The sequence below is a fragment of the Lolium perenne genome, chromosome 6 (assembly GCF_019359855.2).
Source record: "Lolium perenne isolate Kyuss_39 chromosome 6, Kyuss_2.0, whole genome shotgun sequence".
Lineage (NCBI taxonomy): Eukaryota > Viridiplantae > Streptophyta > Magnoliopsida > Poales > Poaceae > Lolium > Lolium perenne.
This window is the reverse complement of record NC_067249.2, coordinates 10,337,454-10,409,542: the sequence shown is the minus strand read 5'-3', so window position 1 is coordinate 10,409,542 and position 72,089 is coordinate 10,337,454. Positions and strand designations below refer to the sequence as shown.

The window sequence follows — 72,089 nt, the reverse complement described above, 5'->3', positions numbered from 1 at the left end:
CCAATTCTCTTTCTTGAAATACAATCTCTTGCAATACTTGTTCTCTTGTTTTACGCAAACAATCATCTTCCACACAATACGGTTAATCCTTTGTTACAGCAAGCCGGTGAGATTGACAACCTCACTGTTTCGTTGGGGCAAAGTACTTTGGTTGTGTTGTGCAGGTTCCACGTTGGCGCCGGAATCCCTGGTGTTGCGCCGCACTACATCCCGCCGCCATCAACCTTCAACGTGCTTCTTGGCTCCTCCTGGTTCGATAAACCTTGGTTTCTTTCTGAGGGAAAACTTGCTGCTGTGCGCATCATACCTTCCTCTTGGGGTTCCCAACGAACGTGTGAGTTACACGCCATCAGTGGTGCATGCGCCACCTGGGGGCCAATTTCTTCTCGCAGTTTAGGAGCAAGAGTCTTATGAATCTGTTCAAGAAGTTGTGCAAGCAGAATCAAGAATGCAAGTACACTTTTCTCCGCGGCAAGCTGGATGAGTTCACTAAGGACCATGTGCGGCACAGGTTAGCCGCCCGAGCTGCATTAGCAGCAGCTCATGCAGCAGCTGTGGCACAGGGTACACATGTTCCGGAAGCCCCCGAGCCAGATCCTATTGGGCTATGTGACCTGCCTGGATTTGACCCACCCAATACTAGAAGGAGGCCTGGATGACGGATTAAAATTTTTGCAGAGTGGATAGAGCACGAGCCATTAGAAAGGTGGTCGTTGCTGCATGACACACATGGAGCTAGGTATGGTGTGATGACTACCAACCTAGCTGAATCATACAACTTCGTGCTTAGGGAAAATAGGGCGTTGCCGCTGACAGCCCTTGTGGAGGGTATTTTATATGGCACTATGAATTATTTCAAAGAGAGACGCCAGTTGGCTGTGAGTCATATGCTGGACAATCCAAACACTCCTTACTGTCAGGCCATTATGGAATATATGGATGTCAAGATGAAGAAGTGTATGTCACACACTGTTCTGGGCATCGGTAATCAGGAAAGGAGGTTTGAGGTGCGCTTACCAACCGACAAGTTTGGTTGTGTGAATGCGGTGAGAACACATGAGGTCAGAATTGGAAATGAAGAATGGCCATCGTGTGAGTGCACATGCAACAAACCGAGGTTGCTTCACCTTCCATGCTCCCATGTGCTGGCAGCTACCAGCTAACTAGGGATGGACTCAATCTCTTTCGTCTCTCCATATTACATGAAAGAGTCTGTGCTGAACACCTGGACCGGTGAGATGGTAGGATATAGAGTTGTGGGAAATTTTACTACGGTGCTAGGCTCTCTTCGCCTTGCTGCTAGGCTCAAAGATATCATCGTCGTCCTCACTCTCAACCGCCCACCGTGCTGGATATTTCAAATCTCTTTCCCTTTCTTCTTCATTCTTCTATGTTAGTGACTTCCACTTCTCATTCAGCCTGATAAGCTCACACCTTATTTCCCGTGGGCTGCGAGCAGGCATCTTCTTGACTGGCCATCCATAAGACCAAGTCTCAAATTCCCTACCCACCTTACGGAGTAAGGCGTCGCTACTGATGAACTCCTCGAATGTCTCTACCTTACTATCCCTCATCACTTTGCGGGCCTCCTCTAGAAGAGGCCCGGCCATGAATTCGTTGAAAAGATGGGGGGGGGGGGGGTTCTTATATGGGGGATCCATCTTGTTGAGAGAATACACTGAAACACAAGGAACCAGTGGGGGGTTTTTATAGGCTAGAAGGGATGACTTTCGGCGGGAAGATGTGAGCGGGAAAAATTGGGCGGGAAAAAGTGGCGGAAGATTTCGGCGGGAATAAAAGGCAGGGAAATTAGGCGGGAAAAATTGGGCGGCGAATTTCGGCGGGAAACAATAATACTAAAACTGAAATTAAGATACATTCAAGCTGAAATTAAAATACGACTTATCACTACAACGAAATTTAAGATACAACGACAAACTAAAACTGAAATTAAGATACATAGCCAGTACGACACATCACACTAGTTTCCCTGCGTCCACCGTGGCCATTTTCCAGACTTGTCGCCGCGTTCTTCTGCCGCTTGCGCTTCAGCAGCTCTTTCCCTTAGTCTCTTCCTCTCCGCTTCACGAGCCTCCCTGCGCACCTCTTCCTCTGTAAACCTACGTGCAGCCTCATCATCCATCCTCTTCTGATTCACCTCGCGATTACGAGCTTGTTCCGCCCTTAGTTTCTGTATCTGCCTCTCTCGCTCTGCTTTTTCATTAGCACGAACCTTTTCCCAACGCTCCTCCTCAAAGAACCTTTCCCATGCACGCCGGTGTTTCTCCTCAACCTCCTGGCGCGCCCAATCCGGCTGCTCCGTGTCTATCCAGTGAAACCATTTGCATAGGGGCGGTGGAGACTGCAACACAAACAGTAACATTAAATCACATTCATACATAAATTTATGCCTACATAAATTTATATCGAAACATACCGGCGGTCTGGTGGACGACGAAGCTGAACTACGGGGTGGATCATGCTCATAGCTCGCACACATGAAAAATTTCATGCCGAACCAGTCGGAGAAATCCTCCACCTGCTTAACCTTAGCAAGACGGCCGCACCAACAACGCTCCGCAGTCACACCCGGGGGCAAACTTGCAGCCTTCGCCTTCACCGGCCTAAACTCCTGGTCAGAGCACGGCACACTCATGATGGCTAAGGGTGAGCAAACAGAAAAGAGATAGAGATAGAAGCACTTTTGCAGCCAAGAGTAGCGATGCCTGCTTTTATAGGCAAAAATTCGACAGCGTGGCGGGAAAATATGGTGGGAGATAGTGGCGGGATAAAATTGGCGGGAGATGGTGGCGGGAACGACTGGCGGGAAGGAGTGGCGGGAAGGGCGGGCGGGAAACACGGCGGTGTGAACGCGAAAAGGCGAGAAAAAATCCTGGAGTTAACAACTCGGGTTCAGCATGCCCGATTTATAGAAATCGGGTTCAGCATGCCCGATTTATAAAAATCGGGTTCATAAACCCCGAGTTCTTCTTTCTCGTTTTTTAATTTTTTTCACGCCGCAGGGGAATCATTTAATCGGGTTTCTCAACACCGAATTTACAAATTCAGGCTCCTCTACCCCGATTTTCGAAACTCGGGTTCCTCGAACCCGACGGTGTATTATTTCTGAAAATTGCTAAAAACGGCTATTATTCCTGGAATTAATAATTAAAAGTGTATTATTTAAAAAAATGCGCGAAAAGTCAGGCTGAATAAATTAGGAAAACTAAACCAGCATGATAATAACCAAGAGAGTAATTGTTTGCGACTTGTTTTATTACCCCGAGATCTCACAAATTTACATATTTCAAAATTTATTTAGAAAAACTATGCCACAAAGAGCAGACAGTGTTGACAAAATTACATGGATTATGAAATCTTTTGGGAAAATGAACTAGGAGCAGAGCGATTGGTACCCAAAGAAGTACTGCTATGCAAACTTTGCGCTCGCACAAAAAATCACAGTGACTAGGAGGAGATGCATCAAACAGAAAATCCTAGGTACGGAGATGTGCAAATCTACTTGGGCCTGGACGGAATCAAAAAAGTAGTGCCAAGGTAGACACAACAACGCTTCCGGATCAAGAGAATGGAGTTGAGGAGGTAAACAAAGATGAATTGCGGCTCCATGCCCATGTGGCACGCTGGCCACGGGGACCTCCTTGTCTCGGCTCCTGAATAGGCCATGGCGACATCTGAATGATAAAAGACGTCATCGATGTGGATCGATCAGAGAGAACTTCACTGAACCTGAATAATGCAATAGATATATAGCAATAAATGAAACCTCATAACCGAAACAGTTCACAGAACAATAGAAATAAGAAAGCCAGCATGAAAACTGCCAAAGATGGGAGAACTTTACATTCATTTAGATTCAGATTGACCATAACCTGCTATTTGCTTACCAAAAGCAACAAATAAAACAGAAAGAGCTATGTGCTTGAATATCATAAACTTCTCCTGGGGCATAGATACAGGATATTTGGAAGCCTTATATGGGGGATATAGTGATAGACACATGCTATGTTGACTGACTATCTCGCCATAAACAACTTCATAACTAAATTCGGTAAATAGTAAATCTAACATTGTGTTGGATACATTAAAATAACTGCAGGCAGTAAATTAGAAACACAGCTAACGAAGACATCAAAATATAAGACATCGCTCTTCAACAGTACTACTCTCTAATCAAAAAAGGTTCCAAATGGCACCACATACAACACTACAAGCCGCCCCTGAGCTGATAATTTACTGCCTAAGAGCATCTCTAGCAGATACGGCATATTTGCCAAAACTGCATAATAACCGCCCGTATGCAGTTTAGGGCTAAAAAATCACCCCGAGCAGATCCCGCATATCGGCCAAACCTGCAAATATTTTTCCAGGCGCCGGCTTCCGCGCTCGACAAACCTACATATATGTAGGTTTCGCGGCCGGATGCAGATCGATCTGCATCGCGTGCAAGGCGTTGGCGCGAAGGAAAATCCCCCTCTCCTTTCTTCCCGCGCGCCGCCGCCGCCCAGCTCGCTCCGCCGCCGGATTCCACCTCGCCGCGGCTTGCTAGCGCAGCCATGGCGGCCCCTACCTCTGGGAGCGTGCCCCTCTCCGCTGCGCAGGGCGAATCGACCGCCGCCGCGAACCCTACCACAAGATCCGCCGCCGCCCAGCTCGCTCCCCGTGCCGTGGAGGAAGCGGCCAAGCGCAAGCGGCTGGCCACGCATGTCCTCGCGTCATCAGCTGTAACATCCCAAATTTTAAAACAAAGAGAAAAGGAATTTCACATATTTCAAAAATTGGAGCCAACAAAATTTTTGGATTACTTTCTCTTATGTGCATAGTGTCCATACATGTGTGTGGGGTTTTTAACCTACATGTTTGATTGAAGTATTAAACAAGTTCAAAACCCTAAAACCCTACCCTTTTCAAAACCCAAGGGGAATAAATAAAAAAGAAAATAAAATAAAAGGTGAGACATATGTGGGCTTATGGCCATTTCTACAAATAATGGCCTATGCCCTATTTACCTTACCTAAATGGTTGAAACCATCACTAAACCCAACCTAACCATAAATGAACCCAAATGAATACTTTTTGGATCAAAAAGAAACCAAAACAAAAGAAAAGAAAATTAAAAATAACCACACATATGTGCTTATGGCCATTTTTGCCAAATCAAGACCTAGGCCAATTTGACTTATGCCAATGGTTGGGTAATGTTACTAAACACTTAAGAACCACTTTTTAATCAAAGAAACTCAAATCAAATCAAAATAAAATGCAAAACCTACTCACATATGATAATGGTCAAAACTGCCATTTATATCATGATACCCACTTTGAGCCCCTGGATTAAGAGATTTCTAAACTAAAACCTCCCAACTCTTTGCACCTCATCCAAGACCTCATCAAGATGAACAACTTTGGTAAAGACCACCCCTGCAAATTCTTTCTAGATTTCAAAATATCATCAAGCAAAGTAGCAACACCAAAACAGATTCTAGATTATGTCACTTTTGGATTTTCACAAATCAACTTCATTTTGCACACCACCACCACCATTGTGTGCCAAATAATATTTGAATCAACTCCACCAAAAATCTTTGCAAAATTCAAAAATATTTCTCTTTCGGCCATTTTATCAAACACCTTGCAGGCAGGGCATATGAGTGTGCCCATGCTGGAATTGGAGGGTGGACCAAGTCCAATCCTGACCCCTCTGACTGCCCTGAAACCCTAGCACACCCCCTTGGACAAAGTCAAGCCTCAGAGACCATGATCTTGCATGATATCATCAAGGACACCACCATGCCGTGGCATGATGCCACTCCACCATGCCATTCCCCTCTCCTTTCACATCCAACGTGCACCACCATGTCCTGGACCTCCCTCTCACTCCCCTGGACCCGTTGGACACAGCCATCGCTCGAGCCGACGCTAGCAGCAGCCAGCCCCTACGCGCCCAGTGACGTCTCGATGCGCCAGAGCGTGCGTGGACATGCCACTGGACACGCCAGTGCGTGACGTCGCCCCGCTGACTCCGTCCTCCCCTCACCCTCTCCTCGCGCCAGTAGCATCGCCACGACTCCAGGAGACTCCCAGACACACTCACCTGCCCGCACGAGCTCTGCAGACGACGCCATCGTCGACGACTTCCGCCCCAGCACTGCACACTCGCGTCACGCTCCTGCTCGCCACGGACCATCGTTTTCAGTGCCGTCAAGCCCTCCGTGCTCGCCATGACGTAGAGAAGCCAACGCCATCATCGCCCACGCCGCTCCGCCACTGTATCGTCGTCGCCATGATCGACCTCACCATGCCGACCCGCAGCACACCTCGCCGCTATAAAAGGAGCATGCCCCGACCCTTCTCCAACACACCATTCGCCTCCCCTCTTCTCACTCGCTCTCCTCGACCTCTCGCCCCTCCACATTGTCACCGAAGTCGCCGGAATTTCATCGGAGACCGCCGCTCCCATGGCCAGATCAAGGCGATGATTTCGTCCACCCCAGCCGCTCCCTCGACCACCGTTCGCCTCGCCGTCGTCGACAACGTCGAACGCCGCCAACGCCATGCCTCGCCGGAGCTCAGGTGACCCTCCGACCCCCTAGGCTCACCGCCAGTGAGCCCGAGTCTCGCCGTCGACGACGACGACTGTGCGCCGTTCGATCTGACTCTAATCCTATGGCCCCCTTCACACATACCGTTTCGGTGTTTTAAGTGAGGCTGACAGACGGGGTCCGCTGTCAGGCGGCCCGCTGCGCACTAGAGCACAGTTGGGCCGGCCCATTTGTTTTCCCGCCAAGCCCAGCATTTCAAATCGGATTTAATTCTTTTAATTGAATTCAAATACTGGTGCCCAATTCAAAATTGAATAAAACAAAATCCACTAAGCCAAATTTTATGAAATTTATATTGTTGGAAAGCTTAGGAATTTCTCTAAACAACTACACTGGTCTCAACCCTAGATTGGATGTAGAACTCATGTAGTAAAAATAACAAGGCAGGGCCTTTTCAAAATTCAAACATTTATTAAAAATCAACCATAGATTATTTTGAATTGATTCCAACGCTCAAAAATCACATTTCATATTGTCTATCTAAATATGTAAAAATATGACATGGTTGCTTCATATGATCATGGGCTAGAATAAATAAGGGCTATGTGGCTATATCTAGTCCATTTAAATTGCCCCAAATTAATTAATTAAATAGTATGAGAGGTAGTCTCTCATTTAAATCTTTGTCTCAAGTAATTCAACATGAGGTATTGACCTTGGTCTATATAATCTCATATTGTATTACTTGGTGATATTAAATTATTACTAAGGTAGTGTTAAATTGCATGAGGTATAATACCTCATTTAAAATCATCTTCCCCAAATGATAAATATGAAGTGTTGACCTTGGTCAACATGTGTTCATACCTTATTATTTAAGGAGGTTAAATCTTAACAAGATTCAATGAGAGGAAATTATTTCTCCAACGAACTAAATAGAAACCCTAGTAAATATTTTTAATGAGAGGAAATTATTTTTCTTAAAAAGAAAACAAAGCCACCCACCATGTTAATAATGATGTGATGCTAGAATAGCTTGTGTGAACCATTTGTGTGTTTAGTCTAGCCCTTAAGATTTGTTTGGTGATTGTATACCTCGTATCCGTTTATAGACGCTAGTACCGAGGAATACCAGGAGGAGGAGGTCTACTTCGAGGAAGAAGAAGAGAACTTTGATCACTGTACCAATCAAGGCAAGCTATATTAATTGCAAGCTTTTCCCAATGCAAGCTATTACTAATCCAAGATATCACCATGAGCAAGCTATACTCTTGAAATCCACCCTAATGCAAAGCTCTACTAGAGCAAGGCATTATTGCACTTTTATTTTTATGTTGAGGATCCAATCCCAAGTTTTATTCTTGCAAGCTTTTACTTGAATTATCCAAGAGAACTTTTATAGTTAACTTTGGTCTAAGTATAGAGTATTACAAGAACATCAAAATTAGCCTAGAAAGCTACAAGTTAGTTAGCACCCCTCATGACTAGTTGCTACTGCTAAAACTAAAATTGACTACTCTAGATGGGAACATGTAAATCCAATGACTTTGAAAACCTTGGAATGATGAGTCATTCTATTGAAAGATTTTGAAGGTGAATATGACTTGTGAATGACATGGTGAACTTTACAAAAACTGATGGTTGGGTTCGGATGCGATACCATTCCAATTTCTGAGTACCCCCACAATACCTGATTATGGGTAGGGCTTAACTGGAAGTTTATATGCTTTAGTATGGGTTCCCTCTAAACAAGCGTCATAGGGGTTATGCTGAAAGCTGCCTCCACAAAAGAAAAGAAACGACGTGAAATGAGGTGAATGTCCGGCCCAAGCCCTGTGCAGTTCCCAGGCTGACGGTTTGTCTTCACTGGGAGGCCAAGCTCATGGGGAGAGGTGCCTATACTAGGGTATGTAAGTGAAAGGTTATGGTTGATGATCCGCATACTGAGTATGATGATTCGGGGTTATCCCTGACGGATGTAATCAAAAGTTGTGGCACAAGTGTACAACCTCTGCAGAGTGTAAACCTATTCGAATAGCCGTGTCCACGGTTACGGACGATTGGAAAGGCCATACTGTTCCGTTGTCAGATGTTTTCTTAAAATGAAATGATGAATTGAATGGTGAACTTGACTTGAATCACAACTGAGTTGTGGGAATGACACTAATGTTCCCACTTGAGTTAGTTAGCAAATGAGGAGTCTTTTACTAAATGTTTATGAACTAAAATTGGCTTTATGCAAATAAACCTAGAGCTTAGCAACCCCTTAATAAAATTGATGGTACTTACACTAGTATTAGTTTGCGAGTACTTTAAAAGTACTCACGGCTGTGTCCCTGGATATTCAAATGGCCAGACTATGAAGAGGAGCAGCAGTATGAAGATGACGGCCAGCAGGATGTCTACAACAACTAGGAGTTCTTCTGACGTCAAGCGTTGGCCTGTGGAATTAGATAGGCCCCTACTATTATGCTTCCGCTATGTATTGTTCGTTGATCATTAGATCAACTATTTGTGTAATATTAGATCATGTGATCTACCTTTGTAAGACGATTATGGTTTGTAATGAATGATGACTTATGATATCAACTGTTATGTCTCGCAACAACAATCTTCCTGGGATTGCGATGTATGGCATAATAGGCATCTGGACTTAAAAATCCGGGTGTTGACAAGTTGGTATCAGAGCCATTGTTTGACCTTAGGAGACCCTAGTTAGAATGGATGTTCTGAAAAACTTAGTTTCCAAAAAAACAAATGAAGTAAATATTTCTGAAAAATTATTCACTCTCTTCTCTTTGAGATCTCTTCCAAAATAATAAGTCATGCTCTTCCTTATGAATCTACATAAAATTTTGGACACACTGTTCACTTCTCTATCTTATTCATCCAATTCACTTTCAGATGGACCAAGCCAACACCAAGTTTTACCAGTTGGGCAAGGGTGGGAGCTTGGTTTTCGAGAGGGACTTAGACGCTTTGTCTGACCTTCTTGATCGCCCGCACCCGGAGTTCTTCGGAACTGAAGTCAACGACCAGCCCGGAGGGGAACTTCAGTGGGTTATCACCGCTGATCTGAGGGGCAAGATGGAGCCTCCTACTTCTGTGAGGATCCTCTTTTCCATGAGGGAAAGCAACTGGCTGGACGGACTCGCTCGTGCTCTGCAGGAAGCACTTGCCTGTCTGTGCGGACAGCACGTGACCGAGCTCCAGGGGACTCGCTTTGCTCACTTTGCAAGGCATGATTCCATTGGAGGACCCATGGCACTGTCATCACACCCGGTGCTGAAGTACCACGTGGAGCACCTGGACTTTATGCTGCACGAGACCCAGAAGGAGCTGGACAACTCTCGTGTCTACGCCAACCAGACTCACCTCCACCTGGCTCAGCATGCCGATGCTATCAAGATGCTTGCAAAGGACCGCAAGTCACTCCGCCAGCAGCGTGCCAAGAAGGACGCTACCATTGCGCGCCTCCGCGCGAAGATAGTATCCTTGGAGGCAACCGTTGATGACGCGTAAAGCACACGCTCGTTGGGAACCCCAAGTGGAAGGTGTGATGCGTACAGCAGCAAGTTTCCCTCAGTAAGAAACCAAGGTTTATCGAACCAGTAGGAGCCAAGAAGCACGTTGAAGGTTGATGGCGGCGGGATGTAGTGCGGCACAACACCAGAGATTCCGGCGCCAACGTGGAACCTGCACAACACAACCAAAGTACTTTGCCCCAACGAAACAGTGAGGTTGTCAATCTCACCGGCTTGCTGTAACAAAGGATTAACCGTATTGTGTGGAAGATGATTGTTTGCAAGAAAACAGTAAAGAACAAGTATTGCAGCAGATTTGTATTTCAGTATAAAAGAATGGACCGGGGTCCACAGTTCACTAGAGGTGTCTCTCCCATAAGATAAAAGCATGTTGGGTGAACAAATTACAGTCGGGCGATTGACAAATAGAGAGAGCATAACAATGCACATACATGACATGATAAGTATAGTGAGATTTAATTGGGCATTACGACAAAGTACATAGACCGCCATCCAACTGCATCTATGCCTAAAAAGTCCACCTTCAGGTTATCATCCGAACCCCTTCCAGTATTAAGTTGCAAAGCAACAGACAATTGCATTAAGTATGGTGCGTAATGTAATCAACAACTACATCCTCGGACATAGCATCAATGTTTTATCCCTAGTGGCAACAGCACAACACAACCTTAGAACTTTCTGTCACTGTCCCAGGTATCAATGAAGGCATGAACCCACTATCGAGCATAAATACTCCCTCTTGGAGTTAAGAGCAAAAACTTGGCCAGAGCCTCTACTAATAACGGAGAGCATGCAAGATCATAAACAACACATAGGTAATAACTTGATAATTAACATAACATGGTATTCTCTATCCATCGGATCCCGACAAACACAACATATAGTATTACAGATAGATGATCTTGATCATGTTAGGCTGCTCACAAGATCCAACAATGAAGCACAATTAGGAGAAGACAACCATCTAGCTACTGCTATGGACCCATAGTCCAGGGGTGAACTACTCACTCATCACTCCGGAGGCGACCATGGCGGTGTAGAGTCCTCCGGGAGATGAATCCCCTCTCCGGCAGAGTGCCGGAGGCGATCTCCTGAATCCCCCGAGATGGGATTGGCGGCGGCGGTGTCTCAGTAAGGTTTTCCGTATCGTGGCTCTCGGTACTGGGGGTTTCGCGACGGAGGCTATTTGTAGGCGGAAGGGCAGGTCAAGAGGCGGCACGAGGGGCCCACACCATAGGTCGGCGCGGCCAGGGCCTGGGCCGCGCCGCCCTGTGGTGTTGCCACCTCGTGGCCCCACTTCGACTCTCCTTCGGTCTTCTGGAAGCTTCGTGGCAAAATAGGACCCTGGGCGTTGATTTCGTCCAATTCCGAGAATATTTCGTTACTAGGATTTCTGAAACCAAAAACAGTAGAAAACAGCAACTGGCTCTTCGGCATCTTGTTAATAGGTTATTTCCAGAAAATGCACGAATATGACATAAAGTGTGCATAAAACATGTAGATATCATCAATAATGTGGCATGGAACATAAGAAATTATCGATACGTCGGAGACGTATCAGCATCCCCAAGCTTAGTTCTGCTCGTCCCGAGCAGGTAAAACGATAACAAAGATAATTTCTAAAGTGACATGCCATCATAACCTTGATCATACTATTTGTAAACATATGTAATGAATGCAGCGATCAAAACAATGGTAATGACATGAGTAAACAAGTGAATCATAAAGCAAAGACTTTTCATGAATAGTACTTCAAGACAAGCATCAATAAGTCTTGCATAAGAGTTAACTCATAAAGCAATAAATCAAAGTAAAGGTATTGAAGCAACACAAAGGAAGATTAAGTTTCAGCGGTTGCTTTCAACTTGTAACATGTATATCTCATGGATAATTGTCAACATAGAGTAATATAACAAGTGCAATATGCAAGTATGTAGGAATCAATGCACAGTTCACACAAGTGTTTGCTTCTTGAGGTGGAGAGAGATAGGTGAACTGACTCAACATAAAAGTAAAAGAATGGTCCTTCAAAGAGGAAAGCATCGATTGCTATATTTGTGCTAGAGCTTTTATTTTGAAAACATGAAACAATTTTGTCAACGGTAGTAATAAAGCATATGAGTTATGAACATTATATCTTACAAGTTGCAAGCCTCATGCATAGTATACTAATATTGCCCGCACCTCGTCCTAATTAGCTTGGACTACCGGATCATCGCAATGCACATGTTTTAACCAAGTGTCACAATGGGGTACCTCCATGCCGCCTGTACAAGGGTCTAAGGAGAAAGTTCGCATTGGATTTCTCGCTTTTGATCATTCTTCAACTTAGACACCCATACCGGGACAACATGGACAACAGATAATGGACTCCTCTTTAATGCATAAGCATGTAGCAACAATTATTATTCTCATATGAGGTTGAGGATATGTGTCCAAAACTGAAACTTCCACCATGATTCATGGCTTTAGTTGGCGGCCCAATGTTCTTCTCTAACAATATGCATGCTCCAACCATTAAGGTGGTAGATCTCTCTTACTTCAGACAAGACGGACATGCATAGCAACTCACATGATATTCAACAAGGAATAGTTGATGGCGTCCCCAGAAACATGGTTATCGCACAACAAGCAACTTAATAAGAGATAAAGTGCATAAGTACATATTCAATACCACAATAGTTTTTAAGCTATTTGTCCCATGAGCTATATATTGCAAAGGCGAATGATGGAACATAAGAAATTATCGATACGTCGGAGACGTATCAACCGTCCAGGCACAGGAGACCCAGCTGAGGGATCTGGAAGAAGAAGGTGAAGATGTTCAGGGAGGACCAGCCTACCTGAGTGATGACGATGACTTCGAGGAAGATGAGAACACGGATGTGGAGGACTATGAGTTCATGGAGGCCGGAGAAGATGACTTCATCCCGATCGATGTGGATGATGAGGAGTAGTTTCACATGAGCACTTGTGTAGGTGTGAGTTTGTATCCCGTCCCTTGTATCGTAGCGCGAGTAACTGGTTCTTAAAACCATGGATGTGTTAGCTTGTAATATGTGATGTTTGAATGAATGAAGGTGTGTTTGTGTTCAACCTCAAAAGAATTCAAGTTTTAAAATTTTGAACTTACCCAAAATAAGCCATAGAAAATTCCCTCTTATCTCATGATCTATCTCCATGTTCAGATGGCCCCTCCAAACCGCAGTGGCAACCAGGATGCCATGATGCAACTACTACAGACCTTGATGGCAGATCGGGAGAATGAAAGAGTTGAAAGGCAAGCCAACATCGCTGCACTGCAACAAATAGCTAACAACAACCAAGGCCATGGAAACCATGATCACCCCGGATCAAAACTCAAGAACTTTCAGAACACCAACCCTCCTATGTTTAGCAAAACCGAAGAGCCACTTGATGCTGACGACTGGCTCCAGACAATGGAGAACAACTTAGAGGTTGCGGGAGTCGAAGCCGCAGAGAAAGTCCTGTTCGCCACCCATTACTTAGCAGGACCAGCCAGAGCCTGGTGGACCAGCACCCGTGCCATGAATGCCGGACAGATAATGACTTGGGCAGATTTCAAGCTCAAGTTCAGCAAGTATCATGTGCCCCCCAGTCTGATTAAGAAGGTGAGGGATGAGTTCAGGGAACTCAAACAAGGCAGGATGACCGTGGTGGAATACCGCGACCGGTTTCTCACACTGTCAAGGTATGCCCCCGATGAGACCGACACCACTGAAAAGAGGAAGGAGAGATTCCTGAACGGACTGCACGATGAGATGCAGACTGTACTGGTCAACATTCCTTTTGCTGACCTTGAAGCCCTGGTGGACTCCGCCATCCAGATGGAGGGAAAGCTCCATCAAGCAAATGAGAACCGCAAACGCCGCATGATGCACCAGAGTGGGCCCAGCAATACCCCACGGTATCGCCCCAGCTCAAGCAGAGGTTTTGCCCCAAGAAACAACAAGCCACAGATGCAGATGTCACGTCCGAGTTTCCAGAATCGAAGTGGAGGACACCCAAGGCCAGGAGGCCACAACAACAACAACAACAACAACAACAACAACCACCATGCCAACAACAACTTCAACCGTGCCCCGATGAGAGCCCCCGGCAACCACAGCAACACCAACACCGCTCCAAGGACTGGGAGCAACGCTATCCCCGTCGTCCCCAAGGACAAGTCAACTGTGACTTGTTATGAATGCGGAACTGTGGGTCACTACTCCAATGAGTGCCCCAAGAAGTTAGCCAAGACTGCCCCCAACACCACTGCACCTGCTCAGCAGCAACGCCGTGTCACCACCGGAAAGAAGTTCATCCCCAACAACCCCAACAACCGCAATGGCCGTCTCTTCCACATGAATGCTGAAGAAGCCCAGGAATCACCAGATGTTGTACTGGGTATGTTTTCTGTTAACTCAGTACCTGCAAGAGTGTTGTTTGATTCTGGAGCATCGCATTCGTTTGTCACTGAAGATTTTGCATGCACCAGTAAAATTCAACCCATCAGTTTGAAGCATGTCATGATAGTTCAAATACCTGGTTCAACTACAAAAGCTAGAAAAATTTGCAAAGATGTGCCTATCAGCATACATGAAATAGTTTTTTATGCAAATTTGATAGTTCTGGGAGCCAAAGGTTTGGAAGTAGTGCTGGGTATGGACTGGATGTCAAAACATCATGGATTGATTGATTGTGCCAAGAAGGCCATCACCATGACTAGTAGCACCGGAGTGTTAGTAGAACATGTGTCTGAAAGACTGCCCAGAAAGTTCACCTGCAACCAAAGTGTAGCCAAGCCAACTTTGGATCAGATCAGGGTCGTCTGTAGATACCCCGATGTGTTTCCTGATGATCTACCCGGTATGCCCCCAGATCGGGATACCGAGTTTATCATCGAGTTAATCCCCGGAACAGGACCCATATCCCAGAGAGCCTATAGCATGAACCCAGCCGAGTTAGTGGAACTGAAGAAGCAACTGGATGATATGCTGTACAAAGGACTGATTCGACCAAGTGCGTCGCCTTGGAGATCACCAGTTTTGTTTGTGGATAAGAAGGACGGTGCCACTCGTTTATGTACGGATTACCGTAAGCTTAACGATGTCACCATCAAGAACAAATACCCCTTGCCCAAGATAGAAGACCTGTTTGATCAGCTGACCGGTGCCAAAGTGTTCTCTAAGATTGATCTTAGGACTGGTTACCATCAACTGAAGATTCGTGCAACGGATATCCCCAAGACTGCCTTCACCACCAGATATGGGTTGTATGAGTACAACGTCATGTCGTTTGGATTAACCACAGCCCCAATACTAATCATGCCGGACATCACCAAGCCCTTTGACGTCTACTGTGACGCCTCCAAGATTGGTCTTGGATGTGTGTTGATGCAAGAAGGCAAAGTGATATCATATCTGTCAAGGCAACTGAAGCAACATGAGCAGAATTATCCAACCCATGACTTAGAGCTAGCAGCAGTAGTCTTAGCCCTGAAAGTTTGGCGTCATTACCTCATGGGTAATCGATGCGAGATCTATTCGGATCATAAGAGCCTGAAGTACATTTTCACACAGAAGGAGCTGAATATGAGGTAGAGAAGATGGATAGAATTAATCAAGGATTATGATATGGAAATTCACTACCACCCCGGCAAGGCCAATGTGGTAGCAGATGCCCTAAGTAGACTGCCGTGTCAGTTGAACTCCATGATCGCAGAAGAGCAGCCTAGCTTGTATCAAGAATTTGAACAGTTTAGACTGGAGCTAGTTAGTGAAGGATTCCTAGCCAGCATAGAGCTTCAGCCTACCCTGATTAGTCAGATCAAAGAAGCCCAGAAAGGAAATGCTAGTATTGACGGAATAAAGAGTCAAATTGATGCAGGAAAGGCACCTGGATTCACCGAAGATGAAGAAGGAGTTATTTGGTACAACGGACGCCTATGTGTGCCATCAGATTTAGAGTTGAAGCAAGTTATCCTGAAGGAAGCCCATGACACCCTATACTCCATTCATCCCGGAGGAACCAAGATGTACCAAGATTTGAAGGAACAATTTTGGTGGCATGGAATGAAGCGAGAGATTGGAAGCTACATCGCCAAGTGTGATATCTGTCAGAGAGTCAAAGCAGAACATCAGCGACCCGCAGGATTGCTACAGCCCCTGCAGATTCCGGAATGGAAGTGGGATTCTGTAGGAATGGGCTTCATCACAGGTTTGCCCAAATCAAATAAAGGAAATGATTCTATTTGGGTAGTGGTCGATAGATTAACCAAGGTAGCCCATTTTATCCCCGTCAAGACCACCTACCAAGGTCCAAAGCTAGCTGAGTTATATATCTCCAGAATAGTCGCCCTGCACGGAACCCCAAAGTCAATTGTGTCAGATAGAGGATCCCAATTCACCTTAAGATTCTGGCAGAAAGTACATGAAGGACTAGGAACCCGGCTGAATTTCAGTACCGCTTATCACCCGCAGACTGATGGACAGACTGAAAGAGTCAACCAAATACTCGAAGACATGTTGAGGGCTTGTGTACTGGAATATGGATCTAAGTGGGAAGACTGCCTGCCTTACGCAAAATTCTCGTACAATAACAGTTATCAAGCCAGCTTACAAATGGCCCCCTTTGAAGCCCTGTACGGAAGGAAGTGCCGTACCCCTCTGAATTGGTCGGAAGTCGGAGAGAGCCAAGTATTTGGACCAGATGTTCTTCGAGAAGCTGAAGAAAAGGTGCACAAGATCCGCGAATACCTCAAGACTGCTCAGTCAAGACAGAAGAGTTATGCTGACAAGAGACGCCGAGAGATGACCTTCGAGATCGGAGATTTTGTATATCTCAAAGTATCACCCCTTAAAGGAATGCAGAGATTCCAGCTTAAAGAAAAGCTTGCACCCCGATATGTTGGACCCTTCAAAGTTCTGAGTCGCCGAGGAGAAGTATCTTATCAACTGGAACTGCCGGGAGAAATGTCGGCTGTGCACGACGTGTTTCACATCTCATTACTCCGGAAGTGCTTGGAAGTACCTGAGAAGACCGAGGTTTTCAAGAACATCGATCACAGATCTGTGGATATCAACAAGGACTTGACGTACCGCGAAGTACCTATTCGCATCCTAGAAGAAGCTTTCAGAACCACCCGCACCAGGAGTATCAAGTTTCTGAAGATTCAATGGAGCAACCACACCGAAGAAGAAGGCACTTGGGAGCGAGAAGAAGATATGAAGAAGGAATACCCAGATCTCTTTAGTACCTAGTTTTCTTTAAGATCTCGGGACGAGATCTTTTGTAAGGGGGAAGGGTTTGTAACATCCCAAATTTCAAATCAATAAGAAATGGTGGTTTCCAAATTTCAAATTTTAGACCTAACAAAAACTTTTATTTACATATAGTGCTATGCATAGTATTTGTGCATTTGTGTGACATTGCCATGGTGTGTGCTTACAACTCTTGCCAATGTACTAAAACCCTACCCTCGATCCTCTAAGATCAAGAAGAAAAGCAAAACCCAAAAAGAAAAGAATAAAAGTTAGAAAATCACAAAACCCTCACATATGGTCTATGCCATTTTTGCAAATCTTTAACCTAGACCATTTTGGCTTGCACCATTGGTTGGAGATGGTTACTAAACACTTATTAACACTTTTGAAATCAAAGAAACTCAAATCAAATCAAATTTGAATTCAAATTGTGCTCACATGCACTAATGGTCAAAACTGCCAATTTTAACCTGATGCCTACTTTGAGCCTCTGTATTCAGAGATTTTCAAACCAAACAAATCCAACTCTTCGCACCTCATCCAAGACCTCATCAAGATGAACAACTTTGCTCAAGATCATCCCTGCAAACTCTCTCTGGATTCAAAGTTATGCTCAAGCAAAGTGGAGACAATGAAGAAGATTCAAGATTATGCACTTTTTCGATTTTTGCAAATCCACTCAAATTTGACCACCACCACCACAACTAGGCTTCAAATATTATATGTTTGGACTCCACCAAAATTCACTGAAAAGTTCCAAAATTTCTTTCTTGCGGCCATTCCATCGAGCACCTGGTGGGCACAAACCTGCCATCCCTAGACATGCCTTTGTCCAGTGGGTTTTAGCCCTAACCATCGAGCCCTGGTCAGCATTGGTACCCTAATCTACTCCTTGCACGATGCCAAACACCAGAGACATGTTGCAGTACATGAAATCATCACCATTTGGACAAAACAAGGCCATGCCGTGGCATGACATGAGCACCACATGTCATCCCTCTCTCTGATCCATTCTAACGTGCACGACCAAGTCACACGCCCTCCTCACACTCTCCTGCACACGCTAGACATCGTGGTCGACGAAGTGGAGCACCACACGCGCCAGGACACGCGCGCCCAGTGACGCACGCGCACACCAGAGCGTGCACGGATGAGCGCCAGAGCGCGCCAGGCACTGACGTCGCCCCGCTGACCACGGCCACCACTCGCCCTCTCCGCTCCCCAGCAGCTCCACCATGACGCCAGGAGACGCCAGTACATGCTCACCTACCCGCGGGAACGCTGTAGCCGACGACCTCGTCGACGACCACCGCCTCAGTACTGAGCGCTCCCGTCACCCTCCTGCCCTCGTCCTTGCCTCGTTTTCACCGCCGTCAAGCGCTGCGTGACCTCACTGACCCCGCCAACTCGCGCGCGTCATCGCCAGTCCACCTGCGCCCCTGTAGCGACGTCACCGTGACCGCCACCTCCGCAGCACCTCGGCCTCACTCCGCCGCTATAAAAGGAGCCCTTCCTCGCTCGATTTCTTCACACCGCAAGCTTCCCCTCTCCTCTCTGACCTTCCTCATCCACTCGCTGCTCGACATTGCTCACCGTAGACACCCAATTGCTTCATCGCTGCCCGTGACACCGCCGCAGAAGAAGGAGACGCCAGAAGCCACCCCCGGAGCTGCCGTTTGTTCCTAGAGCCTCGCCGTCGTCCACAACGCCGCCGCAGCACCTCGCCGACGATCGCCGCACCGCCGGTGAGCCGTCAACCCCCTCCCCTCACCGCGCCAGTAACTCCATCTCGCCGTCGACGATGATGAACTTGATCCGTTGGATCTTGTTCTAATCGTGCGGCTCAGAATCAAACATACCGTTTCGGGTTGCAATGGTCGCTGACGGGTGGAGCCCACCCTGTCAAGCAGCCCACGCGTGCTGGACGCGTGGTGGGCTGGCTTTCCCGTTTTTAAACTGTTTCGGCCCATTTCATTTTCCCGCCAGGCCCACTCAGTTCAATTTTGATTTTAAGTTTAATTCCAAATTGCTGGGAGATGCTATTTTCAAATTTGAATAGAATCAAATCTACCCAACCAAATTTGATGAATTTTGTGTTGTTGGAAAGCTTGTGAAAAACCCTATCCAACCCCACCAGTCTCACCTCAAATTTATTTGTAGAATTAATGTGACAAAAATAACAAGGCAGGGCCTTTTGCAACTTCAAACAATTATTAAAAATCAACCCTAAGAGATTTTGAGTTGATTCCAACTCTCATAAATCACATTTCACATACTCTACATGTGTATGTAATAACATCACATAGTTGTTTGTATGATCATAGACTAGAGCAAAATAATGGCTATGTGGCTATTTCTAGTCCATTTAAATTATCCAAAATTATTTCTTAATTAGTATGAGAGGTTCCCTCTCATTTAAATCATGGTCCTAAGCAATTCAAAGTGATGTGTTGACTTGGTCTATATCATCCCATAATGGATTACTTAGAGACATTAAATTGTTGTAAGAGTACGGTTTAAATGGTATGAGGTTAGTACCTCATTTAAATCATGTTCCACAAATAATAGATATGAAGTGTTGACCTTGATCAACATGAATTCATACCTTATTATTATTTGAGGAACTTAAATCTTAAGAAGATTCAATGAGAGGAAATTATTTCTCTCCTACAAGTTTTCTTAACACACAAGCCAAACCCCTGGGTGATTAGGGTTGTGATGCTAGAATAGTGGATGTGAACCAATTGAGTGATTAGTCCAGCTCTTAAGCTTTGATTGGTGATTGTTACCTCGTACCCGTTTCTAGACGCTAGTACCGAGGAGTACCAGGAGGAGGAGGTCTACTTCCAGGAAGAAGAAGACCACTTTGAGCAGTACACCAACCAAGGCAAGCTAATATTCTTGCAAGTGCAAAGCTCTACTAGAGCAAGGCACCCTTACAACTTTATTCTATGTCTAAGGATCCCATCCCAAGTTTTATTCTTGCAACGTTTTTACTTTATTTATTAAAGCTTACTTTTATAGTTAACTTTGGTCTAAGTATAGTGAAGTACAAGAGCATCAAACTTAGCCTAGATAGCTACAAGTTAATTAGCACCCCTCATGACTAGTTGCTAGTGCCAACAAATAAAATTGACTACCCTAGCCGGGAACCGGTGAAATGAAATGACTTTGAAAACCTTGGAATGATGAGTTATTCTATTGAAAGATTTTGAAGGTGAATATGAATTGTGAATGACATGGTGAACTTTACAAAAAAACTGATGGTTGGGTTCGGATGCGATACCATTCCAATTTTACAAGTACCCCCACAATACCTGATTATGGGTAGGGCTTAACTGGAAGTTTATGTGTCTTAGTATGGGTTCCCTCTAAACAAGCGTCATAGGGGTTATGCCGAGGCTGCCTCCGTTCAATGTGAAATGATGTGAAATGAGGTGAATGTCCGGCCCAAGCCCTGTGCAGTTCCCAGGCTGACGGTTTATCTTCACTGGGAGGCCAAGCTCATGGGGAGAGGTGCCTATACTAGGGTATGTAAGTGAAAGGTTATGGTTGATGATCCGCATACTGAGTATGATGATTCGGGGTTATCCCTGACGGATGTAATCAAAAGTTGTGGCACAAGTGTACAACCTCTGCAGAGTGTAAACCTATTCGAATAGCCGTGTCCACGGTTACGGACGATTGGAAAGGCCATACTGTTCCGTTGTCAGATGTTTTCTTAAAATGAAATGATGAATTGAATGGTGAACTTGACTTGAATCACAACTGAGTTGTGGGAATGACACTAATGTTCCCACTTGAGTTAGTTAGCAAATGAGGAGTCTTTTACTAAATGTTTATGAACTAAAATTGGCTTTATGCAAATAAACCTAGAGCTTAGCAACCCCTTAATAAAATTGATGGTACTTACACTAGTATTAGTTTGCGAGTACTTTAAAAGTACTCACGGTTGTGTCCCTGGCTATTCAAATGGCCAGACTATGAAGAGGAGCAGCAGTATGAAGATGACGGCCAGCAGGATGTCTACAACAACTAGGAGTTCTTCTGACGTCAAGCGTTGGCCTGTGGAATTAGATAGGCCCCTACTATTACGCTTAGCTATGTATTGTTCGTTGATCATGAGATCAACTATTTGTGTAATATTAGATCATGTGATCTACCTTTGTAAGACGATTATGGTTTGTAATGAATGATGACTTATGATATCAACTGTTATGTCTCGCAACAACAATCTTCCTGGGATTGCGATGTATGGCATAATAGGCATCTGGACTTAAAAATCCGGGTGTTGACAAGTTGGTATCAGAGCCATTGTTTGACCTTAGGAGACCCTATTTAGAATGGATGTTCTGAAAAACTTAGTTTCCAAAAAAACAAATGAAGTAAATATTTCTGAAAAATTATTCACTCTCTTCTCTTTGAGATCTCTTCCAAAATAATAAGTCATGCTCTTCCTTATGAATCTACATAAAATTTTGGACACACTGTTCACTTCTCTAACTTATTCATCCAATTCACTTTCAGATGGACCAAGCCAACACCAAGTTTTACCAGCTGGGCAAGGGTGGGAGCTTGGTTTTCGAGAGGGACTTAGACGCTTTGTCTGACCTTCTTGATCGCCCGCACCCGGAGTTCTTCGGAACTGAAGTCAACGACCAGCCCGGAGGGGAACTTCAGTGGGTTATCACCGCTGATCTGAGGGGCAAGATGGAGCCTCCTACTTCTGTGAGGATCCTCTTTTCCATGAGGGAAAGCAACTGGCTGGACGGACTCGCTCGTGCTCTGCAGGAAGCACTTGCCTGTCTGTGCGGACAGCACGTGACCGAGCTCCAGGGGACTCGCTTTGCTCACTTTGCAAGGCATGATTCCATTGGAGGACCCATGGCACTGTCATCACACCCGGTGCTGAAGTACCACGTGGAGCACCTGGACTTTATGCTGCACGAGACCCAGAAGGAGCTGGACAACTCTCGTGTCTACGCCAACCAGACTCACCTCCACCTGGCTCAGCATGCCGATGCTATCAAGATGCTTGCAAAGGACCGCAAGTCACTCCGCCAGCAGCGTGCCAAGAAGGACGCTACCATTGCGCGCCTCCGCGCGAAGATAGTATCCTTGGAGGCAACCGTCCAGGCACAGGAGACCCAGCTGAGGGATCTGGAAGAAGAAGGTGAAGATGTTCAGGGAGGACCAGCCTACCTGAGTGATGATGATGACTTCGAGGAAGATGAGAACACGGATGTGGAGGACTATGAGTTCATGGAGGCCGGAGAAGATGACTTCATCCCGATCGATGTGGATGATGAGGAGTAGTTTCACATGAGCACTTGTGTAGGTGTGAGTTTGTATCCCGTCCCTTGTATCGTAGCGCGAGTAACTGGTTCTTAAAACCATGGATGTGTTAGCTTGTAATATGTGATGTTTGAATGAATGAAGGTGTGTTTGTGTTCAACCTCAAAAGAATTCAAGTTTTAAAATTTTGAACTTACCCAAAATAAGCCATAGAAAATTCCCTCTTATCTCATGATCTATCTCCATGTTCAGATGGCCCCTCCAAACCGCAGTGGCAACCAGGATGCCATGATGCAACTACTACAGACCTTGATGGCAGATCGGGAGAATGAAAGAGTTGAAAGGCAAGCCAACATCGCTGCACTGCAACAAATAGCTAACAACAACCAAGGCCATGGAAACCATGATCACCCCGGATCAAAACTCAAGAACTTTCAGAACACCAACCCTCCTATGTTTAGCAAAACCGAAGAGCCACTTGATGCTGACGACTGGCTCCAGACAATGGAGAACAACTTAGAGGCTGCGGGAGTCGAAGCCGCAGAGAAAGTCCTGTTCGCCACCCATTACTTAGCAGGACCAGCCAGAGCCTGGTGGACCAGCACCCGTGCCATGAATGCCGGACAGATAATGACTTGGGCAGATTTCAAGCTCAAGTTTAGCAAGTATCATGTGCCCCCCGGTCTGATTAAGAAGATGAGGGATGAGTTCTGGGAACTCAAACAAGGCAGGATGACCGTGGTGGAATACCGCGACCGGTTTCTCACACTGTCAAGGTATGCCCCCGATGAGACCGACACCACTGAAAAGAGGAAGGAGAGATTCCTGAATGGACTGCACGATGAGATGCAGACTGTACTGGTCAACATTCCTTTTGCTGACCTTGAAGCCCTGGTGGACTCCGCCATCCAGATGGAGGGAAAGCTCCATCAAGCAAATGAGAACCGCAAACGCCGCATGATGCACCAGAGTGGGCCCAGCAATACCCCACGGTATCGCCCCAGCTCAAGCGGAGGTTTTGCCCCAAGAAACAACAAGCCACAGATGCAGATGTCACGTCCGAGTTTCCAGAATCGAAGTGGAGGACACCCAAGGCCAGGAGGCCACAACAACAACAACAACAACAACAACCACCATGCCAACAACAACTTCAACCGTGCCCCGATGAGAGCCCCCGGCAACCACAGCAACACCAACACAGCTCCAAGGACTGGGAGCAACGCTATCCCCGTCGCCCCCAAGGACAAGTCAACTGTGACTTGTTATGAATGCGGAACTGTGGGTCACTACTCCAATGAGTGCCCCAAGAAGTTAGCCAAGACTGCCCCCAACACCGCTGCACCTGCTCAGCAGCAACGCCGTGTCACCACCGGAAAGAAGTTCATCCCCAACAACCCCAACAACCGCAATGGCCGTCTCTTCCACATAAATGCTGAAGAAGCCCAGGAAGCACCAGATGTTGTACTGGGTATATTTTCTGTTAACTCAGTACCTGCAAGAGTGTTGTTTGATTCTGGAGCATCGCATTCGTTTGTCACTGAAGATTTTGCATGCACCAGTAAAATTCAACCCATCAGTTTGAAGCATGTCATGATAGTTCAAATACCTGGTTCAACTACAAAAGCTAGAAAAATTTGCAAAGATGTGCCTATCAGCATACATGAAATAGTTTTTTATGCAAATTTGATAGTTCTGGGAGCCAAAGGTTTGGAAGTAGTGCTGGGTATGGACTGGATGTCAAAACATCATGGATTGATTGATTGTGCCAAGAAGGCCATCACCATGACTAGTAGCACCGGAGTGTTAGTAGAACATGTGTCTGAAAGACTGCCCAGAAAGTTCACCTGCAACCAAAGTGTAGCCAAGCCAACTTTGGATCAGATCAGGGTCGTCTGTAGATACCCCGATGTGTTTCCTGATGATCTACCCGGTATGCCCCCAGATCGGGATACCGAGTTTATCATCGAGTTAATCCCCGGAACAGGACCCATATCCCAGAGAGCCTATAGCATGAACCCAGCCGAGTTAGTGGAACTGAAGAAGCAACTGGATGATATGCTGTACAAAGGACTGATTCGACCAAGTGCGTCGCCTTGGAGATCACCAGTTTTGTTTGTGGATAAGAAGGACGGTGCCACTCGTTTATGTACGGATTACCGTAAGCTTAACGATGTCACCATCAAGAACAAATACCCCTTGCCCAAGATAGAAGACCTGTTTGATCAGCTGACCGGTGCCAAAGTGTTCTCTAAGATTGATCTTAGGACTGGTTACCATCAACTGAAGATTCGTGCAACGGATATCCCCAAGACTGCCTTCACCACCAGATATGGGTTGTATGAGTACAACGTCATGTCGTTTGGATTAACCACAGCCCCAATACTAATCATGTCGGACATCACCAAGCCCTTTGACGTCTACTGTGACGCCTCCAAGATTGGTCTTGGATGTGTGTTGATGCAAGAAGGCAAAGTGATATCATATCTGTCAAGGCAACTGAAGCAACATGAGCAGAATTATCCAACCCATGACTTAGAGCTAGCAGCAGCAGTCTTAGCCCTGAAAGTTTGGCGTCATTACCTCATGGGTAATCGATGCGAGATCTATTCTGATCATAAGAGCCTGAAGTACATTTTCACACAGAAGGAGCTGAATATGAGGCAGAGAAGATGGATAGAATTAATCAAGGATTATGATATGGAAATTCACTACCACCCCGGCAAGGCCAATGTGGTAGCAGATGCCCTAAGTAGACTGCCGTGTCAGTTGAACTCCATGATCGCAGAAGAGCAGCCTAGCTTGTATCAAGAATTTGAACAGTTTAGACTGGAGCTAGTTAGTGAAGGATTCCTAGCCAGCATAGAGCTTCAGCCTACCCTGATTAGTCAGATCAAAGAAGCCCAGAAAGGAAATGCTAGTATTGACGGAATAAAGAGTCAAATTGCTGCAGGAAAGGCACCTGGATTCACCGAAGATGAAGAAGGAGTTCTTTGGTACAACGGACGCCTATGTGTGCCATCAGATTCAGAGTTGAAGCAAGTTATCCTGAAGGAAGCCCATGACACCCTATACTCCATTCATCCCGGAGGAACCAAGATGTACCAAGATTTGAAGGAACAATTTTGGTGGCATGGAATGAAGCGAGAGATTGGAAGCTACATCGCCAAGTGTGATATCTGTCAGAGAGTCAAAGCAGAACATCAGCGACCCGCAGGATTGCTACAGCCCCTGCAGATTCCGGAATGGAAGTGGGATTCTGTAGGAATGGACTTCATCACAGGTTTGCCCAAATCAAATAAAGGAAATGATTCCATTTGGGTAGTGGTCGATAGATTAACCAAGGTAGCCCATTTTATCCCCGTCAAGACCACCTACCAAGGCCCAAAGCTAGCTGAGTTATACATCTCCAGAATAGTCGCCCTGCACGGAACCCCAAAGTCAATTGTGTCAGATAGAGGATCCCAATTCACCTCAAGATTCTGGCAGAAAGTACATGAAGGACTAGGAACCCGACTGAATTTCAGTACCGCTTATCACCCGCAGACTGATGGACAGACTGAAAGAGTCAACCAAATACTCGAAGACATGTTGAGGGCTTGTGTACTGGAATATGGATCTAAGTGGGAAGACTGTCTGCCTTACGCAGAATTCTCGTACAACAACAGTTATCAAGCCAGCTTACAAATGGCCCCCTTTGAAGCCCTGTACGGAAGGAAGTGCCGTACCCCTCTGAATTGGTCGGAAGTCGGAGAGAGCCAAGTCTTTGGACCAGATGTTCTTCAAGAAGCTGAAGAAAAGGTGCACAAGATCCGCGAATACCTCAAGACTGCTCAGTCAAGACAGAAGAGTTATGCTGACAAGAGACGCCGAGAGATGACCTTCGAGATCGGAGATTTTGTATATCTCAAAGTATCACCCCTTAAAGGAATGCAGAGATTCCAGCTTAAAGGAAAGCTTGCACCCCGATATGTTGGACCCTTCAAAGTTCTGAGTCGCCGAGGAGAAGTATCTTATCAACTGGAACTGCCGGGAGAAATGTCGGCTGTGCACGACGTGTTTCACATCTCATTACTCCGGAAGTGCTTGGAAGTACCTGAGAAGACCGAGGTTTTCAAGAACATCGATCACAGATCTGTGGATATCAACATGACGTACCGCGAAGTACCTATTCGCATCCTGGAAGAAGCTTTCAGAACCACCCGCACCAGGAGTATCAAGTTTCTGAAGATTCAATGGAGCAACCACACCGAAGAAGAAGGCACTTGGGAGCGAGAAGAAGATATGAAGAAGGAATACCCAGATCTCTTTAGTACCTAGTTTTCTTTAAGATCTCGGGACGAGATCTTTTGTAAGGGGGAAGGGTTTGTAACATCCCAAATTTCAAATCAATAAGAAATGGTGGTTTCCAAATTTCAAATTTTAGACCTAACAAAAACTTTTATTTACATATAGTGCTATGCATAGTATTTGTGCATTTGTGTGACATTGCCATGGTGTGTGCTTACAACTCTTGCCAATGTACTAAAACCCTACCCTCGATCCTCTAAGATCAAGAAGAAAAGCAAAACCCAAAAAGAAAAGAATAAAAGTTAGAAAATCACAAAACCCTCACATATGGTCTATGCCATTTTTGCAAATCTTTAACCTAGACCATTTTGGCTTGCACCATTGGTTGGAGATGGTTACTAAACACTTATTAACACTTTTGAAATCAAAGAAACTCAAATCAAATCAAATTTGAATTCAAATTGTGCTCACATGCACTAATGGTCAAAACTGCCAATTTTAACCTGATGCCTACTTTGAGCCTCTGTATTCAGAGATTTTCAAACCAAACAAATCCAACTCTTCACACCTCATCCAAGACCTCATCAAGATGAACAACTTTGCTCAAGATCATCCCTGCAAACTCTCTCTGGATTCAAAGTTATGCTCAAGCAAAGTGGAGACAATGAAGCAGATTCAAGATTATGCACTTTTTGGATTTTTGCAAATCCACTCAAATTTGACCACCACCACCACAACTAGGCTTCAAATATTATATGTTTGGACTCCACCAAAATTCACTGAAAATTTCCAAAATTTCTTTCTTGCGGCCATTCCATCGAGCACCTGGTGGGCACAAACCTGCCAACCCTAGACATGCCTTTGTCCAGTGGGTTTTAGCCCTAACCATCGAGCCCTGGTCAGCATTGGTACCCTAATCTACTCCTTGCATGATGCCAAACACCAGAGACATGTTGCAGTACATGAAATCATCACCATTTGGACAAAACAAGGCCATGCCGTGGCATGACATGAGCACCACATGTCATCCCTCTCTCTGATCCATTCTAACGTGCACGACCATGTCACACGCCCTCCTCACACTCTCCTGCACACGCTAGACATCGTGGTCGACGAAGTGGAGCACCACACGCGCCAGGACACGCGCGCCCAGTGACGCACGCGCACACCAGAGCGTGCACGGACGAGCGCCAGAGCGCGCCAGGCACTAACGTCGCCTCGCTGACCACGGCCACCACTCGCCCTCTCCGCTCGCCAGCAGCTCCGCCACGACCCCAGGAGACGCCAGGACATGCTCACCTGCCCGCGGGAACGCTGTAGCCGACGACCTCGTCGACGACCACCGCCTCAGTACTGAGCGCTCCCGTCACCCTCCTGCCCTCGTCCTTGCCTCGTTTTCACCGCCGTCAAGCGCTGCGTGACCTCACTGACCCCGCCAACTCGCGCGCGTCATCGCCAGTCCACCTGCGCCCCTGTAGCGACGTCGCCATGACCGCCACCTCCGCAGCACCTCGGCCTCACTCCGCCGCTATAAAAGGAGCCCTTCCTCGCTCGATTTCTTCACACCGCAAGCTTCCCCTCTCCTCTCTGACCTTCCTCATCCACTCGCTGCTCAACATTGCTCACCGTAGACACCCAATTGCTTCATCGCTGCCCGTGACGCCGCCGCAGAAGAAGGAGACGCCAGAAGCCACCCCCGGAGCTGCCGTTTGTTCCTAGAGCCTCGCCGTCGTCCACAACGCCGCCGCAGCACCTCACCGACGATCGCCGCGCCGCCGGTGAGCCGTCAACCCCCTCCCCTCGCCGCGCCAGTAACTCCATCTTGCCGTCGACGATGATGATCTTGATCCGTTGGATCTTGTTCTAATCGTGCGGCTCAGAATCAAACATACCGTTTCGGGTTGCAACGGTCGCTGACGGGTGGAGCCCACCCTGTCAGGCAGCCCACGCGTGCTGGACGCGTGGTGGGCTGGCTTTCCCGTTTTTAAACTGTTTCGGCCCAATTCATTTTCCCGCCAGGCCCACTCAGTTCAATTTTGATTTTAAGTTTAATTCCAAATTGCTGGGAGATGCTATTTTCAAATTTGAATAGAATCAAATCTACCCAACCAAATTTGATGAATTTTGTGTTGTTGGAAATCTTGCGAAAAACCCTATCCAACCCCACCGGTCTCACCTCAAAGTTATTTGTAGAATTAATGTGACAAAAATAACAAGGCAGGGCCTTTTGCAACTTCAAACAATTATTAAAAATCAACCCTAAGAGATTTTGAGTTGATTCCAACTCTCATAAATCACATTTCACATACTCTACATGTGTATGTAATAACATCACATAGTTGTTTGTATGATCATAGACTAGAGCAAAATAATGGCTATGTGGCTATTTCTAGTCCATTTAAATTATCCAAAATTATTTCTTAATTAGTATGAGAGGTTCCCTCTCATTTAAATCATGGTCCTAAGCAATTCAAAGTGATGTGTTGACTTGGTCTATATCATCCCATAATGGATTACTTAGAGACATTAAATTGTTGTAAGAGTACAGTTTAAATGGTATGAGGTTAGTACCTCATTTAAATCATGTTCCACAAATAATAGATATGAAGTGTTGACCTTGATCAACATGAATTCATACCTTATTATTATTTGAGGAACTTAAATCTTAAGAAGATTCAATGAGAGGAAATTATTTCTCTCCTACAAGTTTTCTTAACACACAAGCCAAACCCCTGGGTGATTAGGGTTGTGATGCTAGAATAGTGGATGTGAACCAATTGAGTGATTAGTCCAGCTCTTAAGCTTTGATTGGTGATTGTTACCTCGTACCCGTTTCTAGACGCTAGTAGCGAGGAGTACCAGGAGGAGGAGGTCTACTTCCAGGAAGAAGAAGACCACTTTGAGCAGTACACCAACCAAGGCAAGCTAATATTCTTGCAAGTGCAAAGCTCTACTAGAGCAAGGCACCCTTACAACTTTATTCTATGTCTAAGGATCCCATCCCAAGTTTTATTCTTGCAATGTTTTTACTTTATTTATTAAAGCTTACTTTTATAGTTAACTTTGGTCTAAGTATAGTGAAGTACAAGAGCATCAAACTTAGCCTAGATAGCTACAAGTTAATTAGCACCCCTCATGACTAGTTGCTAGTGCCAACAAATAAAATTGACTACCCTAGCCGGGAACCGGTGAAATGAAATGACTTTGAAAACCTTGGAATGATGAGTCATTCTATTGAAAGATTTTGAAGGTGAATATGAATTGTGAATGACATGGTGAACTTTACAAAAAAAACTAATGGTTGGGTTCGGATGCGATACCATTCCAAGTTTACAAGTACCCCCACAATACCTGATTATGGGTAGGGCTTAACTGGAAGTTTATGTGTCTTAGTATGGGTTCCCTCTAAACAAGCGTCATAGGGGTTATGTCGAGGCTGCCTCCGTTCAATGTGAAATGACGTGAAATGAGGTGAATGTCCGGCCCAAGCCCTGTGCAGTTCCCAGGCTGACGGTTTGTCTTCACTGGGAGGCCAAGCTCATGGGGAGAGGTGCCTATACTAGGGTATGTAAGTGAAAGGTTATGGTTGATGATCCGCATACTGAGTATGATGATTCGGGGTTATCCCTGACGGATGTAATCAAAAGTTGTGGCACAAGTGTACAACCTCTGCAGAGTGTAAACCTATTCGAATAGCCGTGTCCACGGTTACGGACGATTAGAAAGGCCATACTGTTCCGTTGTCAGATGTTTTCTTAAAATGAAATGATGAATTGAATGGTGAACTTGACTTGAATCACAACTGAGTTGTGGGAATGACAGTAATGTTCCCACTTGAGTTAGTTAGCAAATGAGGAGTCTTTTACTAAATGTTTATGAACTAAAATTGGCTTTATGCAAATAAACCTAGAGCTTAGCCACCCCTTAATAAAATTGATGGTACTTACACTAGTATTAGTTTGCGAGTACTTTAAAAGTACTCACGGCTGTGTCCCTGGCTATTCAAATGGCCAGACTATGAAGAGGAGCAAAGATATGAAGATGACGGCCAGCAGGATGTCTACAACAACTAGGAGTTCTTCTGACGTCAAGCGTTGGCCTGTGGAATTAGATAGGCCCCTACTATTACGCTTCCGCTATGTATTGTTCGTTGATCATTAGATCAACTATTTGTGTAATATTGGATCATGTGATCTACCTTTGTAAGACGATTATGGTTTGCAATGAATGATGACTTATGATATCAACTGTTATGTCTCGCAACAACAATCTTCCTGGGATTGCGATGTATGGCATAATAGGCATCTGGACTTAAAAATCCGGGTGTTGACAGAGATCACTCAAGAGGAAGCTGCGGAGGAGATCACTCAAGAGGAAGCTGCCGATGTGTTGATCAACCCCGCCCCTGCCCCGAAGAAGGTCTCGATCCGCATGGCCAACTACAACGAGGTGGAAGACACAGATCTGATCAGGGCGTGGGAGTCGGTGTCAATCGATGCCGTGACCGGCACCGATCAGACCGGCAAGCGGTACTGGCACAGGATTGAGGATGCGTTCTTCCAGAACATGCTGCCCAATGCATTGACGGCATCGCGCACCTACCGATCCTTGCAAGGTCGATGGGACGCCATCAAGAACACGGTGAGCCGTTGGAGTGGCTGCCTTGAGCAAGTGAGGAATGCTCCTCCGAGTGGAACCAACGTCGATGATTGGGATGCCATTGCAATGGAGAGGTACAAGCAGATGCCGGCATCAAAAGGAAAGGCGTTCTGGCTACACCATTGCTGGAAGCTGCTCGAGCATAGCGAGAAGTGGAAGCTGCGGGACAAGGAAGCACCACCGGCGAGGGGAGCCCTTGAGCGATTGGATGATGATGAGGATGATGTGATCGCAACCAAGAGAAACTCGGGGAGGCCGGATGGAAACAAGAGGGCGAAAAACAAGTTGAGGAAGGAAGCCGAGGCCGCCGGTTTGAGAGACAAGATCGACGAGATGCTGAGGTCCAAGGAGCTGCTCGTCAACAAGGCCTTGGCGGAGAAGAGGGCTATAGCCGAGATGAAGAGCCAAGAGAAGCAAGCCAAGTGGGAGATCCTTCGACAAGATGAGATGCGCAAGGCAGCCGTGGAGGAGAAGAGGGCTATGGCCGAGGAGAACCGCGCCATGGCCGAGCTCATCGCACAGGAGAACAAAGTGATGATGATGGATCCATCCACCATGGATGCCTTCACCAAGGAATGGTGGGACTTGTCAAGGATGGAGATCTTGGCAAGAAGGAGAGCAGCGGCGGCGGCTCGAGCTGCTGCGGAGGAGGCGGCGTCGACGGCGGCAGCTGCAGCGGCGAATGGTGGTGATGGCGGCGTCGACAACTCGCCGTCGGCTTGATCTTCATTGATTTGCATCGCCGGTACCTTTTTTGTGTCGCATTGTCATCGTGAACACCTGTGTCATTTCGTCGAACACCTGTGTCGCGAGTTCCAAACATTTCATCGAGCCGTGTCATTTCATCGAACACCGGTTTTGCAGTCTATGTTGCAGGTTTTGTGTTCACCCGGGCGGAGCAGATCCCGCATGCGCAAACTGCATAACAGAATATGCTGTTATGCAGTTTGCGCATGCGGGATCTGCTCCGCCCACGCTTTTTTCGGCCTGCAAATCGCGTTTTTCTCGGCCTGCATCTGCGTGTTTGCGGTTTGCGGGTCAGCGTATCTGCTAGAGATGCTCTAAACCTGCAGCTAGATTGCAGACTGACCTGCTTTGAAAATGGTGGCCAACAAGCGCATCTGCAATTGACTGGAGAATATTCCGAACAAATCGGTTTTGCGTATGATTTTACGGGTACTGATCTATTGATTTTTAAAGTTCCAGCGTCGTCTACGCTTGTCTAGAACACTAAAGCACAGAATTAATTTATGAAACAAAAAGGAGTAGGCCGAACGCATTTACAACTGGCAGGAAAAAAGATCCCGAACAAAAATCTTTACGGGTACTGATCTACAAGATTCACTGTTAGCTATTGTAAAAATGTTGTGAATTTATTTTTAAAGTTTGGAAAAGTTTTTCCGAATATAAATTTGTAGTAATTTGTCATATGGATTATCATACAGAACAATCTACCACAAAAAAATGAACTCAAAGAACTGGAGAAGAACTTAGAATACTGTAGCAGACCAAATTATCGAGATCGAACAAAAAAGGCAGAGGGAACCAATTGAAGGAAATGGGGAACGCAAAACTGGGTGATGTGATAAAAATGGAAATGGCACCTCCAGGTAAAAAAAAACGCAGAAACAGATCGCGGGGAAACCTCGGGGCGATTTGCACAAAAATAACCCAAAAGTGAAAGAAAAGCACAAACTGACCCTCCGGCGAAACTATTTCACCCATCTAACCCTTTTGTGTGGCGCCCCTCCCATCGGCGCCACACATGCCAGTGTGGCGCCCCTCCTGCCGGCGCCACTCTCCCAGCCGACGTGGCGCCCTCGACGCTGAGCTGGTCTGCCGATCCGACGTGGCAGCATGTGTGGCGCCCCTCACATCGGCGCCACACATGCACTTGTAATTGCCCAAAACATACTGTGAGACAATTCGTCTGGGACTTAGCCGTTTTGCGAGCCTGTACGTGTGGCGCCGATGCCACGGGCGCCACACATGCAAGTGTGGCGCCGATGCCACGGGCGCCACACAAAGAACCTTGCCAAAACGGCTAAGGACTTATCGTCCGGAGCCCCTGGATGTTTTCGACCCAATAGTTGATATAGGCTGGCATGTGTGGCGCCGATGCCACGGGCGCCACACTGTGCAGTGTGACGCCACTGTGGAGGGCGCCACGCATTGACTTGTGTTAAAAACCTGAAAAATCATACCAAACTCCAACAGTTTTGAGTACAACATTGGACACAACAAGTAGCAATTTCAGAACATACACATATAACACTTCATAGCTCACATCGTAGCAAGTAGATTCAAACAACAAGTAGCATTACAGACATGGTTCGAAATGACATAGGGTTCACAACTCGATACTTATCAAGATATAGTTCACAACAACACGGAGGAAGTCCTAGTGTCGTCCTCGATGTGTCGTCCTCACGGGCCGCTTCCGGATGGCCATCCTCTTCGTCCGCTGCCGTGGCTCTTGTTGCTGCTGCTCCTCCTGCTCCTCCTCCTCTGAAGGTAAGGGCTCGTCGTACCTCATCCTCCTCAAAGATGGTCTCCGCGGCGGCGCCTCATCCTCCTCAATGACAACATTTTTTCCTCGGTTGACATAATCTTCCGGAGTGTACCGGTTTGGAGCATTGCCCCTTGGCTTGAACTGGTAAGCAGACCGTGGGGCTTGCTTGGACGTATGCTTTGGAGGTATGCTTTGACTCAGAATTTCGTCGTCGTCAGGAATCTTCACAAACAAGAACACATGAGATTACAAAACTTGAAATTAGTAAAAACATGTTTGATAGCAACAAAATAGTCCATACCTCCCGCTCTTCAGAAGAGGAGGATGTAGGAATTTCGCCTTCGCGGCAACCTAGCAAGCTGGCTAACCGCCGCATCTTTCGTGCAGTGTTCTGCGTCATGGAACTCATGGTTACAAAGCCACCACAACATAATAGCGTACATTCAAAGTTGGTGATCATACCTTAATGAAATTCCGCAACGGTCCGACAGGCTTTTCATCTCTCCCGCTCTGCTTCCACACAATCTCGCACTCGTGAGTTGTTTTTTGGATCTCCTCCCGCTGTGACAAACATAGCATACACAATTGAAGCGAGCACATGGCAATCTAGATGATGTACTAGTTAGTGAGAGAATCCATTACCACGAAGTTCAGCTCCAAAGCAATAGAAGTCGATCTCCCTCTGCGAGCAAATGTGTCGTGCTGGCTTTGCGCAACCTCATCGAACTCGATGGGGTCGTCCAAGATGTCCTCAGCATACGCGTGCTTCACTAACTCGATACGCGTGTTCTCATGGAACCACTCGAGGTATTTGTTGAAAGCGGCCAAGTCGTGAGGCACAATCTCCTTAGGGCCAGCATTCCGTGCCGCTTCCAAACAGTGTTGGAACGCTGCGACTTGGCCGCTATGATGGACTGGCCAATTTGTGATCTTCCTCTGCCGCTGCCTATCAAGCCTGCAAGAATCAAGAAGTTAGTTGGTACCTCTTCTATCAAGAATCTTCCATCGCATGATTCCAGAAGTTTACCTATGAAGCGCCTTGTCCGTGTCTTGCCACACTGGTGGGCACTCCTGATACAGCCCAAACTGTCTCATCACTCTTTGCGGCTGGTGGTGTTCAACAAGCCACATGCATATGAGTGGGCAGCGCATACGCCAGAACCGCGCCTCCTCCGTGCACTTATGTTTGAGGTCAGGCATCCCCGCGCCAATACGGTAGTAGGTACCATATGGCTCCCATTCCACCTGCAGAAAACAAATAGTTCAGAATTTACAACATGCCAGTAGAATCAATGAAAACTAGGATTGCAAAAGAGTGATCGGTTACCTGCTCAGCGGTAAGAGTGTCCAACTCCGCAGTGTACTGCCTGTACATGATCTTTGGATCGCTCGTCATCTCCGAGACATTGTCCCAAAGGTATGCCCAAGTCGGCTCCCGATCAGGGTTGTTCCGGTAATGAGGCCAATGCGACTCCTGGAGTACCCTAGGCCGCCCAACTGATATGCGGTCCCAGCTCCATACGGAAAGTAGGAGCAAGCATCCACCAATACCGCCGCTCCCAGTCCTGCTCCCAGTCCTGCGACAAGCTTCGTCCAACTGCGTACATAAGATATTTGGTTACTACTTTGTGTAGCACACTACTATAGGAAAATAGTACATAGAACAAGTCATCACCTGCCGGTAGAGGTAGGCAAGTGCCGTTGTTCCCCAACTCCACCGGCTGTCCAACACAGTAAGCGCCTTCAGCCAACACCAATGGGCCAGCTTCCCCCCACTGTCAGGAAAGAGAGTCCTCGAAATCATGTACCATAAGTACACGCGGGCGTACGTCCTCCGAGTGTCCTCGTTGGCCCCTTCCGGGCATTCTGCAAAGTTAGTCCTGATCCAAGAGAAAGACGCGCTGGCGGGAACTCTCTCCTTTGGATTTGCTGGCGCCGAAGGAGCCCTGCCAATAAGGTCCTCCATCTGTCCGCGCCACCCATCAGAAGCTGTGTTCATACACAGTGGGTCGCCCTGAATAGGTAGTCCAAGGATCATGGAAACATCCTGGAGAGTAGGGGCCATCTCGCCGGCCCTCAAGTGGAAGGTGTGAGTCTCCGGCCTCCACCGGTCGACAAGGGCGGTGAGTGCAGAGGGGTTCATGTTCTGCCCCCCACGGCTTACAAGGGATATGAACGGCATAAAACCGGTAGGCTGGATGAACTCCGTGTACCTCTCGTCATACGGTATATCCACTGTGCCATGGTAACGAATCTTCAAAGGGTGAAGATCCGTTCCCCTCTCCGTCATATGAACAGCCCGGTGCTCCCTGTCGTACTCTTCATCCAGAAGCCACACCATCCTACATGTTTACACAACCATGTTATGAGTCATTCCACTAACAAAAATGAGCAACACATACATCAGAATATATCTAACTTTCGAATCACCCATACATACACACATTTGAATGCAACAAATTCACCACATACATACATATGTAAGACAATATATCTAACTTTCGAATCACCCATACATACACACATTTGAATGCAACAAATTTGAATAGGCATTTGCTAGGCATATGTAACAAATTTGAATGCATTTGCTAGGCAAATATTAGACATTTCAACACATACATACATAGGATTTCAACACATACATGTAAAATTTCATATCTAGGGTTCCAACAAATCTTTGGTTCAAACACATATACTACAATGTAGATTCCACCAACATTGATTTCCATATCAATGGTTCATATCCAAATCCACCAACATAAATTTCCATGTCTAGGGTTCATACCCAAATCTACCAAATCCACCAATACTAGTGGATGAATCGGAGGGAATCGAAGGGGAATACCTTGAGGAATGGAGGAGGAAGAAGTTGGCCGGATAGATCTGACGATTCCTTGGTCGATTTGGTGGGGGGGGGGGGGGCGAAGGGGAGGCGGGCGGCGGCGGCGGTTTCGTGGGAGCAGAGAAGAAAGAAGAGAGAAGATGAGGTCTGGTCGGGCTGGGCGCGGGCGCCACACTTAAGTGGATGTGTGGCGCCCGTGGCATCGGCGCCACACTTGCATGTGTGGCGCCCGTGGCATCGGCGCCACACGTACAGGCTCGCAAAACGGCTAAGTCCCAGACGAATTGTCTCACAGTATGTTTTGGGCAATTACAAGTGCATGTGTGGTGCCGATGTGAGGGGCGCCACACATGCTGCCACGTCGGATCGGCAGACCAGCTCAGCGTCGAGGGCGCCACGTCGGCTGGGAGAGTGGCGCCGGCAGGAGGGGCGCCACACTGGCATGTGTGGCGCTGATGGGAGGGGCGCCACACAAAAGGGTTAGATGGGTGAAATAGTTTCGCCGGAGGGTCAGTCTGTGCTTTTCTTTCACTTTTGGGTTATTTTTGTGCAAATCGCCGAAACCTCGGGTCGCCGTCGCCCATCCCCATACTTGGCGCAGCAGCCAAGCGAGCCCGACTCCGGCATACTAAAGAGCGAATCCGTGAAGCCTCCCTTGGCGTGGCGACTGGCGAGGCCCGGCCACTGCATTCCATGCATCCGAAGAAAATTCCTATAATTTTAGGTCCCGTTTGGTAGGCTGGGCCGATTTCTTGCATGACTGCGGCGGGGAGAAGAAACTCTCTACGCGTCGCAGACGGGCCACAGGTCAGATTTGGCCCAGCGTTTGATCGCATGGGTTGCATCACAGCGTACAGAAGTGCAGTTTGTTTGGATGCCTGAAAAAAGTGTTCCATCTGTGTTCAGCCACATCACATGCGTTTGGTTGCCACCCAGCTTGTGCTTCTCCTCACCACATTCAAATATGGTAGCCTTACCATCACACAACGGCACACAAAAGCACACACGCGATTAGAAGCACAATCAACAGATATATACAAATGGATCATAGTACTTACTACCTAATCCTAGCGTCAGAGTGGTAAGACGCCTACTTAAACCTGGGGCAGACTACCCAGGTCCAAAAGCAATATTCAGCAGCCTATACAGGCCAACATAACAGGCAGAATATGCACAAAAGCAAGTGTTTACGGCCTCCTCAGGCCAGCACAACTACAACTTCAAAACAACACAGACATATAACAAGCACATAACCTTAACGGCGGCTAGGATCAGCATAAGGGCCATTGCGATGCTTCTTGCAGCCCCAGATGCTCGAACAGGAAGTCTCCTTCATGTACACCTCGACCTGGAAGCCGTCGTCGGCAGGGGTGAAGACGACCGTGTCGTCGACATGGAGGTCAGTGATGACCCACAAGTATAGGGGATCGCAACAGTCTTCGAGGGAAGTAAAATCCAAATTTATTGATTCGACACAAGGAGAGACAAAGAATACTTATAAGGCTTAACAGCGGAGTTATCAATTCAGCTGCACCTGGAAAAGCACTAGTAACAGGGGTGATGTGAAAGCAGCAGTAATATGAGAGCAATAGTAATAGTAACACATCAGCAGTAGCAGTAACACAGAGGCAATGGTACCAGAAAATATTCTAGTGCGTAGTTGACTGTAGAGCAATGATGATGACAAAAGGACCTGGGTTCCCAGCTATCTATACTAGTAGTAACTCTCCAAACAAATAACAAGTGTTGGGTGAACAAATTACAGTTGGGCAATTGATAATTGTAAGGGCATAACAATGCATGCTATGATAAGATAAAATTTACTGTAGTATTTAATTGGGCATTACAACATGATACACAGACCGCTATCCAGCATGCATCTGTGCCTAAATAATCCACCTTCAGGTTAGCATCCGCACCCCTTTCAGTATTAAGTTGCAAGCAACAGATTATTGCTTTAAGTAAAGTGCATAATGTAAACAACACAATTATCCTTGGACAAAGCATTGTTGTTTTACCCCTAGTGGCAACAGCACATCCACAACCTTAGAGGTTGCTGTCACTCCCCCAGATTAAATGGAGACTGATCCCACTATTTAGCATAAATACTCCCTCTTGGAGATACAGGCAACTACTTGATCAGGGTAACCACAAGTACCGGAGAGCATGCAAGATCTTAAATAAACAATAGTATGATAACATGATGTACAATCTGATCACAATTCCACAATTTATCGGATCCCAACAAACACAACACCAATTACATCATATGGATCTCAATCATGTAAGGCAGCTCATGAGATCATTGTATTGAAGTACATGGGAGAGATAGTACCAACTAGCTACAGCCAAGAACCCGTAGTTCATGGGGGAACTAATCACAAACCATCATGGAGTCGAAGTGGAGGCGGTGGAGTCGATGGAGATGGCTCCGGGGGTCAATCCCCGTCCCGGCAGGGTGCCGGAACAGGAACTTCTGACCCCCGAAACTTGTCTTCGATGGCGGCGAAGCTACGGAACTTTTTGGGGAATATGACTCGGGTCTTTAGGGTTTTCCCGAGGATGTCAATTTATAGGCGAAAGGACGAGGTCGGTGGGCGCCCGAGGGGCCCACACCATACCTAGGCGCGGCCAGGGGGTGGGCCGCGCCTAGGGGTGGTGTGGCCACCTCTTGGCTCTTCTCCGTCTCCCCTTTGGACTCCATCTTCATGACAACAAAATAGGAACTTCGGCTTTTGTTTCGTCCAATTCCGAGAATATTTCCAGAACAACTTTTCTGAAATACAAAAACAGCAGAAAACACGAACTGACACTGTGGCATCTTGTTAATAGGTTAGTTCCAGAAAATGCATAAAAATGCCACGAAGTGTAAACAAAACATATAGAAATTGGTGTAAAACAAGCATGGAGCATCAAAAATTATAGATACGTTTGCAACGTATCAGTCAGCCTTACCAGCGAACTTGCTCCAAGGACTTGATGAAGCCGACGCGCTGGCCCATCCACTGGAGCTGCACCATGTGGTTGCAGCGCTCGCCCATGTACAAGGCCACCTTCACCGGCGGGCCATTGTTCTTCAGCTTGTACTTCCTGATCAGGCGCTGCTCCATGTAGGGCGACACGGCGAGGGCACGGAGGTCCTGGCTCTCCAGCCGCACAAAGAACGCAGGTAGCCGCTCCCTGGGACCGTGCCCCAGGTTAGCAGGACGCCCGGCGTGAACCCTGGGCTAGGTGACCTGCCGGTGGGCTTCCATGAACACTACATTGGGGTCTCGAAGCTGCACCCGAACGGCATGGTCCCGTGCCTCCCACTTCGGCCCTTCCAGGAAGGTTTCCTGGAAGAGCCAATTCTGCAGATGCAATGAAAATGACAAGAGTTAGCGATACTTGGCATGATCAGCTCCAATGGCAATGGCAAGCTCAAGATCATAATGGCAATGACAAGATCAAGATCATCATGGAAATGGCAAGATCAAGATCATCATGCCATTCACAAGCTCAAGATCATCATGGCAATGGCAATCTCAAGATCATCATGGCAATCACAATCTCAAGATCATCGTACTCATCGTTGACATGCTTATGACTAACATGCAACGCACATTGACATCAATCGGATCTATATTGACATCAATCCGATCTACATTCACATCAGTCCGATGAGGAAGGGATAGAGAGTGCTTACAATGGGTTGGAGAGCAAGCGGGCCGGCCAGAGGAGGAGGCTGCGCACCGGCGCTGGCATGTGGTCCAGGAGGTCGCACCCCTAAACCAGGTGGAGGCGGAGGCGGAGCCGGAGCAGCGGTCGGATGACATGGCGTCGGAGCCGCGGTCGGAAGACGGGGCGCGGACGGAGCAGACGGCTCCCGACGAGCACGGAGTCGGCCGAACGGAGGCGGCGCGACCGGCGGCGCTCAATTGGGAGCATGCGGACGCGGCTAGCACCATGGCATCGGCGCGTGCATCAGGGTGGACGCGAACCCTGGTGGGGGCTCCATCTCCCAGCTAAAGCCTGCTGCACCCGCCGCCATTGCCGCCGCCCTCGCAAAAGGAAACCCTAGGCAGGGCTCAAAAACCCCGTCGCAGTATTCGCCGATCTAATACCGGCGGCCTGTAGAGCCGCGACGGCCGCGCTCCTTATACCGATGCCAACGGGCCTGGTCGCGACCGGCGATGGGCGATTGAACACCGGTACTCAACCGGCATCGATCTGCGCCGCCGAATCGTGGCCGTCGGCCTCGTACTCCCAGAGGATGTGCAGCACCGCATCGTTCGGCCTGGTGACCGTCGGGCCGGCGGCGGGATCCGTCGACGGTGGGGCAGAAGCAGGCGGGGGAGGCGGGGGAGGTCATGGGCGGTGAGTGGTTGATGGGATGGTACTGTGTGTCAGTGGAGGGAGTGAAGTGGAGAGAGAGGGGACTCAACCGGTGACTGGAAGTGGGGAGAGAGGCTCGAGACAACGCGGTGTCTCCCGCGCTTCTCCATGCGTGCAACCGTTGCACGAGGGCGTGCAAAAATGGACGACAACGCGACAGGCAGGCTGAAACGGCTGATTCGGGCGTTCGTGCTAAGCATGTCCCCAGTATGCTTTGAGAAGCGGTTGAGCCACAACGCGGAGCCTTTCTGGGCAACCAAACAGATCGAAAATTGCTAGGCACATACGAGCCACCGGCCTACCAAATGCGCTCTTAGATTCGCCGAGGAATAGAATCGACTGGAAGAAAAACATGGGATGGGATCTCACCTGAGTAGCAGATGGGTAAATCCTTGGTGGCCGCCATGGACTCCAAATCGAACCCCCAATTTCGGAGTGGTGGACTAGTGGTGGTGGGGCGGTCGTACAGGTTCCGTGTAATTCAAGTGGGCCCAACGCGCGATTCTGCATGGCGGGGTTTGCCCTGTGCCTAAGGATGGCAATTTTACCCATGGGTATGGATACCCGCGGGTACCGTACCCGCATGGGCAGGGTATGGATACACTTTTATGCGCCCATGGGTAGTACCCATACCCTGCCCGTTAAGTCATGGACAGGGCACAGGTATAGCCTCGTACCCGCGGGTATACCCATACGTTGTCCATTTATTGTCAAATTCATACGTGACACGTCTATTTTTGTTGACTTATGAGTTAGAATATGGGAATGTTATTTTTATATTATGTTAATTGTTATGTACTCAACTACCTGTTATTGAGTTGAGATAATTGATTTTTTTAATCGAATTTGTTATCGATAAATGTAAAATTGTGATTGACTTGTGTACAATTTAACCTACCCACCGGGTACCCGCCGGGTATGGGTATGGGTAAAGTTTCTTACCCATAGGTACGGGTATGGGTAGAAGTTTGTACCCATTGACTATACGGATATGGGTATGGTATTGCTCTACCCTGCCCATATCCTGCCCATTGCCATCCTTACCTGTGCCCCGGCGAAAATGCGTTCGCGAAGCTGATATGGGGCGCTGTCGATATCAACCGCCGTCCTCATTGCTGTAAGATTCGGTCGCCAGGCCCACGTGCTGCAAGGTTTGACCGGCCTTTTCGTTCCAATACGAGTAGATACATGGTACCTTCTCGTATGATATACGGTAGGGGGCCCGCTTGGGACGTGCGGTATTGTACAAGACGGCACCGAGACTAGTTCGAGTTCAAAATCCGGTCGTCTCCTCTGTACCTCAGAGAGCGGAATCGTTCTCCCTGTCCTCGCCTCCGCTGCCTCTGCTCGTCCGTGCGTCGACCAGATTTGGGGAAGATCTGAGATAGCTTCTCCATTGCGGCCACCAAGGATTTACCGATCTGCTACTCAGGTGAGATCCCATCCCTTGTTTTTCTTCTCCTCGATTCTTTTCCTCCGCGAATCTAAAATTATAGGGATTTTCTCCGGATTCATGGAATACAGTGGTCGGGCCTCGCCAGTCGCCACGCCGCGTGCTCTTCCGGCGTCAAGGGAGCTTCACAGCTTCGCTCTTCAGTACCGGAGTCGGGCTCGCTTGACTATTGCGCCAAGTATGGGGATGGGCGACGGCGACCCGAGGCTTCCCCGTGATCTGTTTCTTTGGTCTGCACTCTGCGTTTCCTTTTTTTTTTTTTACCTGGAGGTGCCATTTTTATCACAGCACCCAGCTTTGCGAGCCCCATTTCCTTCAATTGGTTCCCTCTGCTTTGTTTGTTCGATCTCAATAATTTGGTTCGCTACAGTACTCTAGGTTCTTCTCCAGTCCTTTGAGTTCATTTTTTGTGGCAGATTGTACTGTATGATAATCCATATGACAAATTACTACAAATTTATATTCGGAAAACTTTTCCAAACTTTATAAATAAATTCACCAACATTTTACAATAGCTAACAGTGAATCTTGTACATCAGTACCCATAAAGATTTTTGTTCGGGATCTTTTCCTGCCAGTTGCAAATGCGTTCGGCTTACTCCTGTTTGTTTCATAAGTTAATTCTGTGCTTTAGTGTTCTAGACAAGCATAGACGACGCTGAAGTTTAAAAATCAATAGATCAGTACCCGTCAATTGCAGATGTACTTGTTGGCCACCATTTTCAAAGCAGGTCAGTCTGCAATCTAGCTGCAGGTTTAGGCAGTAAATGATCAGCTCAGGGGCGGCTTGTAGTGTTGTATGTGCTGCCATTTGGAACCTTTTTTATTAGAGAGTAGTTGTGTTGAAGAATGTTGTCTTATATTATGATGTCTTCCTTAGCTGTGTGTTCTAATTTACTGCCTGAAGTTATTTTAATGTATCCCACACTGTTAGATTTACTATTTACCGTATTTAGTTATGAAGTTGTTTATGGCCAGATAGTCAGTCAACATAGCATGTGTCTATCCCCCATATAAGGCTTCCAAATAGCCCGTATCTATGCCCCAGGAGAAGTTTATGATGCACATAGCTCTTTCTGTTTTATTTGTTGCTTTTGGTAGCAAATAGCAGGTTATGGTCAATCTGAATCTAAATGAATGTAAAGTTCTCCCATCTTTGGCAGTTTTCATGCTGGCTTTCTTATTTCTATTGTTCTGTGAAATGTTTCGGTTCTGAGGTTTTCATTTATTGCTATATGTCTATTGCATTATTCAGGTTCAGTGAAGTTCTCTATGGTCGATTCACATCGATGTCGTCTTTTATCATTCAGATGTCGCCATGGCGTATTCCGGACGGCCAAGGCAGGAGCCGAGACAAGGAGGTCCCCGTGGCCAGCGAGCCACATGGGCAGGCAGCCGCGTCCATCATGGAGCTGCAATTCATCTTTGTTTACCTCCTCGACTCCATTCTCTTGATATGGGAGTGTTGTTGTCTCCACCTTGGCACTAACCCGAGGCTCTTTCTTGATTCCGTCCAGGCCCAAGTAGATTTGCACATCTTCATACCTGGGATTTTCTACTTGATGCATCTCCTCCTGGTCATTGTGATTTTTTATGTGGAGCACAAAGTTTGGATGGCAGTACTTCTTTGGGTACCAATCACCCTGGTCCTAGTTCATTTTCCAAAAAAAAATTCATAATCCATGTGATTTTGTCAACACTGTCTGCTCTTTGTGGCATAGTTTTTTTTAAATAAATTTTGAAATATGTAATTTTGTGAGATCTCGGGTTAATAAAACTAGTTGCAAACAATTACTATCTTGGTTATTATCATGTTGGTTAAGTTTTCCTAATTTATTCAGCCTGACTTTTCTTCGGCTATGACAAACACCTTATTTTCATAGGGTTTTTTTGTCCTACTTGGGAAATGGAATTATTTCCTAATGCACCGTAGATCATTATTAATATATGTATTTATATTTTCAGGCCCTGCCAGAGAAAACTGCCTTGGAAGCCATTAGCCACCGACGGGACCGGAAAATCCATTCTCAATGTGGCTGCGCTTACCCTCGTGCGTCACCGCGAGGATTGTGCTGGAGCTGCATCTTGGGCGGCGGCGACTGGAGGCTCCCATGGATCTGGGTTCTACGTTTTCCTTTATTTTTCGATCTGGGCCCACATTTTTTCACAGCCTCCGGTCTTCGTCTCGGTTTTACATGGCGGCCACCATCATCGTCCTCACATATTTTCTGGCTGCAGGAGGATTTCAGTAGTAGAAATTTAAACTATTGAATGCACAGCTTTGCCACTTCAAGTTGTAGAACTTTCTAAACAAGTTAGCACTTTGTTGTTGCAGGTCTAATTAGTTAGTGCTTCGGATTGTTGTGTGATGGATTGTTGTTTATGGTAATTAGGACATGAGTTTGATGCAACACCCGTGGATGATTAGCCTACATATTAAGTTATTCCATTAGGTGTGCTCATTACACTTATATCTATGCTGTTATATTTAACTCACCATTAGAGTGTAGTTTCTAAATATTCTGCTCCAAAGAGATGTGTCGTTGCTGTTATAAGTTGGAGGATATTTTTTGCTCATTACACCTGTATTATTACTTGCTAATTCTTGCAAAGATCTACAGATGATAAAAGCTGATGATAAAACTAGATGCATCTAGATTTATATTTTTTGTTCTATCTGTTTGATGAACCAATTTATCTTTGTCAATGCCATTTGATGTGGCGATTTCTCTATCGCATTTGTGGAACCAATTTGAAGGCCTTCGAGAGCTTTTAATTAATTTTGCAATTATATTGCATAACTTTACAGTATAGATGCAAAGACTTCATAACGTGGATGTCACCAGCTCAGTGTATGAAGTCAATAAATTTGAAGTACTTTACAAACACACTGTGTGAACTTTACAGTATAATCACGAGGACTTTATAATGTAGTTCTCACCAATTTAGAAGGACTCTATACGATGGAGAATGGTCCGTTATGAAATACTTTGGAATCACCTCTAAAAACTAAGTGCTTACTTAGTAGCGCAGGGAGACAATTCATAAGTACTTTAGAAGTTATGAAAATGGTCCATTATGGAATAATTGTGAAGCGCCTTTGAGAAACAAGTTTTGTACTGTAAAAATACTTACGACGTGAAGACAACAAATGAAGACTTATTGGGCTGCATAATATTTCATAATATTATTAAACTCCGTAAGTTCAAGTAGCCAACGGAAAAGGTATTTCAAAATATGGAATATTTTGAGCTTCGCGACTCCACGCTTCGGTGGAACGTTGTGTCGATGTAAATGCATGAATGGTCAAATAAAATGAAATACTGTTCTAATCAATATGTGTATTAGTAGATACCCCCTCCATCCATGAATACAAGGCCACATCATTTTCGTGTTAAATTTTAAGTAATGAGTTAGTCAACCAAATATAAGTTACATGTCATTCAAAAACATATCATTGGAAAGTTCATTGAAATGTGATTCCCATGATATAGTTTTGAGTGACATGCAACTCATATTTAATTGACCCAATTACTAATTAAAAGTCGTCTAAAAAAATTGGCCTTGTACTTAAGAGCGGAGTTAGTAATGCTTTTGATATGAAATGATGGTCGAATCAAGCAAACCAATGTTGGAGATGACTGACAAACAATATAGTCCATGAGATGACACCACACATGTTAAGGATCATATGATTCATAACCAAGGGGCATCGCATCGGGTACTTATTCTTGTCCAGGAGCTTAGCGGATATGAGACGGTCATACTGTCGTGCCCTCGACCCATATTGCAGCCACCTCATACGACAGTGGCAAATCGTATCTCCTTTGTTCTAGCCTCTTTTCGGTGTTCTATTCCATACGGTAGTCGTGGAGGTTGTCCTTGTAGGCGCCCAAACTCCTAAACTTTTTGTCTAGGTCCTAACACCTGCAACATGATTTGGCATGTCTAAATACCTATCAACTAAAGCTTCTCTTCTAGTGGACATATTAAATATCTAAAAGGTTAAGGAAATTTGTCAATTAAGACGAGACTCTCAACATGCATGTGTATCAAAATAGACATGTGAGTGATTCATAATTAGAGTATCCTCGGAACTCAAACTAAATTATACATCATCATGACCTAGGGACGTTGATCATAAATTATTCAGTCAAATATCACAATCAATTGTCGGAAACGAGTTACTATGAACTACCCCAACGATAAAGAGGACTCTACGAGATGCAACAATGTACCATATGGGAGATTTTTAAAGGACCGCATGCTCCGGACAATTGTCTTTTTTCTTGGATTCCCTATAGACATTGGCATACAAGCTTTGCCCAAAATTTTATGTTGTTGTATTAATCAACAATTAAAAAACTGAATGCTGAAGTCACCTTTTTTAATACCCAACACTGTTTGTTAGGGCCCTAAGAAATGCAACATGATTTGTCATGTCGAAATACCTATCAACTAGAGCTTAATTTGTCACATACATGTGTATGAAAATAGAGATGTGAGTGAGTCATCATTAGGGTGTCCGCGGAACTCAAGCTAAACTATATATAATATATCATCATACATTAGAGTAATTGATCATAAACTATTCATTCAGATAACACAAATAATTATCGGAAACGGGTGACTATGAACGACCCCTACGATAAAGAGGACTCTACGAGATACAAGAATGTACCATATGGGATATTTTCGAAGGACTGCATGCTCCGAACAATTTGTTTTTTCTTAGATGCCCTATGGACATTGGTATACAAGATTTTCTACAAATATACAAGATTTCCTACAATTCTTCTTCTTTCCTTTTCTATTGTTCAAGATTGGGAGGATCTTGATGATACTTTTCGCGGTGGCCATGAGTGGACACCACACAGGTTATGTCTTCGGCTACTTATTCTTGTCGAGGAGCTTAGCGGATATGAGACGGTCATACTGTTGTGCCCTCGACCTATATTGGAGCCACCTCATACGATAGTGGCAAATCGTATCTCCATTGTTCTAGCTTCTTGTCGGTGTTCTATTCCATACGGTAGTCGTGGAGGTTGTCCTTAACTCCTTGTAGGCGCCCAAACTCCTAAACTTTTTGTCTGGGTCCCAACACCTGCAACATGAGTTGGCATGTCTAAATACCTATCAACTAAAGCTCCTCTTCCAGTGGACATATTAACAATCTAAAAGGTTAAAGAGATTTGTCAATTAAGACGACACTCTCAACATGCATGTGTATCAAAATAGACATCTGAGTTATTCATCATTAGGGTATCCTCGGAAGTCAAACTAAACTATACATCATAAATTATTTATTCAAAGAGCACAATCAATTGTCGGAAACGAGTTATCATGAACTACCCCAACGATAAAGATGACTCTACGAGATGCAACAATGTACCATATGGGAGATTTTTAAAGGACCGCATGCTCCAGACAATTGTCTTTTTTCTTGGATGCCCTATAGACATTGGCATACAAGCTTTGCCCAAAATTTGATGTTGTTGTATTAATCAACAATGAAAAACTGAATGTTGAAGTCACCTTTTTTTTTGACCCAACACTGTTTGTTTGGGTCCTAAGAAATGTAACATGATTTGTCATGTCGAAATACCTATCAACTAGAGCTTCACTTCGAGTGGACATATTAACAATCTAAACGGTTAAGGAAATTTGTCACATACATATGTATCAAAATAGAGATGTGAGTGAGTCATCATTAGGGTGTCCGCAGAACTAAGACTAAACTATATATAGCATAGCATCGTACCTTAAGAGTAATTGATCATAAACTATTCATTCAAATAACACAAATATTTGTCTCAGTCTAGCCTTGACTAATATAAATTAAATGAATGAAAACACCATCTATCGTAGGATTCAGGCTAATGCATAGAGGATACACAAGGACTATATGATATTACCCGGTGTACGATATGGCTATTTCGTTAAGGACCACATGGATATACAAGGTCACATCATAAGTCAACGGTATCACACTTAAAGGTATGAGCAAGGCTAAAACAGATGCAACCGTGCAATTCTTAAGAATTTTTTTTTTTGACTTGTCTCCTCTATCAGATGCAACAATGTACTATGCAAATATCTTCACGATTAATATAGCCTGTGTATAAGGTTACATGAAGTACTCTATGATATTACGTTGTGTACGCTATGGAGATTTTGATAAGGACTACATGTTGTTACCCGGTGTACGATATGGTTATTTTGTTAAGGACCGCATGGCTATACTAAGTCATGTAATAAGACGACTGGATCATACCCGGAGGTATTAACACGGCTATAATAGATGCAAATGTATAATTTTTATGAATTGTTTTTTACTTATCTCCTATGAAATGCAACAATGTACTATGCGGGTGTTTTATTTATTTGAGGGCCCCATGCCAACATCTTCGTCTCAATTAATACCGCATGTATTTGAGGAAACATGAAGGACTCTATGATATTACACTGTGAACGATTTGAAGATTTTTGTAAGGATATGGACCAAGGAAAAAAAAATAGCCGCCTATAGATGCGCTATAGCTTCTCGAACAGCCTTTCGCGATGCTAAGCATGTTTCTGCCGTTATGGGCACTACATCCGCTAAAGTGCCGCTAATTATGGCTAAAGCGTGCAGCCGCTAGAGGAGCTATATCACCGCTAACAAAATTGCCCCATCAAACTCGAATTTGAAGCCCAATACGTGTTTTCGTCGGCCGAACCAACACCAAGCCAGTTGTATACCACGGTTGCTGCTCCCAGGCCACGACGGCCGTGGCTAGGGAGACAGGGGCTGAATCGAGAGGAACGCCACTCCATTGTCATTTACTCTTTGCTCCACTGTGAACTGTTTCAACTGCCAGACACCAGAATTCTCAAATTTAATTTATATATAGAAGCTTGATTGTGAACTACATTGAGGCTTGTTTGTTCTGTCATTTTCTCACTGTTCTATATATGGAACAGATGCAAGCTGCATATTCAATTTCATTCCATTTCATGCCATTTTTTTTAGAAATAAGGATTGTAGATAAAATTGACAAATCCAGTTCAGATCAATAGGTCAAATCGACAAGATGATGATATCACACCCAGAGGTATGAGGAGGTCTAAAAGAGATTCAATAGGGTAAGTCTTAAATAGTTATTGTCTTGACTTATCCACCTCTACGAGATGCAACAATGTACTATATGGGTGATTCTTTGAGAGCGGCAGGCCAATATCTTATCGAGTAATGCCGCTTGTATTTTGGGGTACATGAAGGACTCTATGATAACACACTATGAACAATATGGAGATTTGATAAGGACCGCATGGACTATACAAGGTCAAATCAACAAGATGACGATATCACACCCAAAGGTATGAGGATGGCTAAAAGAGATTCAAATGTGTAATTCTTAGATAGTTCCTATGTTGACTTGTCACCTCTATGAGATGCAACAATGTATTGTGTGGGTGATTATTTTTTCTTTTTTCGAGGGCCGCATGAGAATTGATCCTCTCGATCATCTCATATTTTGACCATAATCATGTTGGACAGCTCATATGATACTAAGATCTATGAAGAACGAGAGAGAAATAGATCAAGCTACTGCCCCAAACCCATAGTCCAGAGGTGGACTACGCCCCCTTCATCATGGTGTTGATGTGGAAGACGTTGGAGAAGGTGGAGATCCCTCCGACGGCGGCTCTGGTGGAGTTCCCCCCTCAATTCTTCCGTGTTGCAACCTCTATTTTGGTGTTTCTGCGGCGCCCTCCTCGAGGAAACCCTAGGGGTTCATATATAGGGGTTTTAGGTCAAACCAAGTCAGTTGGCGCAACATTGAAGCGAATCGGACGGTTAACGGCGAAACGGAGGTGGATGGTGCACCCCCTTACTGGGGCGCGCCACCACCCCTCATTTGGGCCTCAGGTCCTCCCTCGTGAGGTTTAGGTGCTCCAGATGCTTCTCGTGGTGAAATATTGAAGTCACCGAAATCCTAGCTCAATTTGAAAGTGGAAAATACACAAAGCAGGGTTTTTCCTGTTCTGGAGAGTTATAACCAAAATAATTATGGGATCATTGGTAAATCCCCATAAATCAATATAAACATGGGTATAACATCATATATGTTGCAAATATGTGGGAATATGTGTCAATAAAGTACAAAATTCATGTATACATTTTACATGCATCAAGATGCAACAATGTATTGTGTGGGTGATTCATTTTTTGTTTTGACTTGTCTCCTCTATCAGATGCAACAATGTACTATGCAAATATCTTCACGATTAATACAGCCAGTGTATGAGGTTACATGAAGTACTCTATGATATTACGTTGTGTACCCTATGAAGATTTTGATAAGGACTACATGTTGTTACCCGGTGTACGATATGGTTATTTTGTTAAGGACCTCATGGCTATACTAAGTCGTGTAATAAGACGACTGGATCATACCCGGAGGTATTAACACGGCTATAATAGATGCAAATGTATACTTTTTATGAATTGTTTTTACTTATCTCCTATGAAATGTAACAATGTACTATGCGGGTGTTTTATTTATTTGAGGGCCCCATGCCAACATCTTCTTCTCAATTAATACCGCATGTATTTGAGGATACATGAAGGACTCTATGATATTACATTGTGAACGATTTGAAGATTTTTGTAAGGATTGTATGGACCAAGGAAAAAAAATAGCCGCCTATAGCTACGCTATAGCTTCTCGAACAGCCTTTCGCGATGCTAAGCCTGTTTCTGCCGTTATGGGCACTACATCCGCTAAAGTGCCGCTAATTATGGCTAAAGCGTGCAGCCGCTAGAGGAGCTATAGCACCGCTAACAAAATTGCCCCATCAAACTTAAATTTGAAGCCCAATACGTGTTTTCGTCGGCCGAACCAACACCAAGTCAGTTGTATACCAGGGTTGCTGCTCCCAGGCTAGGATGGCCGTGACCACGGTTGCTGCTCCCAGGCCACGACGGCCGTGGCTAGGGAGACAGGGGCTGAATCGAGAGGAACGGCCACTCCATTGTCATTTACTCTTTGTTTCACTGTGAATTGTTTCAGCTGCCAGACACCAGAATTCCCAAATTTAATTTATATATAGAATCTTCCAACATCCAAGGGGATTCGTGTCATCGCTCTTCAGTACTCCCTCTGTTCACAATTACTTTGCGGTCCGGGTTTTGTCAAAGTCAAACTTTGTGAACTTCGATTAATTTTTTTAGTTAAATATTGACACTTGAAATATAATATTTATTGTATTAGAATCATGATAGAATACATTTTTATATTATATGTATTTTGGTATCATGGATCTTAATATATCTTTCTATATTTTCTATCAAACTTTGTAAAACTTGTAAATCTAGAACCCGAACAAAATATGTATTTTATACGCTGGAGCTGGGTCTTCTAGGTGCCGGAGTGCTACACCTCTGACCTGCGGTTTGCACATGCGTAGAGTTCGGCGCGGGCGGTCAAAGGCTCAAGGCGGAGCTCTTCAACACGCTGGAGCCGGTTGAGCTGGGAGAGGGAGGCATGTCAGAGCATCTCTAGCAACCTCCCAAATTGGTCAAACCCGGATATTTGCAGGTCAGTTTGGGGGTTTTGACGTTTTTTTTGTCCAGATGAGACACCGCAAAACGGTTAAACCTGTAATTTTTTTTGCAGGCCAACCTGCATATAAGTCCACGATCTCCATAATTAGGTTTTCGAAGTCGATTCTGCAGGCCAATCTGCATACGGTCAATGCCCTGTCGATTGAAAAAATCACCTCGCGCGAACACATTTTGCCGGTAGACTCGCCGGAGTACGGCCAAATTCCGGCGAACTACTACATAATCCAATCGGAGATGGGCAAAAATCGAACCACGCTCGCCAGAATTAGCCACCGGTTGGGTTGTATTTTGGCAGATCGCGGCCGAGATGAGGCAGAGGTGGTCAAGATCGGCGGGTCAGGCGGCGCACGCGACTAGCAACGGTGGCGCCGGGTCGAGCGGCGCGCGAGCGGCCATGGGCGGGCGCGTGGGTGGCCAGCGCGAGCGGCCATCGTAGGGGGGCATGCGCGCGGGCGGCTAGCGCGAGCGGCCATCGTGGGTGGGCAGGCGCGCGGTCGGCCAGCACGAGTGGCCAACAAGGGCGGGCTGGCGCGCGCGGAGGCTTTTGTCGACCCGTAAATTTCGTTTTTCCGGCGTGCATCCACACATTTGGGGTTTAGAATCTGGTTTGTGTTTTATTTAACTAGAGCCACCAATTTTTTTGGGTGCGTATCAACTGCACACAGGTTTTCTTGTGTTGCATCTTATTTTTGGCAGGATCTAAATAATTGGGTCGCTACTACTATTAGGATGGGTCCAGAGTTTGTAGGTAATTTGCTATGTGTTTGGCGAATTAGCAAAAAAAAAAAAATCAACAGCGAATTAGCTAACTTGATTTGGGGTTGCTCTGTGCTTCGGTTTGCTGATTCCACCATGACCAGACTCCGTTGATATGATTTGACACCCGAGTTCATGAGATAAAAGCATGGAACCTTTTGAAGATAGTGTACGGACTTGGTAAAAAAAATATGGAAGAACTCTACAATCGCAGTGTTGAAAATCTCTGCCATCTATGAATGCATAGGACTTTATAGATATGTTATATGTACCCTGTAAGACAAAAAAGTAGAACTCTTCACATCAGTATGTAGAGAATCTTTGCAATTTATGAATAAGCACATAACTTTTTTTTTTGAAACACACAGGACTTTATGTGTATGTCATATGTACTTTGTAAGAAAAAATAGAAGAACTCTACAATCAGCAATGTTTTTTTCTAGAAGAACATATGAGACTAATATTAAAAAACAGAGTACATCCAACGTGCACACACCAGAAGATTCCAGAAGTACATGAACAGCCCCTTGGAAAAATGCACAGACAACCTCCACGAAAATTAAGAAAAGCAATCAGATCCTTGACGTTGCTGTGCAAGCGAACTCTCTCCAGGTCCGGCTCCTCTTCCTCCACGCCGGGAAGAGCCACCGGAGCTAACCACCCCTCTTGCCCAGACCATAAACCAAAAGGGAGGTAGGTGGCTACCGGAAGCAACCCCGGACACCAAGCGGAACAGGCCGGACTGCCGTCGCTGCCCACTGACTACTGTACAGGCCTCCAGAATTTCGTCAATGGCGACGGAATCCAGCGCCATCGAAGCGAGGCACGAGCCCGAGGACACAAGCCGAAAGCGTGGCCACCGCTGCCGCCTCGCCAGCCATGCCCGAGGGCACCAAAAGGGCCGTTCCCAGGGCCGGACGAGCTCCTCGATGCCGCCGGCAAAGGCTCCACCGAGGTGGGGTAGGAGCTGCCAGAAACTTACTCGATGCGGCGAGCGGCGGCGCTGCCACCACTAAAACGCGGTTGCCGGAAGACCTAACTCTCCTTCTCTCACCCGCCACCGAAGCAGCAAATCGAGATGGAAGGAAACAGCTAGCGGCTTGGCCTTGGCCGGCGGCGGAGGGAGCGAGGGAAACGAGCGAATATTTCTTCTACATGGAGCTCAGACAGGGCCATGGGCTGGCCTGAGCGCCCTGTGCAGGTCCGGCCCCACTCCAAGGGAATCTTCCGTGCAATACGTATGTCTAGAAAAGCTGCTATACTCTCAGTACAATAATGCTAAACATACGGATGGTTACGGATGACTTACAGGCTGACGAGGCATGAATCCTACGTGGAGGCTGAACGGAAAAAAGGCAGGATGTGCCGCTAATTTTGCAGCCAAAATCTCAAACTGCTCCGTATGTTTTGATCTTCTTTGAGATCGGAAACTGCAGCTCCGTCGTGATCGGCCGGACGCCCGTAGCTCCGTCGTGATCGGCCGGACGCCCGTACGGAGAGCTCCGTCTTCCTCAACATCAACCTGCAGGTAGACCTCGCCGTCGTGCCGCCGGCCGAGCTGCTCCCGGGACACCGGACTTGCAACAAAGGGAAACTGCAACGTAAGTTTGGCACCTGGTTCATATCGGGGAAGACAGAGCTGCCTGCCTCCATGTTGTCGTCAACGCAAGGCCACATACCGGAAGCTCACTGTTTTCTTTAAACTGCAGGTAGACCTTGTCGTCGTGCCGCCGGCGGAGCTGCTCGTTTTTGACAGACATCCACCCAAGTACCCGGACTCACGGACGGCCAAGCTGCTCGAGTTGATCAAGAAGGTTTGCCATCATCCAGATCGATCCAAACTGAAAATCTGCAGGTTTGATGTCCATATGAATAGGTCAACAGTGCGTCATGTAATATCAATCATGGGCTGAATTTTACTTTATGATTTGTAGGAATGGATGATCAAACTTGTAGTGTTCAAAATTCAAGTGACATGTCTATTTCAAGTGATGACGATGGCATTGAGCATCAGAAGAAAAGCAGCGTGGAACTTGAAGAGGACCAGAGTGCAACTCAAGCAGATGTGTTACTCGCAGATCCGGAATTGGGGATGACATTTGATACTGAGAATGATGTGCGAGAGTACTACAAAAATTACGCTAAAGCAAAAGGGTTTGGTGTGACGAGAAGAAGCTCAAACAGAGATGCAAATGGAGAGCTGAAGTACCTCACAATTTGTTGCTCTCGTCATGGTAAGACTGAGTCCAACTCAAGAAATATATTGAAGCCAAAGCCAACAGCTGGGTTAGGATGTAAAGCTAAAATTAATATTGTTCGTGGTCCGGAAGGAAATTTTCATATTTCGATGGTCATTTTGGATCATAATCATACACTAAGTCCACATAAATCTCGGTTATTTAGATGCAACAAAAGGCTGGACTACAATGTTAAGCGTAGGCTTGAGTTGAATGACCGGGCTGGAATACGAGTAAACAAGAATTTCAATTCTCTTGTTGTGGCAGCGGATGGTCATGAGAATTTGACATTTGGTGAGAAAGAATGTCGCAATTATCTAGACAAAACTAGAAGATTGAAACTTGGAAGTGGTGATGCCGAGGCTGTTCGTAACTATTTTATGAAAATGCAATCAGACAATCCAAATTTTTTTAGTGTCATGGATGTTGATGATGAATCCCGACTTAGGAATGTCTTTTGGGCTGATGCAAGAAGTAGAGCAGTATATGATTCCTTTGATGACGTCATAACTTTCGACACCACATACTTGGTCAACAAATATGATATGCCTTTTGCTTGTTTTGTTGGAGTGAACCATCATGGACAATCTGTGTTGCTAGGATGTGCTTTATTATCAAATGAAGATACCCCAACATTTGTTTGGTTATTTGAAGCATGGCTGGCATGTATGTCAAATCGTCAACCAAAAGCTATTGTGACCGATCAAGCAAAAGCTATCCAGAATGCCGTGGAAATAGTTTTTCCAGATGCTCGATACAGGTGGTGCTTGTGGCATATAATGAAGAAGCTACCTGAGAAGTTAGGAGGATATGATGAATATGAGTATATCAAGACTGCAATTGGCAAAGTAGTTTATGATTCGTTAACAATTAAAGATTTTGAAGATTCTTGGATGCGTATGCTTGAGAGGTATAATATTGCTGATAATGAATGGCTTAAAGGGCTCTATGAAAATCGGCACCGTTGGGTTCCAGCATTTGTGAAAGATACCTTTTGGGCGGGTATGTCCACTACACAACGTAGTGAGAGTATGCATGCATTCTTTGATGGGTATGTTAATGCCAAGACAACATTGAAGCATTTTACCATCCAATATGAGAATGCTCTTCGTGACAAAGTTGAGAAAGAGATACTTGCTGATTTTAATTCTTTCCATTCAACCATACCTTGTGTCACACACTTTGACATCGAGCAGCAGTTTCAATCAGTCTATACAAACTCGAAGTTCAAAGAGTTTCAACAAGAGCTAACAAACATTATGTACTGTGACCGTAATTTCATACAAAAAGAAGGGGCAGTGGAAACATACAAAATAATTGAGGATGTGCTAATTGACAAAGAAGAAGGATGGAGAAAAGATTATGTGTACCATGTATATTTCAATGCGGAAGAGTTTGAAGTTAAGTGTTCATGTCGCCATTTTGAGTTCAGAGGTATTATTTGTACGCATGTGTTATGTGTGCTGACTCACAAGAAAATCAAGCAAGTTCCTTCACAGTACATCCTTGATCGGTGGAGAAAAAATGTGAAAAGAAAGCACAATTTCATCCGGTGCACATATGGAGGCATGGAAGACACTCCTGTTGCAAAACGTTTTGATAAGTTGTGCAATTTTTTCTTCCCACTTGCAGAGACAGGCTCCATGTCAGAGGAGTCATGCAATGATTTGATTGAACAACTTCGCAATCTGAAAATTAAACCATCTGGTAACTCAAGTTCTGAAAATAGCATCGAACATCTTGGTATACATGAAGGTGGTGCACCATCTATTGGGGAAACAAGTAAAACTATACTGAGTCCAATAGCTGTTAGATGTGCTGGGCGTCCTCCTTTATTGAGAAAAGAATCTAAGGTTGATAAGCTTATTCGTGAAGCAAGAGAAAAGAAGAAAAAGGCCGAACAAAGGGATAAAAAAAAAGCTGCACAAAGGGAGAAGAAGAAATCTGACCAAGAAGTATGTATGCCAATATCTTGTTTCATTGAAAAGCTCTACATATTTTAAGTTTACTAATTTAGTATTTATTTCAGGCCCGCTCCACAAAATTGAAAAATAAAAGATCCAACACAAAAAGAAAATCTTCGGAGAATGATATTCTACAACAACAAAATATGGAACATGAGGTAGATAATTTAGTTTTGCTACTCAAGGATGCATTTCTTTATTTTCAGTACATACTAGAGCATCCATGTCATTTTATGGCTTTATTTGGAGCAGGAATCTTTTGAATTTGGCATTAGTTCATGATCACAGCATACATCATGTCACTTTATTTTAGCAGAACAAAGCTACCAGCTGCAGCATTTGCAATTTCTCATACATTTGATAGTTCAAATTCACACAAATGAGACCAAAAGCTGATGCTTCTGACAAGTGATCTCACGAGATGCTGCTTCTTGTAATCTACACAGCGAGACCACCATTAGCCGGAGAGGAGGAGGTCACACTGCTGCTTCTGAAGATAGCGAGCTCAGCTGTTCGCCACTGACGATCAATAGCGTTCAGCCGCCGAGGACGAGGAGGTCGCCCCCCAGCAGCAGAAGAGGGCGAGCTCGCCGCGCCGCTTCGGAATGCGGATGAGGTCGTCGCCGCGCTGCTTGTGTAGAGGCGAGCTCGCCACGCCGCCAATGACGACCCAGAGTTCGCCGATTCGCTTCCGATGAGGTGGAGGTCGATGCGCGCCGTCAGATGAAGGGGAGGTCACCGGGGCACTTCATAAGAGGGGCAGCTCGCCGCTCTCCTTCCGAAGAGGTCGCGCAGCTTCCGTCGCCCTTCCGTCGCCAGCGTCGCGGCGCAGCCACCGGCGAGTTGGAGATGGGGATCGAGGAGCAGTGCGGTTGTACAGATGGTTCTATCTCCTGCCCTCGTGGGAGAGATTAATTTTCCTTTTTCTATTTCCCTTTCATGGTTCTGATCAAGTAATCCACGCGGGCTCCACGTCCGTCGCACGTCAGCGCGTAGGCTGTTTAGTCCGTAGGCTGTTTAGTCCGTACGGGTGTAGCATTGTTGCTCTCAGTACCCGGATATACAGACACATGCATGCAGTTTGGTCAACAGATGACTCGAATCCCTAAGCGACAGCGACGACAGCGACGGAAAGGCCAACGGTAAAGCCCCGGCCAGCGTTAAGCACGTAGGCGGCAAACCGAGGGAAACCGTCTCCGCCCCCTATATATACATTCCCCACGAACGCCACGCCTCCAGGACACACAACGCAAAAGGTGAAACTTGAAATCACGAGCACCAGCAGTGGCAGGCCGTGCTCCTTGATGATGCCTGATCATGGCGCGCTCCTTGAGCTCGTGCAGCGCCTCTGCTTCGACCTCGGGCGAGTCTCCGTCCTCGGCGGCTGGGTTGTCGTGACCTGCTCGTTCGGCAACCCGGCCGCAGCCGCCGCCCACGTCAACCTCGGCTTCACGCTCCTGCTCCTCGGCGTTCTCCTCCTCATGTTCTCACCGGCGGCGTACCAGTTCCCCTGGATTGCGCGGGTCGGCGCCGTCGTTGGAAAAGCGATACTGCAAAACCTCTTGGCGCCCGGGGAATAGGTATCCGAGCTCTAAATGGGTCCTTGGATCATACTGGTATTATTATTTCTGAGAGTGAATTTTTGTAGCACTGTTCACTTATATTGATATTAGAATTTGTCATTTTTGAGATTCTGAAATCTCACACTGTTCACTCATATTGATATCAGAATTTTGTCATTTTTGCACATCTCCGAATATAAGGTATTTCCAGTCGAAATTTTCCACCTTTGTAGATCATAGTATTGTCTATATGTAGATTTATTTTCAGTTTTTTTTTTAAACTTTAGAATGTTAGCTCGTGTAGCTTGGATTATACTATGGTTTGCAACTTGCAACTGTGAGAATGAGAAATATTACACTGTTGGTCATAAATCTTGAGACTTGACCGAGTGATCGGGACAAACTCCACATCACCACATGGATATACTCCGTCATGGCAAGCCGCCAGGCCATGGAGTTCGTCCACCTCTCTTTCCCCTCCGTCCAGTTCTTCTCGGCTAGCCCGTGCGACTTGCCTTTTCCCAAGACACTCGTGCCCCCAGATTCTCCAAAACGCCGCCGACCGATTGATCTCGATCGGCCCTCGCGCGAATCCCCGTTAAGGTACTACGCGCCTCGCTATCGGTTCATGCTTTGAGATTGATATAGCTAGCTAGCTGCATATGTGCGATTGTCGATTTGGTTAACGCCATGATCTCACATCGAATTCCGTATGCATCGCTGTATCCATGTTCTGTTTGTGACTTGCTCGCTATATATGGTCGACAACGAGCAGTTGTATGTGCTCTCAATCAATTTTTATTCTTCCAGATTTCAATCGAATACTAGAGCCGTATGTAGATTGTTGCAAATTCATGAGTGATTTCTTGGGAATCAATGAATTAGTTCAGTCAAAACGGCTGGAAATCTCAACGGCGGAGCACCATATCGTCGGCGCTGATTGGGACACCATCCGATGGAGGAGTCAATGCGAGCGGTTGGTCAATCTTTCCTTAGCGATAGCTAGCTTCTTTGAGGCGTGCGTACAGGCTAACACGCAAATGCCTAAGGCCTCGCCTGGGCTGATTTTAATTGAGTAAAAAAATTCTACTTATAAAGGCCGGGAGGCTACTCGGCCAACCAAGGCCACCCAAATCCATCGTGGTCGTTGCTTTGCTATGCGACAGTAAATTTTGTCACCCGCTTTTACTCACAGCCGTTCGATGTAGTGAATTTTTTTTGTCACTTGTTGATCTTCGCGGCAAGTCAATGACATGGAGGGCCAGCAGGGATCGCCGGTTGGAGGCAGCCACACGCGCTCATTCCAGTCGTCTCCCTTTATTCGTGTGGGTGAAAACCTAGATCAGAGTTCGGGACAAACCACTCCCCCGCCCCCCAATCAACCGCCTCGCCCTCCTCCCCAATCCCCTGCTCACATCCTCCCCAGCCCCACCTTCCAAATTTTAGTAAAAGAGCCTAACAGCGCTGCACTACGTAGCATGTGTATCGAGGTGGGGGCCCAAACCAATCGGGGCCATGCCCATGAGGCTACTCATAGTGGGGTAGTAGTAACATGTGCATGTTACTACTCTGTGTTACTCTCTTCATAGTGGTTAGCAACATATGTGTAGCGGAATGGCTTCACACGCGAAAATTCACGTCCAATCTTTTGTACGATACTTCCTCCATCTCAGTCCTAGTTATCGCCCGTGCTAAATCTAGCCCAAACCCACACCCGCAATACTGCCGAACCCCATCAAAATCTGTCTCACTCCACCTCTTACCCCTCTTCTTCACTAGTAAGCGTGCCGCACATACCTTTCAAATTTTATTTACTTTCAACCAAGTTGATATTTATGTATATATTTTTTTTTTCACCGAGCCACCGAGATAGGCCTCATGGCCCACCAATGTAAGTGTGCAACGTCCGTTAAAATCCAGGAAGCACAAAAATATATTACAATTGATTGAAAAGGAAATTACAATGCAATCCTACTTTGAAACAACAATGAAAAGACATGGTATTAAACAACATTACTAGTTCTCTGGAAAAAGGATCACCTCTTCATGCGATCAACAATGTCGCGTTCAATTGATGGGATATCATAGTTAGTGTGCACCTGCAACACACATCTCTATAAATAAGTACAATTGTTTTTTAAATACACTGACATATATGATAGTGCGGGTGTTCAGTTTGGAATTTGCTTTTTTTTCCATCAGCAATCCATAAGATTTGCAAAAAACTACTCCAAGTGAACAAAAGAAACAAAAAGTTTACGAACATATGTCAATGTAAACATAAAGTGTAATTGTTGTGATTAATCATCCTCACAACATAGACAAAAAAAAAGGTCTGCACACTTAGAAAAACACACTTGCATTTCGAAAATTGCAACCATGATCCAAATAATTAAACTTGTTGGTACTGTAAATTTTGAAAGATGATACACATTTTGGACACTTCATGCTGTCTTCTTGGAAAATTGATAGGAACCGAAATCTTGCACCAGCTCTGATGCCATGAGAAACATAGATGTCACTGTTTATGTCTTGTTCATCTTGACATATGAGACCACCTGCCCCAGTGAAATGCCAAAAAAGACCACCTCTCAGTGCAAATATCAAAACTACCGTGGCGGCACGCTTGCCAAGTGACACATGGAGCATGCCGCCGTAGCCTGTGGCGGTAGACCTTGCCGCCGTGAGGAGTGGCGGCACGTTGGGCACCTGGAGCTGCCGTTAACTGCGCCATCGACTGGTGGGCCCTGCCGCCCTCGCCCGTGGTGGCAAGATGATGTGGCCGCGTGCCACCACCGCCTGTGGCGGCATGCGTCGACAGGCCTGCCGACACTGATTCCCATGGCAAATATTTCCTAAGGGTGGATGTCATGCAACTTGCCAACAATACGATATGGGCATTTTTTGTGGTCTACGGACCGGCTAATCATCGCCTCTCCGACGAATTCTTGGGGCAATTGTCGGCAGCAGTCACCGCATGTCGTCTTCCTCTGGCGGTAGGCGGGGACTTTAACCTGATCAGGGGATCAGAGGACAAGTCCAATGATAACATTCACTAGCCTAGGGTACATAGGTTCAACGATTGCATAGCAAACCTTGCACTCCGAGAGATCCGTAGGGGCGAAGCGAACAAACAGCTTAACCCGGTGAGGAGTGTCCTTGATCGGGTGCTGATGTCCACTGAGTGGGAAATGTTCTTTCCCTTCTGCACCTTGTCGGGGCAAACGATCATTGGCTCGGACCACGCCCCACTGCTTTTGGACTCAGGGGAGGGTTCCAGACGACGTAGTCCCCGCTTCTATTTTGAGAAGGGGTGGCTGGAGCGCCCAGATTTTACTGATCTGGTTACGTGCAAATGGCACAACTTGGAGGAGCTTGGGGGCCCCTTTCACGACCCAATTGATGCATGGCAACATGTGTCCTCGGGACTTCGCCAATTCCTCAAGGGCTGGGGGGGGGCAACATCGGGAAAGCTGACCGTGACCTAAAAGAAAACATCCTTGGGCGGATCCAATCCCTAGATTTAAGGGCGGATACCACTGACTTGGATGAAGAGGGTTGGGCACTGAGGTACCACTTGGAGGGGCAACTTACTCACCTGCTTAAGGTTGAACAAGAGTACTGGCGCCAGCGTGGACGACAGTCCTGGCTACTCCACGGAGATGCAAATACTGCATACTTCCACGCCATCGCGAATGGGCGCAGGCGCAAATGCACCATATCTAGGCTAGTGTCAAATCAAGGGATCATCACCGATACTAGGGGCCTACAGGAGCACATCTATGAGTTCTACCGCAACCTGATGGGGGTGGAGGGTGAGAACAGGGTATTCTCCCTAGCTCACAACACCTGGGACGCTGGGAAGCGGATCCTGGAGTCTGAGAACAATGGCCTCATGCTGTCTTTCTCAGGGGAGGAGATAGATGAGGTGCTCGAGAGCATGAAGGTGGACACGGTGACTGGCCCGGATGGGTTTCCGGTGTTGTTCTTCAAAAAGTTCTGGAGTCTTGTCAAGCCGTACATCCTAGCCATCCTTAACGGCTTTGCTCTGGGAAGAGTAGACATTGCGAGACTCAACTTCAGGGTGCTCACGCTCATCCCCAAGGTGCACGGGGCGGAGGACATCCGTCAGTTTCGACCGATTACGTTGATCAATGTCATCTTCAAATTCGTTGCTAAGGCATACGCGATTCGGCTATCCCCCATAGCACATAGAACGATTGGTAGGACCCATACGGCGTTCATTAAAGGCCGCCACATACATGAGGGGATCGTTTCACTGCAGGAGATCATCCATGAGACGAAATCCAAGAGACTTAGGGGAGTCTTCTTAAAGCTTGACTTCGATAAAGCATATGATCGAGTCAACTGGTCCTTTCTCCGGGAGGTGCTTCTCCGTAAAGGTTTTGACCCAGGTTGGGTTCACCGTGTGCTCAGTTTGGTCTCGGGGGGCCAAACAGCGATCACTATTAACGGTGAGGTGGGTAATTACTTCAGGAACGGGAGAGGTGTGCGGCAAGGGGACCCACTCTCGCCCCTCCTGTTCGACTTCATGGCTGAAGCTCTAGCTGCGATCTTGGACAAAGCCCAGGCGGCAGGACACATTGGGGGTGTGATCCCGCACCTTATCCCAGGAGGGGTATCGCATCTACAATATGGAGATGACACGATCATCATGATCCAACCCGAGGAGCTGGCGATTGCCAACTTAAAGTTCCTCCTCCTATGCTTCGAGAATATGTCGGGACTTCGCATTAACTTCCACCAGAGCGAGGTCATGGTCATGGGGACCCCCGACTTAGAGAAACAGTGGGTTGCCAATATGCTGAGTTGTAAGCTGGGATCCTTCCCGTTCACATATTTAGGCCTCCCCATCTCTGACCACGCCCTAACAGCAGCGGATTGGGGTCCATTGGCGACCAAAGTGGCTAAACAGGCGGATCCCTGGATGGGTAAGTTCATGTCCTCCGCGGCGAGGCTCACGCTGGTGAGAGCATGCCTATCCAGCCTTCCACTGCATGCCATGGGCGTCTGCAAGCTGGGTGACGGAATCCATAACATCCTCCGCAAACACCGCGCGATATTCTTCTGGGAGGCAAACGGCCCGAAGAAGAAATACCATTGGGTCAGGTGGGAGGCGGTCTGTATGCCTAGGTCCATGGGAGGACTGGAAATCATGGATACCAAAATCATGAACACCTGCCTCATGGCGAAATGGATTTGAAAGATCCTGAATGGAGAGCAGGGCCTCTGGGCAGACATCATTCGTAGTAAATACCTGGAGAGTAGAGACCTTTGGGTGGACGCGCACCCAGCGGGATCGCAATTTTGGAACACGCTCCAGAGGATCAAACGGGTGTTATGCTTGGGGGCAAAACACCAGGTCCACAACGGGACCTCCACCCGGTTCTGGCATGATTGGTGGCTAGGGCCGAGACCATTAAGGGACAAATTCCCAGCTCTTTTCGCTATCACGGTGAGTCCGGAGACCTCGGTGGCTCAAGCCGGGCAGAGCGGTGTTTGGGACTTACCCTTCCGCAGGGAATTGGGTGAACGGGAGCGAGTGGAACTGATAGAAATCCGTAGGGAACTCCAGACGGTGCGTCTGAGGGTGGGCCAGGACTCCCTGTCTTGGACCCTAGAACCATCCGGTAAATTCTCGGTACGCTCCCTTTACCTCAAGCTGTGCCATGGCACACCGCGGAAACACTTTGGGGTGCTTTGGAAGATTGCCATTCCCCTCAAGATTAGGATCTTCCTTTGGCCACTTCTGCTCAAGCGCCTACCCTCGAACGACAACATTCGTCGGAGGAAGGTCCCATCTTCGGGGAGATGTGCCCTTTGCGGAGATGTTGAGGATACAAACCACATCTTCTTCTCTTGCGCCTTAGCAAAGTTTATGTGGAGCGCGGTTAGGGAAATGCTGCAATGCACCTGGAACCCCTCATGTCTTGCTGACATATACCGGTTGCTTCAGCAATGCAAGGGCCAAACAAAACGTGTCCTCTGGATTAGTTGTGCGGCGCTTTGCTGGACACTTTGGAATATTCGTAACAAATTCTCCATCGAGGGGCGATTCCCCTCCCAGCCTGCTGACTGCCTATACAAAATGTCCTTATACCTGAAGGTGTGGAAGCCAGTGGTTAGGAGACAAGACCGCGAGGCGGTGGAGCTGACGATTGGCAGAATTCGCGAGCTCCAAGCTACTACCAGGATGCAACCATAGCAATCCTCGCTGCCAGATATCTAGCTATCTATGTGTATCATATGTGTGTTAGGCGTGTGTTGGGGCACAAGGCCTTTGTTGAACCTTCGTGACTTGTGTTTGTTCGGTTGTGTCGGATGTCGGTTGTATCTTGACTTAATCGGTGTATGATCGAGGCTTCATTAATTTAAAGCCGGGCTCTGCTCGAGCCTTCAGTCTAAAAAAAAGTACCTAAGGGAGTGTATTGTCGCGTGTCAGAGCAACCGTGGTGGCGGGACTTCTAGAGGAAGGCTAGAAGACCCTTATGACACCTGTAGAGGCCAACGATGTCACGAGCATCGCCGTTGAGTGTGTGGCGTCGCAGCTGGGGCACCACCCGGCAATGGCGCTGGTGCGGGCTGTTGTGGCAGAGGAGGCGGCCAGGCCCGTCACGAGCGATGGCACTGACCATAAGTTGCTCGACTTATTTCACACCACGAGGTCCACGACGAGGTTGCGGATCATTTCAGATTGTCTCTTTTTTCTTCTTTAACTCAAAAAAATCGTCTTTGTGCGTGTGTTATTTAGCCTTACTCAGTGTTAAGAAACGGTGAAAACTGCTACGTACGAGATTCAGCTAGCTTATTGGAATTGGGGGACAGAGTCTGAGTATAATGTACATAGAACATTCAAGCAAACATTGTTTCTAAATTCCAACCTCTCTCATTTAACAAATTAAAACAAGTTACATCCCGAGAATGAATTGAAGCTTTTGTGTGTTACTAGCTTTAAACTACAGAAGTCGCAACCATGCCACTGCTAGCAAAGGCCTCAAACAGTGAACCAAGGGCTCTATTTTCCCCCCATTTTATTCAGTCTGGCTGTTGACGATTTCTCCAGAATCGAGGCTGCAGATGGCATCGTGATCCAGGCACTGCTGCTCTTGCTGTTGAGCCATCATCAGCTGTTGCTGATGCTGCTTCTGAATCATCGTCTGGTGTTGCTGAAATTGTTGCTGCCGTCGCTGCTGTTGCATCTGAATCTGTTGTTGCTGAATCTGCTGTTGCTGCTGCTGCAAATGAATCTGCTGGTGCTGCAAATGAACCTGTTGCTGCTGCTGCATCTGAACCTGTTGTTGTTGAATCTGCTGTTGCTGCTGCTGCATATGAATCTGCTGGTGCTGCAAATGAACCTATTGCTGCTGCTGCATCTGAACCTGTTGTTGTTGCGGCTGCTGCATCTGAATCTGTTGTTGTTGCCGCTGCTGATTCTGCATCATCATCGGCTTCATCTTCTCCATGTAGTTCTTGCGTCGCCACACCGCGCAGAGGGACTTGTTCCGGTGCATCTCCACGAACCTGTTCTGCAGCAGCTCGCGGCCGCGTCCCTGCCCGTCCTTCTCCCATGCCTCATCCCCCAGGGCCTCCTCCCCGATCTCTCCCGCCCGATAAATGAAGAAGTTTTCGATGTCGTCCCAGAAAAACCCACCGTCGCCGACGCAGCCGGCGATCAGCTCGTCGGCGGTCTGCTCGCCGCCCTCGTCTCCCATCCGCTCCTTTATGTTCATCGCGGCCCTGAACCCGGCGGTCAAGAACTTTGCGTAGATCTTCTCGTACTCGCCGGACTCGACGGCGTCGCACACGTCGCCCTCCCACCGCTGCAGAAACGCCGTCTCCACGCGGTAGAACGCCTTCGGGAAGTTGAGCTGCTTGGCGGTAATGATGCCGCGGCCGGCGCACGCGACGGCGACGCGGTCGTGCGCGAGTGCCGCCTGGTGCGGGTCGTCGAAGGGCCCGATGGAGCGCGCGGCGCGCCGCTTCAGGTCCATGGCGCGGGCCATCCACCCCTTGCTCGGGTCGCGGTACACCCCGACGTAGGTCAACTTGGGTGGCGGCGGGGCGTGCCCGGGCGGCACGGGAGCACGGACGCCGACCGCGGGGGCAGCGGGGTTCCTGGGCAGAGGCACGCCGCCCATTGGTGCCGCACCCTGTGGCCCTTGCATCGGAGCGTGACGCTTCGCTGGCGGAACGAGGGCCGGCCCAATCGCCGTCGGTGCTCGCTTGCCAAGGGAAGGCGCGGCGGGGTTCGCGTACTGAACGGCGGCGCCAACTGCACGAGCGTTCGGCGGAATGCCCGGTGCCCTGGCCGTCGGTGGCCCTGCCTGCATCCGTTGCGCTGGCGAGGGAGCTGCTGTCATCTGGGCACCAGCACCACCACCGAAGTTAGCCATCGGCCGTGGCACGCCTGCGGTGGGCGCCTGCGGCGCCAACGGCATGCGAGCCCTCGCGGCCGGGAACGCGGCACGGGTAGTATTCATCGGAGCGCCGGGCGGGATCCCCCTCACAACGGGAGTGCCGAGGTTGCCATTGGATACCATCGTCGGCCGTGGCACGCCGGCGACGCCTTGCACGCGTGGCGTTTCGGCGGGAGGCTTCGGGGCGGCGCCCGGAGCAGAGAACGGCGGCGTCATCCTGCCCGATCAGACTGGGAGTCGTGGCAGGCAGGAGGTGCTTGCTGTGGAGAATTGGAGATCGGAGTCGATCGATCGGTGGACGAGTTTGGCAAGCTGCGTCGCGGCGTCGGCTGCTTAAAAAGACATGGCCGGTTCACCGAGGACGAGTCGGTCTGGGCATGCGTCTTGGGCTGTTTGAGTCGTGGCCGGAGTCGGATTCAGATACACAAGGTTTGGAACTACTGGTAGGGAACAAACTTAAGGCAGTGAGCTGTGGAGGATCGTATTAATTCACATACTACATGTTGTCAGGTTGCTAAGGCTAGCCATATTTGAATTTTGTGTGTAGGACTAATGAACCTTGATTATATGAAGTGAAGAGGTTTTCCCAACCCATTTTTGTGAAGCTTTGGTAAGTCAACCAACAACAAAGACAACATAAGAGCATCTCTAGCCGCCCCCAAATACCGCCCCCAAACAGAAATTCAAATAGTTTACATTTAAAAGAGATCGTTCCCGTCGAAGTCGTCACGATCAGAGTAGCCGCGATCATATTACAGACCGACGTAAATTAGAATAAGGGGTTGGACGACGGCGACGCTGACGCTGCATCCTGAGTCGATGTAGGCCCGTCAATCACGACGGCCTCATCGTGATCTGCCCGGTGTGCCTGCTCCGTCGCCGACGGCGAGGAAGAGGCCGATGCTGCTGATGTCGAGGCAGAGGCCGACGCAGGTGTACTAGCAGACGATGTCGCGGACGCGTCTGCTGGTGCCGGCTCTTGCTCCGAGGGTGGGGTTGCTGCCGCTGCCTCGGTTGCCGCCATTTTGGTTTCGATTTCGTCGAGGATCTGGCCTTTGAAGAAGTTGTGCGCCACCCGCGTCCGGCGAGACATTCCAGCTATCGATGCTGTCAGCAGGGACATGTCCTCCTTGCGTTTCTTGAGCTCCATCTTCTCCTCTTGCCTCTTGAGCAGCGCCACCCACCTTTCGTCGGCCTTTTTGTCGTGGCAGAGCAAGATCGAGTAGACCTCGGCGAGGCACTGTGTGAACGACCCCTGCGTCTTCTCGGTCGCCGTTGCGTCGGCCAAGGCGGCCTTGGCAGCCTTGTTGCCGATAGGGCGCCCTACCGATGTTGCGAGCGGCGCATCTAGATCAATAGCGTCTTTCCCCTTCGACAACAAATGGCGCGTGAACCGCCATTTCTCGTTCATTTTGAGCTTGCTATAGCAATGCATCAGCCCGAAAGACTTATTCCCTTCTGAGTGATTCCGGTACATCGCCATGGCCATGTCGAACTAACCAAAGGAAGCGCAATCAGATTGTCGAACAAAAACTAGACGCTAAAATTATCGTAGAAAGAGGCGTGCCATGCCGCTGATGTCACTACCGCTTTCTCCTCTGGTCTCAGCCTCGTTATGGTACCCATGGACCATGTTCACCGACGCCTGGATGATAGCCCATCGCGTCGACATTGCCTTTTGGCTCCTCTTCATTGTCACTTTGCGGTAATCGTTGTTGATTAGCTTGCGCTCATCGACCCCCACCATCCTCGCCCAATACTTCTCGTACTTTTGGTTGGCATCGATGATGGAGTCATGGCTCACCGTCGACCACGACTCACAGAGACATTGCTCCTCCAGAACCGTCCACTTGGGGCCTCGTGTGCCCAAGGCCTTCTTCTTCCTCTTCTTCCTCACGTCAGCCGCGTCAACCTCCATGAGATCATATGCATCCTCCGCGGCACCCGTGTCCTCGTCTTCCTCTTCGTCGCCGACCTCTTCGTCGTTGTCGTCGTCCTCCACCCCCTCCTCACCCTCCTCCTCCTCATCACCACCGGCGCCCGCGAATTCGAGCGGGCCCCTGCAGCCATTGGACAGGGCGTCGTTCGCACCGGGGCCTGTCTCGCGCTAGGGCACTTGGTAGTACGCCGGGGAGTAGAACACAACGTTGGGGTTGAAGTTTCCATGCGGCAGCGTATCCTCGTACCGCGGAGACAAGTTTGGCGTCACGCACCCGGGAGTGGCATAGGGGCCGTCGTTGTAAAAGGCAAATGTCTACGTGGACAGCACTCCCGGAATGTATGATGTCCCTGACATACTCCATGGGCTCGCGTTGTCGGCCGCGATACACGCGGCCAGCGCTTGCTGCTGCGCACAGAACACCGTATTGGACCTTGCCGGACGGAAAGGGTCTTTGGGGCATGCGGCTGGGAATGATTTTTATCTGGCGCACCCCAAATCCATTTGGGGGACGCTTTGGAGGACACCGATGGAGATGCTCTAACTTGCCCAAGAAACCCATTGATGTATGCTTTGCTATACCAATGGCACAAATAGTTCCTGCAAAACAATTAAACTACCACATTGATACTTTCAACAACGCTCATGTTGTTCACGATGTTACCGCTACGACTGGGGGTGCGGGTGGTGCTACAGTATATTTTGGTTGTGGGGAGATTAGGTAGAGAAAGGAATTGATTCTTATCTTATACTCCAAATTGATCCTTATGCCTCTATATATCTAGCCAGATGGGCTCAATAATAAACACATTACGTAAAACCTAGGTCTCAATAGTACAATGGTACGTCGTTGATACTTGGTTGATTAAACCACCCCATTGACATTATCACACTTGGAACCTGCAATGCACAATCACTAAATTTAAACACCTCAAGTCACCCCTTAAGACATCATATAAATTGAAGATCTTAAAGCAACAAACTTGATTTCTCTGTCCAGTTACCTTGGCGCCTATTTCCAATGGCAATCTAAGTACCTAACTTCCACTAAACACATAGGAAAGATATAGAAAAGTTATAACACCATATGTGCTCATGTCAGGCAAAAACAAACAAGATATAATCAACTCCATGCCTCTTTTAGGCACCAAGAGAACACATTGCATATATCAGTATTTTCACGCATCATGGGGCAATAAACCCATTTCACGAGAAAGTCCGGATTGAGATCTTCGGAGAAGGCCTCAGAAAAGAGATTGCAACGGAAGCTTTGTGGAAGAATCAAGTTCACAGAATGTGGGGTTTGACACCCAGGAACGGAGACAAGGGGGGACGAGGAGGGGCTGCGGCCCTCCCCCCATGCTCATGATTTTCCTTTGAACACAAGCCATGGTAGCTCTTTATTTGTGTGATTTTAGGTAGTTCTGCCCTGTTGTGGGTATACTTCATGGGTGTACCATCGACAGTGCCTAGATCCGGCAAGCCCGGGTGGCCCATAGATGGTGATGTGGCATGTGGCCCATCGGGCGGCCCAGTTGCTGTTGATCCTGAAGGATGAAGTCCGGCCCAGGAGAAGGGAGCCGGATCCGACAGACCTTTGGAGGAACCCGGATCCATGAAGGCCCAGTAGGAACCCGAATCCGGGACGATGTATAGAGGGAGGCGGATCCTTGACGTACACGGCAAGGCATAGTACCGTAGTTGGGCAAACCTGTAATCCGGCTAGGACTCTCCATGTAAACCCTAGATCCGTGCGCCTTTATACACCGGATCCCGGGAGCCCTAGAGGTAGATGCTTCTGGTATCTAGCGGGTTAAAAACCAGGTGATTGCTTGCCTTGGCCGAGTATCATCAACGTGGTAGATGAACACCACTCCACGAAGATCCACCTCCATCTAGCCGCTGCTCCAAAAATAATGCCCCAAGAGGTACAACGACGCAGGAAGCATCGTCATCATCCGATCCGGGAGATCCAGATCTAGGGTTTCCCACAGAGCAGCACGAGTGAGTAGCCGCAGACTGCGACGACGATGCCTTCAAGAAGGAAGCGACGCTTGACGCCGCCATCGCCCGCCAATCGTGGCACAGTTTTCACCAACCGGCCGCTAGTCCCCAACTCGGCAAGAGAAAGCAGAGAGGCCAGTGATACGTCTCCGATGTATCGATAATTTCTTATGTTCCATGCCACATTATTGATGTTATCTACATGTTTTATGCACACTTTATGTCATATTCGTGCATTTTCTGGAACTAACCTATTAACAAGATGCCGAAGTGCCAGTTCCTGTTTTCTGCTGTTTTTGGTTTCAGAAATCCTAGTAACGAAATATTCTCGGAATTGGACGAAATCAACGCCCAAGTTCCTATTTTCACCGGAAGCATCCAGAACACCCGGGAAGGACCAGAGGGGGGGCACTGGGCCCCCAGACCATAGGCCGGCGCGGCCCAGGCCCTGGCCACGCCGCCCTATGGTGTCGTCGCCCCTTCGACCCTCCTGCGCCGCCTCTTCGCCTATATAAAGCCCCTGGATCGAAAACCCTGATACCAATTGACGAAACTCCAGAAAGACTCCAGGGACGCCGCCACATCGCGAAACTCCAATTCGGGGGACAGAAGTCTCTGTTCCGGCACCCTGCCGGAGCGGGGAAGTGCCCCCGGAAGGCTTCTCCATCGACACCGCTGCCATCTCCACCGCCATCTTCATCACCGCTGCTGCTCCCATGAGGAGGGAGTAGTTCTCCATCGAGGCTCGGGGCTGTACCGGTAGCTATGTGGTTAATCTCTC

The 72,089-nt window shown here is 47.1% G+C and overlaps 1 protein-coding gene and 1 long non-coding RNA gene across 3 annotated transcripts; both read left to right on the top strand.

Moving 5' to 3' along the window:
- Positions 1-42,639: 42,639 nt before the first annotated feature.
- Positions 42,640-45,353, top strand: LOC127308919 (uncharacterized). Of its 2 annotated transcripts, XR_011746433.1 has the most exons (4): positions 42,640-42,777; positions 42,870-43,028; positions 44,054-44,429; positions 44,764-45,353. It is a non-coding gene; the product is annotated as an uncharacterized lncRNA (long non-coding RNA). The 2 variants fall into 2 exon arrangements; XR_011746432.1 differs by lacking the exon at positions 42,640-42,777 and having other exon boundaries at positions 42,818-43,028.
- Positions 45,354-54,027: 8,674 nt separating this feature from the next.
- LOC127310801 (protein FAR1-RELATED SEQUENCE 5) lies at positions 54,028-58,063 on the top strand. Its single transcript, XM_071822006.1, has 4 exons — positions 54,028-54,765; positions 54,874-56,835; positions 57,034-57,356; positions 57,899-58,063. Exons 2-4 carry the CDS (start codon positions 55,101-55,103, stop codon positions 58,061-58,063), a joined length of 2,223 nt encoding a protein of 740 aa, XP_071678107.1. The 5' UTR covers positions 54,028-54,765; positions 54,874-55,100.
- The last annotated feature ends 14,026 nt before the right edge of the window (positions 58,064-72,089 follow it).

What these genes read in the sequence shown, in the direction of transcription:
- LOC127310801 (XM_071822006.1), top strand. Translation starts at nt 55,101, where the DNA reads ATGGATGATCAAACTTGTAGTGTTCAAAATTCAAGTGACATGTCTATT. An exon ending in TCGCCATTTTGAGTTCAGAG is followed by an intron (nt 56,836 to 57,033) that starts GTATTATTTGTA and finishes TCCCACTTGCAG; the next exon opens with AGACAGGCTCCATGTCAGAG. An exon ending in AGAAGAAATCTGACCAAGAA is followed by an intron (nt 57,357 to 57,898) that starts GTATGTATGCCA and finishes GACGATCAATAG; the next exon opens with CGTTCAGCCGCCGAGGACGA.